We start from the raw sequence: 72089 nt of genomic DNA, 5'->3' as shown, positions 1-72089 counted from the left end.
GATTTATTTTAGCGCCTGTAAACTTTAATATCAACAATGGGTTAAATTCAGAAACAATGGCGGGGAGACGCGCCAGTTTGGGTCACTTGATCCTCATGTCAAAGACGATCAAAGTCATGTTCGTTGGGGATTTTGTCAGGCATGCTACTTTTCCGGTAATTGCCGGAAATCCGATAAAGCCGTTTTCAAAATCCGGTAAAGTCAATTTTTTTCCGGTGAAGTTGAAAAATTTCCGCAAAAACGATCCGTGTGAATATCGCGCAACGCGACCGGGCGCCGGTCTCAATGAAGCCAGCGCACAGTAGTGTTGTTTTCACCAGTTTGGAGGTGTGTTGAATGGTGGTGGGGGGAGGCTAAAATGGGATTTTTAACAAGATCACAACACTATTACAACCCCTAAAATGATGCCCAGAATGCACCAGATTGCACAGATTTTAACCGTTTTTTGAAAAAAGTTCCGGGGGGGCATGCCCCCGGACCCCCCTAGTTGGCTCGCCTGCTTCGCAGGCTCAGGCTTGTGGCTTCGCTACTGGTACTGCGCGCTTCTTTCAGGTAAAACCGTTTTTGGCCTGTAGCATTCCTGTTTTTTTTATTCAAGGCCATGGAACCAGGCGATGGTGTACCTCAAATTGTACGGCAAAGTTGAAAATAAAAAACCCATCACACATACATGTACTTTAATTTCAATCCACCCAATAGTTTTTGAGAAAATGGGTTTACAAGATTTAGCTTTGGAAATGTGAAATTGTGCAAGTATATATTCATGTGTGTGAGTGAGGTTGTGGGAGTTGAATGTGTATGAGTGTAGAGAGAGAGAGTGAGAGAGTGAGAGAGAGAGAGAGAGAGAGAGAGAGAGAGAGAGAGAGAGAGAAAACCCAATGAAAACAACATTCTTGTTACTGATTACAAATCATGATATGTATTTCTATGTGTGTATGAAAGAGAATTCAAAAAATAATTATAAAAAAGTGCAACAGTTGTCACTTTGTGTTGAATAAACAATAGATCCAGAGGAGCGAATTACTGTGTGGTTGTGTTTACTTTGACACGTGCTTTCTGTACATGCAACTTTTACCGTGACCGTGATTTGCCACTGGTGTTCGTGATCGTGAAAACAAAAATCAAGGTAACTGTGATCGTGAAAGCGAAAATTTCCCTTCCCGTGATCGTGATGATACCCCCCCTTTGGGGCCCTCATTGTGGTAATGGTTGTGTTTAACCTGAAAAGCTCTTGTGTATCAAACGTAACCACAATTATTGATCGTCCGTGAGACTTGGATTCCGATCCCATCCCACTGTCCTATTCTCTACTCATTCGCTCCCATTTCCCGCTCGGCGAAATCCATTTACTTTGCTGTGATGCGGCTTTTTGTTTGACACCACTGTTTAACTAGCGGTGTCCCACATTACGCAATCTTATCGACTTATCGCAGGTTTGGAACACTGGAGCGTGTGTTTGAAGTAGGGAGAGATGCGAGTGACAACCTGTACACTGACAGCATGGTCGGAGTTTTTGAATGGCACAGACTACATGTTTTTTGACAAGTCGTGTTCCACTCGCTGAGTGCCACTGTGAAACTTCCATGGAGCCATTTCACCTGGTTGGATCTTATTGGTATGTAAAGTCATAGTGCCAGCAGTGGATGTTGTCACAAATATCGCTTGACTTGTCTTATAAATGAACTTTTAAGGAACACCGCTACTATCATCGGATAATATTCATGTCCCATATAGGATCTAGTTTCATCAGAGGACGTTAAACCTCAACAGTCAGTCAACACCGCTGACTGCCATTGCTGTGAAGGTAAAGTAAGCTGTTTACGTAGGGCAGTCACAGTTTTCATTTGCTTCGTGCGTCTTCGTTTCTTGATGTTGGTACCGTTGGGTGCCTAAGACTCTGCACTTTGCTTTGATATGTGGATCAAGCACGTGATAGTCGATAATGAATAAAGACTTTTTTTCTCCCAATTAAGGTACATAATGTGACTTTTGGAACCTGGCAATGAGGAGAATGTCACCACAACAGTTGGCCTACATCCCTATGTACCCGTGTACGTATGTTTTGTCTTGATATCAGCAAGATATTGATAATGACCGCCATTTGCATTTCATGTCGTCTAAAATAACTACTTCCTCTAGCTGATAATCAAAACAAAACATACGTACACGGGTACATAAGGATGTTGCTGTAATACACTCCGCACTGTCATGTTCCAATAAGTCACAGTATGTACCTTAATCGGGAGAAAAAAAACTAATGACTTCATTCATTAGAGACTATCACGTGTTTGATCCAGTTATACGCAGTGAGTCTTATATCAAGAGGAAGTGCAGAGTCTTTGGAACACAACGGTACCAAAATCAAGAGTAGTGGTCAAGAAACAAAGACGCACTAAGCAATTGAAAACTCACTGTCGTACGTCACAGTTTACTTTACCTTCACCTCAAATGAAGATATTATCAAGTGTTCTAGGATAAGACAGTCTTTGTCTTTCTGTCTATGTCTTGAGACTGTTTTGTTTACATTTGACACTATCAAAACCACTTTGCAATACTGAAATAATTTTTTCTGTGTTCGAAAGCTACAGCTAATCGTTACTATATCCCCTTAGGTACAGTTTTATAACATTATTGGCACATGTAAACAATAGGAATTAATTAATGAACGCTACGAAAAGGGCAGCCTTTAAAAGCTACGATCGGTAAATTAGATGACAAAAAAGCCTGAACGATCAGAGAACCAACACAATGAAATCAAATAAAGTTGACACAAACAGTTTTACTAACGAGCAGCAGCCTCTGTTTGCCATGGCGGGATTGTTGTTTTTAGGTTACAATTTGTGACAGTAGAACCTGAGATGGTCCCGCAGTGGGGCACTGCGGTTATGAAATTAAAAGCCCCTCCTGTTTTTGGAACCGCAGGAGCTTTCTAGTTTGCTGTTAGGTAGATTTTTGGTTCCTCTTTCCTGTCATGCTCTCTTTTTCTTCATGAATTCTTTTCTTTTTTCTGCCTTCTTGCTCATTCACCTGTATTTTTTCCAAAAATCTCTTCTCTTGCTGCTTGTCTCGCGATTCATGTATAGTTTAATCTGTTAGTGTTCTGATGTAAGTCCAGCAGTAGATAGGTTAAGCCTATTTTAACATACTGGAAACTGGTAATCTTCCAGTAGGTATTAATTTAGTTTTACTAAAGCCTGCTGGGACACAAGTAATGGGTTAGTGCATTTGTAAACAGGAATCGCTTGACAAGTGGCCCCCTTCATCCCCCCCTTCCTCGTCCTGATATGGCTCTGCGTAGTCGGCTGGACGTTAAGCAACAAATAAACAAACAAACAAACCTGAGATGGTTGTTCAGATTTGTTTTTAAATCAGTGTTTAATACCCCTGTCACACTAGGGCTGCGTCCTCACAGAGTTGGCACGGCGTTGTAAATTTCTCAGAGCGCCGTGGGATCGCAGGAAAAATGCGATTGACTGCGTTCTCACGGCGCGCTAGGAGTTGTCACTGCGCGTCCACGGCGTGTCGATTAAGCGGAAGTGCATGTATATGACACAATGCACTGGCAACGCTGACGGACGCGGTAGAAGCGCAGTGACATCCCCAAGGACTCCGTGACGTCTCCGTGAGGTCTCCGTGCAAACGCCCTGCAAACGCTGATGGACGCGGTAGAAGCGCAGTAACATTTCCGTGAGGTCTCCGTGCAAGCGCCGCCGACTACCACTGCGTCCGTACTGCGCGCCAACGGAGCTCTTGTGGCGCTGTAGGAGACCTTACTGCGCTGCTACGGCGTCCCTACGGCGTTCCTACCACGCGCTTATGAGAACGCCGAGCGACCGCGCGTACTTTGTGCATGCTCAAAGTGCGCGCCGTTGCATGGCGTTCTTGGCGACCCCACTACGTCAAATGGAGATGCCACCGCGTTGCTCCGGCGCTGTATGAGACCTTACTGCGCGCACCTCGGCGTTCTTCATTTTTCTTGGACGCCGCGTGAACGCCGTGAGGACGCAGCCCTAGTGTGACAGGGGTTTAAACAAGTAAGAACAAACAGGAAATTAGCACACACAAAAAGAAGAATATGAAGAACAATAACGGGGGAAAAATGAGTTGACGGGGAGGAAATCGACATTGAAATCAAACAGAACATTACCCTGATTTTCTGTTGACAGTGGCCATTGGCATAGGGTCTATACGAAACTCTCTGTCTCTCCGGGGATGGCATGCAAATAACAACTATTACAGCTAGCAATTAAGTTCCTTCAGCTCAACAAATAGTGTGGCATAGTATAGAAAATTAGCATTCGGGTAAAAATGATTTTAACAACATGTCCATTGCTGAAACTATTGCGTGAGGTGCGTTTTTAAGTGTTTGCAATATTTTCCTTTGTTGTACGTTGGTATTTACTGAGTACCTGCAGTGTTGCCATGCGTGTGAACGTGTGTGTGTGTGTGAACGCACGAGCGCGCGCGCGCGTGTGTTCGCGCGAGCGTGTGAGTGTTCGCACGAGCGTGTGCGGGTGTGTTTGCGCTAGTGGGTAAAGTCCGCCTACCTGCATGAACACGGGTGGGGAACTGTTCCGCACCATTCTCGTATAGAGCGACGTGTTCCGGTTGTAGATCTATAGTCGCTATTTTGTCACTTGCGCTTGATCGCGCGCGAAGGTAGGTTGGTCAGTCAGACGCTTCTCACAATATCTAGCGCATCGTGTCACAGGATGGCTAGACTACATTTACATGTTATAGAAATGTTGTTTGGGGGTCTAGATTGTCAACAAGCTTGCTTTATGTTACGAAAATGCCTGTTTTTGACACGTTTTGGTGTTTTTGTCGTGAAACAAGTTGTGTAGACCACAGAGATTGCCATGTGGCGTGAGACCAATGCTGAAAATATGTTTTCATTGCAACAAAAGCAATCAGCGAGGTTTAGACTGGCTTGTGATTTGATTATTTGATTGAGACCATGTTCCGGTTTGGAGCGTTTTCTTCAGTGAGGACGTTCCGGTAGGAAATGTAGACGTTCCGGTTGTACGCAAAGCTGTGAAACAGACAAACTAAGGCTTATCTTGTTATTGGCCGTACTGCAGGCGAAATAAAATGGCATTATGAGAACGTTCACATGTTCTTTAGTACCTCTGATGATAATATTTTGCAAGATACAGAGGAAAAATGTTTTGGTTCCGGTTGGTATACAAAAAAACGACAAAATTGTTCCGGATAGGATTATTCTTTACTCTTTGTTTCGGTTGGGGTCAATTATTAAAGAATCTACTGGCGGCCTTAAAACTGTCTATTTAGACAAAATATAAGCAAAATATACAAATACAACACGTCTTATTTATATGCATAATATGGATGTGTTTGTGTGTGTGTGCCGTCGCGATATAACCTTCGTGGTTGAAAACGACGTTAAACACCAAATAAAGAAAAGAAAGTAAAGTGTGTGTGTGCATGTGTGTGTATACGTTTGTGTGTGAGTGTGCGTGTGTGTGTGCCGGTGTGCGAGTGTGTGTGTGTATACGTTTGTGTGTATACGTTTGTGTGTATGTGTGTGTGCCAGTGTGTGTGTGTGTGAGGTCACCATACCTAAGGGATGGGAGAGACAGGAACAAGATAGTGTGCATGCACACTGGCAAGGAGCCGAAAATGTGCAAGTTTCTTGATTCCTTTTTGTTTCGTTTCTGAAATCTCCGAATAGAATTTCTTCTTTATTGATTTCATTTCCCTGTCAAATCGTTCAACCTTGTATGCCATAAAAGGACATTAGTTTGGCTATCTTGCACACTTTTCGGATCAAAGATTTCTTTTACAGGGGTCATGTGACCGCCGCCAAAATAAGGGTACTACCAAATTCGACCCGATAAAAACGTAAGTTATCAATTATAAATCGACGGGAATTCAGGAAATCGGCACAATTTGAGAACGTCTACATAAGAGGAGAAAGCAAAATTAATTATCGACGAAGATCAGGTTTTGTTTCGCTATTTGGCATATTTCTTGTGTTATGTAATTTCTACTGATGCAGGTGTGTATTTCTTGAGCGGTAAAAAAACGGGGGGGAGGTTTTGTGTCAATGTTGAGGGGTACGACGGCAAAAAGCTCTTTATTTCAGCAAAGACTTCAACATTTTGAGGATCGTATGCAGCCTATATAGTGCAAGGCCTTCTTTTTAATATGTAGCAAGTACATAATCCCAGTGACATTTCAGATTATCTATTTCTCTAATCAAGAGGAAAAACGAAGAACCAGAACATACAAGTAGAGGAAGGGCTCCTAATATGGACCGGCTCCTAATATGGACCACCTCCTGTTCTGATAAACTAACGGTGCTAGAGCGATCAAAAAAGTTTTATTCGCTGTATTCACTCTCTCTGGATAACTTGCACTTGTCAAAACAGTTGCAGAAACACAAATCTCAAAACCGTTAGGCTTTTTCTTTTTTTTCACTTTTGGCAGCGTTCACTCTAAATTTGCCTAAAACGGACTCGTTTCCGTCCACAGCCAAAGCTTTTATAACACAAAAATTGCTATATATGACAGCTAAGACCGCATTTGTTACATGTTAGCAGTGTTGACCCCGAGTTTCTACTGCAAACAAAAAATAATATCAAAATCTCAAGGTATGTATGTGTCCCCTACAATGGACCACCTTCAATAAATCGAAGAAAATAAAAGCTAAAGGCTACTTTTATTCATTCATTAAGAAGCTTGCTGGAAATAACCTATAACTAACCCTCGAGATTTAGAAAAAATATAACAAAAAGTCCTTTTTTTGTGTGGAAATTGATAATTTCACTTATTTTCACTCTGTTTTTGATAAGCTTCTTTAGTTTCCTGGTGTGCTTCAAATAATGCTCTCATCAACCCGAAACAGATAAATCTAAAGCATATTTGAATTAGTCTGACTTGTACACTAAGTTGTATCATATTATTTTGAAGTATATAGGGGGCTTTTTACAGTGATTCGTGAAGGCCGCTTCACTGGTCCATATTAGACGCCCAGGCTCCTAATATGGACCATTTGTGATTTTTTCTGTATTTAATTTTTGCTGAATGTCTATCACAGCTATTTCACTCTAATTAGGCCTAACGGTTAACCTAAGAGAGAAGGACTACCAAACACAAAATGAAACTTCTTCGCAAGAAAACAAGCTAGTTATCAGCATAAAACAAAAAGTGGTCCATATTAGGAGCCCTTCCTTAAGTTCTGGAACCAAACTTTCGAATGTTCTCAGGAAAGGGAGGTAACTTGATGTTTTCAAGTTACGAATTAGCAAGGGAGGTCACTAATTTCCCCAAGAAGTTACTTTTGGAGGTTTTCTGTCAAATTTGTGTTGTATTTGTATTTTTTTTTATTGAGAATTCAGAAAACTCCTGTGTGATGGTTCTAGGAACAAATTCCTAAGGGCTCTGCTTATATCCCAGGCGAAACTGGATCCTGATCGCTAGTACAAATATATTCCGAATTTGTATATTTAACCACTAAGCCCATATAGGTGTAGTTGATATTTTCCTTAACATAAATGACATAAATGTGTTTTCAAATACTTCAGGGGGGACTCAGTGACTGCTGAGAATCAAATGGAATATCTAAGATGTGGACACAGCAGAGAACGGTTTGAATCTTTGAGAGATGCATATGCACACGCTAAAAGTGTTCATGAAGAGAAAGACTTCAAGTTTTACAAACCATACCTATGTCATGAAACAGGAAAAAAGAAATATCGCGAACTTGACTATAAAACCAAACCCACAAATGACGCCAGTTCTTTATATTTTGATATTTTTACACACAGAGATAGAAACAGAGAGAAAGAGACCGGAGAGTGAGAGAGAGAGAGAGAAAGAAAGAGAGAGATAGAGAAAGAGAGAGTGAACGCGACAGAGAGAGAGAGAGAGAGAGAGAGAGAGAGAGAGAGAGAGAGAGAGCGCAGAGATCCCCAAAGAGACACCGGTTCAATGACGTGAGGTGTCACTGACGTCAAAATGTTTCTCTAAACTCGGCAAGACTGAACATGCCTCGAGTCGAAGTCAGGACGGCGTTCGTGGGTTACCTGCCAGCTTTGCTGTTTTAAAGTAAAATAACTGCATTTGCTGAGTAGCAAACTCTGATATACAATCAGAAAACACATATTATAGTGACAATCAAAAACTGCCCCCAACCGGAACAATTTGCAAGGAAAAATCCCATCCGGAACAATTTGCTGTTCATTTTTGTACGGGAAGGGCCCCTAATATGGACCGGATCATAATATGGACCACCTTCTGTTCTGACAAACTAACGGCGCTAGAGCGCTTAAAAAAATTTTATTCGCTGTATTCACCCTCTCTTGATAACTTGCACATGTCAAAACAATTGCAGAAACAGAAATCTCAAAACCGTTAGGCTTTTTCTCTTTTTACATTTAGTCAAGTTTTGACTAAATGTTTTAACATAGAGGGGGAATCGAGACGAGGGTCGTGGTGTATGTGTGTGTGTGTGTGTGTGTGTGTGTGTGTGTGTGTGTGTCTGTCTGTGTGTGTGTGTAGAGCGATTCAGACTAAACTACTGGACCGATCTTTATGAAATTTGACATGAGAGTTCCTGGGTATGATATCCCCGGACTTAATTTTTCTTTTTTTCGATAAATACTTTTGATGACGTCATATCCGGCTTTTTGTAAAAGTTGAGGCGGCACTGTCACACCCTCATTTTTCAATTAAATTGATTGAAATTTTGGCAAATCAATCTTCGACAAAGGCCGGGGTTTGGTATTGCATTTCAGCTGGGTGGTTAAAAAACTAATGAGTGAGTTTGGTCATTAAAAATCGGAAACTTGTAATTAAAATTATTTTTTTATTAAACGATCCAAAAACAATTTCATCTTATTCTTCGTCATTTTCTGATTCCAAAAACATATACATATGTTATATTTGGATTAAAAACAATCTCTGAAAATTAAAAATATAAAAATTATGATCAAAATTAAATTTCCGAAATAGATTCAAGAACTATTTCATCTTATTCCTTGTCGGTTCCTGATTCCAAAAACATATAGATATGATATGTTTGGATTAAAAACACGCTCAGAAAGTTAAAACGAAGAGAGGTACAGTAAAGCGTGCTATGAAGCACAGCGCAACCGCTATCGCGCCAAACAGGCTCGTCACTTTCACTGCCTTTTGCACTAGCGGCGGACTACGTTCAGTTTCATTCTGTGAGTTCCACAGCTTGACTAAATGTAGTAATTTCGCCTTACGCGACTTGTTTTTCATTTTTGGCAGCGTTCACTCTAAATTTGCTGCCTAAAACGGACTCGTTTCTGTCCACAGCCAAAGGTTTTATCACACAAAAAATTGCTATATATGACAGCTAAAACCGTATTTGTTACATTTTAGCAGTGTTGACCCCGAGTTTCTACTGCAAACAAAAAATAATAGCAAAATCTCAAAGTATACTGTTCAAAAAAAGAAACGCATAGTTGCTACTTGCCAAATTTGTTTTATTTGTCGAAAGAATTAACAGAAAATCCAATATTTAGATTATTTGTTTGAAATTTGGTATGGACACAGTTGAATGCACACACAGTTCATTTGCATCTTCAAATCAATCAGTCAATCAATACGATTGGGTGCCGAGGCTGTCAAGTCAGTAGGGGGTGTGACTGCCTTGAGCAGCAACAACTGCCCGGCACCTTCTGGGCATGGACTGGATCAGATGCCGGATATCTTTTTGTGGGATGGTGTCCCACTCCTCCTGAAGTGCCTGCAATAGATCGCGGTGATTTGCCGGCGCTTCTTCTCGCCTGCGCACACGTCTGTCCAATTCATCCCAGAGGTGTTCTATCGGGTTCATGTCTGGCGACATGGATGGCCAGGGAAGCACCTGGACATGGTGGTCGGTGAGGAACTGGGTGGTGAGTCGTGCTGTGTGCGGGCGAGCGTTGTCCTGCTGGAATATAGCATCCTGGTCAGCCAGAAGAGGAAGGGCGTGTGGGCGCAGAATTTCCTCCACGTATCGCTGGGCAGTTATGCGCCCTTGGACGTGCACCAGGGTGCTTCTTCCAGCGGTATTGATCGCCCCCCACACCATGACGCCTCCACCACCATGAACGGGTGCCTCATCCACACAGTTGGGCGCGTAACGTTCGTTTACTCTCCGGTAGACCCTCCTCCGACCATCATGTCGCTGGAGCAGGAAGTAGGACTCGTCGCTGAACCACACGTGTCTCCAGTGATTCCGGACGGTCCAGCGAAGGTGCTGGTTGCCCCACTGCACTCGGTTCTGGCGATGGCGGCGGGTGAGGACAGCTCCTCTGTGAGGTCTGCGAGCTCTCAAACCAGCTTCATGCAGGCGGTTCCGCACGGTCTGGTCCGATAATCGGTGTGGCCCGGGGAGAGCCTGGACAGAAGATGAGGCCGACAGGAAACGATTCCGGAGGTGGCGGAGCCGTATGAAGCGGTCGTGAGCAGCAGTTGTCGCCCTTGGTCTTCCCGCTCGTGGCAAGTCAGCAACGGAGCCAGTGGCTTGAAACCTGACCCACAGTCTACTGATGGTGCTCTGGGACACGTGGAAGTGCCTGGCGATTGCACTTTGACTTTGGCCTGCTTGTAAACGACCCAATGCAATTTGGCGGTCTTCTCTGCTCAATCGGGCCATCTTTCGTCGCTGAATTGTCGTCTGATTTCTTTGTGGCGAACAATCCGCTTTTATGGGTTTTTGAAGACATGGTGAGAGCTCAATATTCCCCGAGTTTCACGAGATTACACTGAAGCATGACGAGTGGTCGTGCCAAATGAGCAATTTTGACATTGTAGCCACTGATAACGCATGCGTCACGTGCAGAGCTCACTTGTGGCAATGGACGAAAGGTCGACGACCAGATAAACATTTTCTGCAGTTTGGTGGATATCCTTGTAGCCATATAACTAAATTAACCAAATATTACAAGCTATGCGTTTCTTTTTTTGAACAGTATATGTGCGAGTCCCCTAATATGCACCACCTTCAACAAATCGAAGAAAATAAAAGCTAAAGGCTATTTTCATTAATACATTAAGAAGCTTGCTGGAAATAACCTATAACTAGCCCTCAAGATTTAAAAAAAATGCAACAAAAAGTCTTCTTTTCGTGGAAGTTGATAATTTCACTTATTTTCACTCTGTTTTTGATAAGCTTCTTTAGTTTCCTGGTGTGCTTCAAATAATGCTCTCATCAACCCGAAACAGATAAATCTAGAGCATATTTTAATTTGGCTGACTTGTACACTAAGTTGTATCATGTTATTTGAAATATAGGGGGCTTTTTACAGTGATTCGTAAAGGCCGCTTCACTGGTCCATATTAGGCGCCCAGGCTCCTAATATGGACCCTTTGTGATTTTTTTCTGTATTTAATTTTTGCTGAATGTCTATCAAAGCTATTTCACTCTAATTAGGCTTAACGGTTAACCTAAGAGAGAAGGTCTACCAAACACAAAAGGAAACTTCTTCGCAAGAAAACAAGCTAGTTATCAGCATGAAACAAAAAGTGGTCCATATTAGGAGCCCTTCCCCCACCAACAGGAACCAAAATATTTGTGTCTGTAGCCTAACTAATTACCATTTTATCACCAGATCTACCTCAGAGAATGTGAACATCAATTTCAAGCCACGACTTATCTCCTGCAATAATTAGGCACTAACAAGGTGAGGCTTAGTTTGTCTGTTTCACAGCTTTGCGTACAACCGGAACGTCTACATTTCCTACCAGAACGTCCTCACTGAAGAAACGCTCCAAACCGGAACATGGTCTCAATCAAATAATCAAATCACAAGCCAGTCTAAACCTCGCTGATTCTTTTGTTGCAATGAAAACATATTTTCAGCATTGGTCTCACGCCACATGGCAATCTCTGTGGTCTACACAACTTGTTTTACGACAAAAACACCAAAACGTGTCAAAAACAGGCATTTTCGTCACATAAAGCGAGCTTGTTGACAATCTAGACCCCCAAACAACATTTCTATAACATGTAAATGTAGTCTAGCCATCCTGTGACACGATGCGCCAGATCAAGCGCAAGTGACAAAATAGCGACTATCTACAACCGGAACACGTCGCAGGGCCGGACTACCGGGGGGGTTATGGGGGTTGCGCAACCCCCCCCCCCCCCCCAGCCTAAACATGTACCTTACTTATTTAATTTTTTTTTTATTATTGCTTATTTTATGCCGTTTCATGCAAGGAGCGACCATTTTCCTATCTCAGAATATGACCTACCCGTCAGCTTCAGGGGGCTTTGCCCCCTGACCCCCACAACGAGGGGGGGGGGGGTGGGTGGGTTCTAGGGTTTCCGGAACCCCCCCCCCCCCAGCCAAAAAATAAAAATATTGAATGAGGTATGCATTTCTTTATTTTACATTGAGTTTCAATTTTTGGGGTATTAATCAGTGACAAAATCTGCTGCCTAAAACTGGTAATGATCATCCTCAGAATGCACCAGATTGCACCATTTTGCATCCTTTTTTTCAAAATTTTCCGGGGGGCATGCCCCCGGACCCCCCTAGCAAGCTAGGCGCTTCGCGCCGTCGGCTCGGCGCTTCGCGCCTTCACACCCATATCTTCACAATATACTTTTGAAAAAAACCAGTCATAAAATGAACTGATCCGCCCCTGCCGCCAGGGGGGACATCCCCCTGGGCCACCACTGGCAACCCCCCCCCCCCCCCCTCTTCGCCTAGTCCGGCCCTGCGTCGCTCCATACGAGAATGAAAGTGATGAAAGTTTCCATAAAATGTCTGGTTGTGACTTGTTGCTGTAGTTTTAGTTGAGAATGTTATACTAGTTGAGCAATTATACAGGAACTCCTTTATTGCTTGTTTTCTATAATATACATAAGTGACGTTCTTTGATTTTTTTACTTTTTAAAGCATTATGATTACAAAATAATCTCTTCTTAAAGACATTATTTTGGCAAGAAAGCTCGGGAGAGCTTGCACTGGTCGCGGAATGATCTCCCTTCGAGAACTCTTCAGTCTATCATCTGACGGAAGCCATGGTGGACCCAAACGTCAAACATGATCTCGGTGGACGGACGTTGAGGGTGATGACCAGACAGGTAAATTTAGAACATCATTATTTATTACCAATTCAGTGCCCCATATGGCTTTTTGACCAATCAGGACGGATTCTAGGTGACCCTCTAAATGTTATAACGTTTTTGTTTATCACGCTAAAAATTAACAACACAAAGTACAAATGTAATTCAACAATATCAGCGTGATTTATTCTAAAGAATGACATTTCAAATGCTGTCAGATAATACTCTCTTTATCTAAAAAATACCGAAAAGCGAGTTTTGTCGGTGGGTGCGTTACGGAACAGCAAGGCACCGCCCATCGTCTGAGTGTGCAATGCCGACCGCTCACTTGAAATCTAAATGATCAAAGTTCGCAAAAATCAAGTGAAATTGCATCACTCGCTTTACATAAAAATGTATCTTTACGTCATTTCCTATCCGTCTGTCCAGAGTCGGTTCTAAATCTGTCGCTCTCTGTTCAACGAGAAAAAGCGAAGAAATCGAAACGCATGTTCAACATGGTTTATCTTGTGAGATTGTTGTGTGTCAAAGGCATTTGACCTGTGAAAATTCATCATGTCAGGTGTGATACTCTGATTGGCTGACTCAGGTCACGAGCATTCTTTGACTTATGACGTTTGGCTGTGACGTTTACATGACGATTTTTTCTTTTTTTAATCAAGAATTTTACGTCATTGGTCATTGTTTATTTACATTCTCATTCATTTCACTGAAGAAGGGCGTGGCCCGAAAGTCTTTGAAACTTGGTGTTTACTGTGTTTTTTTCTAATTAATTGAGCATTCTTTGACTGACAGGCATAATCAGGTAGAAGCCCTCAAGTTCCCATTGCGGCTGTTCTGTCTAATTCGCGGGGTCGCTTCGAAATTTCTTTTGGTCGAATTGAACGGTAATAAAACCGTTATTTCTAATATGCTGACTGATAACAGACATGTCTCACAAACGATATCAGCATTCGCCTAAAAGGCTCATGCTTGATATCTTTTTTCTCGACATGTTTTATCATTTGCTAACAGTCAACATATTAGAAATAACTCATATTGATTGAAAACGGTCCGATCGATGTTGTGAAAACAGATGATATCAAGAACAAAAGCCGAACCAAGCCCAACTAGTTCGGCGACGTCATCAAATCAGGGGATTCCCCTATTTTTGGTTTGCACCTGTTACGTTCGCGGTTCGCCGATACAATCCTGCAAACCTTCGGCGCGTCATCGGCGAACTGACTTTTCATTGGTTGAATATTTTTGTATCTTCATCCCTGAAGAGTGACAATACTGGCGCCAATAACGCTGTCAACAGATCACGAACCTTCTCACGTGATATTTCTTGATCACATGACCGGTATCACCGAAACATTCGCCGCTAGTTATAAATGCTGCGTCGCTCAAAAGAAATAACGGATTTAGTCGTGACGATAAAAGAACAGCGCCGGAGTACGATGATAAATACAAGACTTATTTTACAACCATTTGAAAAATACAAACATCCCCGGTGGCGACTCGCATAACGAAATCGTTTTTCTCGTGTTTTGAACTTGCTGGTGTTGCAGCTCAGAGCTGAGTTCGTCCCTCACTTCGCTTTGTTTACATCACGGTGGCCACCCACACATCCGCACAACGCATCATTTTCACAAGAAAAACACGTTTATTTGTTTGCTTTGTCGTTATTACACATTTCTATCTACATTTACCACTAAAACACCAAGTTGTATACTTTATTTTGCAAGTGAATCGTTATCATACAGAATAACGTTATCACGAGACGAATAAAGGGAAGACACTATCAGTCTATTATGCAAAGTTTCTCAGAGCGCGTCTGCTTCTCAACAGTTTTGCGCGAGATCTATTTTTACGGAAACGTCCCGAACAAATGCAGTCTCAGCGGCTTCCAGCTGCAACATAAGCTTAGTCATTTTTATTTGGAATGTGACGTCCTGTTTTTCGTCAGGTCACGCCTATCTCGAAAACTAAGCGTCGCACAGAACCAGCGCCTTTCCATTATTAATAAACCGAACCAGGCACGGTTTAAAGGCACAGTAAGCCTCCCGTAAACGGGGACACCCCGAAGCGTCCCGGTACCAAAGCGTCCCGGTACCGAAGCGTTCCGGTACCAAAGCGTCCCGGTACCGAAGCGTCCCGGTACCAAAGCGTCCCGGTACCAAAGCGTCCCGGTACCTAAGCGTCCCACTATGAGGGCCCCAAAGGGTTTAAAATCGTGATCGTGATTGGCGTTTTTTGATCTTTCTGTGACCGTGATTGCCGAAATTTCCATTTCTGTGATCGTGATGGGACTTTGCCTGTGATCCGTGATGACAAAAAAATCAAGTATCGTGATCGTGATCGTCATTTGTTTTCGTGATCGTGATGGGCATTATTGCAAAGCATTTTATTTTCAACGTACATTTTTCACCGCTGTATCACTCTATGATCCTCTATTCGTCAAGGTGTTCGTGATTGTGAAAACAAAAATCAAGGTAACTGTGATCGTGAAAGATAAAATTTCCCTTCCCGTGATCGTGATGATACCCCCCCCCCCCTTTGGGGCCCTCCACTATAACGCGTCACAGGACTTAGACTTTTTTTTTTTTTCTAAACCAATGACTTGATTTGACCTTGACTTGACTAACCATATTTATTTTTTTTAAATTTAATCTTGACCTTGATTTGACCTTGACTTCACTGATTTTTTTAATTTTGCACAGACCTTGATTTGCTTTTGGTAAAAAAAAATCACTTTTTGTCCAACTTTTCCCCAACTTTACTTTAGATCTGTACTCACAACACACCAATTTGGAAATACTGTACCCGTGTGGACAAGTTCGGGGGAAAAGTCCGTAGGCTTCCGTTCTGTTATCACACACGCTTTCTGGCTTCACTAAGCGTGAGCGTCGGAAAAAGTCTTTTCAGTTCTGCCTCCGACTTTTAAATTGTATCATTTGGGTTAATTTGGGTTTGTTTGGGTTCATTTGGGTAATAAAGAACGCTCGCGCTGGACCCGAGTACTCTTCAGACTGGCTCGCTCCCCCAGTATGAAAGTTTTTGTCTTGTGCACGTTTAAGACCAAGTGATTGCTCTGTGTGAATTACAGGCATTCCCTTTGCTATATAATACATTGGCATGCGAGCCGAGGATGTGCGTGGTGACTGGTACCGGGACGCTTCGGCACCGGGACGCTTCGGTACCGGGACGCTTCGTGCCCTACTGCGCGGGAGCGTCCCGAAGCGTCCCGGTACCAAAGCGTCCCGGTACCCCTATGACGCGTTATAGTGGGACGCTTCGGTACCTGCGGGACGCTTCGGCACCGGGACGCTTCGGTACCGGGACGCTTCGGCACCGGGACGCTTCGGTACCGGGACGCTTCGTGATGTACCCCCGTAAACCATCACAGCTACGGTCAGGCTTTTACACACAGTACAAACACCCTTTCATTTAAACACTCACCGATTGAGAACATCCTAGGTGCCCTCCGTAAAGAGCGAACAATTTTCAAAGAATTTATTTTTGCGTGGTTTATCTTACCCCTGAGCCATCATGAACCCGTGTGATCCAGTTTCCTTTGTTTACAATGTAGTCGTCAGTTAGTAATTTGAATGCGACTCGATGTGAGCTTATCTGCAATAACACGTTATTATGTACCTCTGACTATGCACAAAACAAACGGCTGTGGTTCACAAGAACTCTCGCGATGGCTTTTGACTGTTCAGAGGAACTGGCGATAGACATAAACCGTCGTCTGCTACGAGAACCACGACCTTGCGTGACCCTGCTTCCGGGCGTTTCTTTTTTCAAACTTTCAAAACTTCCAATTGTACTGATCTTGTCTTGATGAAAAAAGAATTCTTTTATGATTTAAGAATGTTTGTGTAACAAGCTGTCAATTTATTATTTAGATTTTAAAAGTTAGGTCTAGCGCCAAAACGCACCACGGTCCGATTGCCTCTGACACAATCCACAACATTAATTCTTTGAAAAATGCTCGCTCTTTACGTAGGGCACCTAGGATGTTCCCGTTTGGTGAGCGTTCAAATGGAAGGGTGTTTGTACTGTGTGTAAAAGCCTGACAGTATCTGTGATGGTTTACAGAAGGCGCACTGTGCCTTTAACTGAAGGGTTGAAAAATTCTTCAGTCCCCTGCGACGCATTTCGGTCGCTCTGGGTGTGTTCCGGCCTGAGGAGTAAAAGGCACCATTAGCTTTTAAGAAAGCAATTCTTAGAAAAACATTCGACTCTGCACAGGAAGCAGTCAAGATGTTTATTGTTGGTACATGTTCAAATGGAGGGATGTTCTGATCCCATGTAAAAAGCTAGAAAGGTCTGAGATAGTGAGTAGATCTGGGTTTTTTACGGGAATGGCTGTGCGTTCGAAGGGGGCAAATGTGGGGCCTACATCAAGTTTCTTCGATTGCAGTGGATTCCCTTCGTCAAAGGTCATCGGAATGGTAACGGCACGTGGTACACAGGCCTCTGCATCGACCTACTGGACTTACTGGCGGAATCTCTCAATTTCACGTAGGTATACCGGCAACCAGGCGCGTACCATGTGCACACTTGCTAGCCTTCGCTCTTTTTCTTCAATAATGTTTCATTTTTGAGTCACTTGAGAAAAAGTGACTCTATGTAATCGGCCAGTGTTAGTCTGTCCGGCCGGCCGTCCGGCCGGCCGTCCGGCCGGCCGGCCGGCCGTCCGTAGACACCACCTTAACGTTGGACTTTTCTCGGAAACTATCAAAGCGATCGGGCTCATATTTTGTTTAGTCGTGACCTCCAATGACCTCTACACTTTAACGATGGTTTCGTTGACCTTTGACCTTTTTCAAGGTCACAGGTCAGCGTCAAAGGAAAAATTAGACATTTTATATCTTTTCTCGGAAACTATCAAAGCGATCGGGCTCATATTTTGTTTAGTCGTGACCTCCAATGACCTCTACACTTTAACGATGGTTTCGTTGACCTTTGACCTTTTTCAAGGTCACAGGTCAGCGTCAAAGGAAAAATTAGACATTTTATATCTTTGACAAAGTTCATCGGATGTGATTGAAACTTTGTAGGATTATTCTTTACATCAAAGTATTTACATCTGTAGCCTTTTACGAACGTTATCAGAAAAACAAGGGAGATAACTAGCCTTTTCTGTTCGGCAACACACAACTTAACGTTGAGCTTTTCTCGGAAACTATAAAAGTGACCGGGCTCAAATTTTATGTGAACGTGACTCATTGTGTTGTGAATAGCAATTTCTTCCTGTCCATCTGATGCCTCATATAATATTCAGAACTGCGAAAGTGACTCGATCGAGCGTTTGCTCTTCTTGTTATGGTTTTGACCTAGATCTTTCAAATTTCTCACACGCCCGTGGTTTGATTAACTTCACACATGACCCAAGTCTGGTTCACCCTCATCAAATTCCAAGGTCATAGTGGGGTCAAGCTCTGGTCAAAACGAATTTTTAATACAGGGCAGCCTTCGAAACCGAGGAATAATGAGATAATTGTTCACAGCTAGGGGAGGTAACACCCACTGCTGACAGTAAACAGGGCGCCGGGGAGACACATTGTACATCACCACAAGTGAATGAATATTACTAGTTCACATCCCTGTTCATTGGCTCTATCGACGCCCGTTTTTAAAGGCACCCGTAAACCATCAGTTTCTGATCACAGACACTGTCAGGCTTTTACATACAGTACAAACACCCTTTCGTTTAAACACTCACCGCTTGAGAACATCCTAGGTGCCCTCCGTAAAGAGCGAGAGTTTTTTTTTAAAGAATTTATTTTTGCGTTGCCAGCCGAATTGTCTGATACCACAATCGGACGCCTCGTTTTGGCGTTAGAACTAACTTTTAAAATCTAAATAATAAATTGACAGCTTGTTACATGAACATTCTTAAATCATAAAAGCTTTCTTTTTTCATCAAGACAAGATCAGTACAACTCGAAGTTTTGAAAGTTTTAAAAAAGGGAGCCCGAAAACAGCTGCTAGGTCACGCAAGGTCGTGTTGCAGACGAATGTTCTGCATAGCGCTTGCTCTTGGAAGCAAACCGCCGCCGATAAGTTCGTGTAACTCGCAGTCGTGTGTTGCATTTTAGATTCAGAGGTACACAATTATGTGCTATTGCAAATACAGCGAGTTGCATTGAAATCACAAACTGATGACGAAATTGTGAAAAAGGAAAGTGTGTGACACGGGTCCACGATGGCTCAGGCGTAAAAGAAACCACGAAATCTGGTGTGTGGTTTACGCAAGCTAAATAGCCATTAAAACGAACTGCGTCAATTAATGCTGTTAAGTGTGTTCGATAAGGTTAGAACTGCTTGAGAAGATTTAAATCGTTCTGTAAACTATTTGAGGCAGACTTGGCCTTTAACCGCTTGCTTCCCTTTATATAATAAACCGTCTATAGATCGTCGTCCTCCCGAACAAAATCCTTTTTTATGTCATCGAGAATCAAGGATTCTGGGTAGGGAAATCCTTTCATGCAATGACGTCAACGCCTTTTGGCGATTGGTGAAAGCAATTCGTAGCCAGGCAACAACATAATGTCCTTCACGCTTGAAATTATCGCTACTTGATATTACTTTCTAAACTTATACGAAGTGACCGGGAGCATAGGGTCAGTTATTAACTTAACTTGCCTCGAACAGTGAGATAAATAGAACAGTACACAAATACGAACGGAGAGACTCGGAAACTCGAGTCGAGTCAATACTGATCGCCTCGCTCGAGAACTCAAGTGTAATATTTGAAGTTAAAATCTCCCTCGCCTATCGTGCGACAGAATAGCTCAGTTGTTGAAGCATCCGATCGCTTTTCCTAACATTGGTGGTCACGGTTTCGATCCTCTTCGACGGCAATAATGTTTAATTTTTTAATTTTTTAAAAACATTTCTGAACTCGTAATTCTTGCATTTTATTCATTTTCTTCATTCCAAACGTTTTTGATGATCCAATGAATCGAAATAATGAAAACGTTGCACAATTATTGAGTAGTTCCAGCGGACAATTTCCCCAGAATTACCAATTCTATTGTTTTAGTAACATCGGCTTTTGTGAAAATGTTACTATGGGTAACACCGCGACTACATGTAATGATGAGATCAAGAAAACGTACAAAACACAAATACAAACGGGGAAACTCGGAAACCGTCGAGTCGACTAAAGCTGGACTCGAGAACCCGGGCATGTATAAGGTATGTTTGCTGTTCAAGCTTTAGTTTTCACGACTATGTTTCGTGTGCCTTGTTGCCTCCAGTGCCGGCGGTCTCGAGTTCAAGTCCTGTAAATGGCAAGAATATTTTGTAAAACTTTTTTCTCCATTTTTCAACTTTTTTTCTTCTTTTCTGAACTCTATATTCTTTTCTTTTATTCTTGTTGATTAATTCCAAAGGTTTTGAGTCGTGTACTGAAAAACGAATATTTTGCGTAAGTGCGGGCCCTTAAACAGCTTTCCCAGAATCCCGTATTCTATTTTTAGTACGGGTTATTCCCCAGAAAAGGGCATTATGTATCACCGCGTGTCGACTGATAGTACGGAGATTTAAGAAACGAAACGTTGGGACGTTTCGTTTTGAAGTTGTGGTAAACGTCATTATTTCGGGGGTCTCTCGCTGGAAAGGTGAAGGTCAACTGAAACGGAACGTGGAACGTCAAAACGCAGTCACGTTTTCCACCCCCAAAAAACGAACAATATTTCGTCAACTTTTGTGAGTATTTTTGCACACTAACAGTTTTATTTGTTGGCCATTTTATGCATTGCTAGATTCATCAACCCTTTCACAGTCTTTCAGCGCTGAGAATGTGTTCATTGGAGGTAGACAACTGTTGTGAACGGAAATATTTTGAAGGGTGCTGATCCTGGTACATTTATCCAACTTCATGGTGAGAAAGCAAATGGCGAAGCAGAAGTAGGTCATCGCATCGAATTTTTATTCTGGCTTCGTATGTGATCAGGTGCATGAATTGAAAAATGTGAAGCTCTTGTGCGTGCAATGCGAGTATGTCAATCCTTTATTGACTCGTGGAGTTGAAATTATGCCATGCCCAGTCAGCGGATCATATCCTGCCATGCCCGGCCTTTCATTCCGAAACGAAACGTGAATACATCTAAATCTTGTCTGCGGCCTATGCCGTCTCGTTACACGTTCCGTTTCGCGGGGTGACTCATTCACCAAACGAAACGAGCTGCAAAACGAAACGTGCTGTTTCTTAAATCTCGCTAGTAATGATAGTAGAGCACTTCTAGTATAATGGACGTCTGAAATCACTGAAATGAAAGTAAATTCTTTGTACTGACTTGCAAAAAACTGATGAGCAGAAAAGGTGTGCAAACCCTCAGATGTGACCGCTGAGTGTGGTTGTGTCGCTGCAGGTACACGCTCTCTGAATCAGCCGACGGAATCTGGGGAAGCAAGTTAGCCAACGGCACGTGGGCTGGCATGACTGGCATGCTGCACAGAAAGGTCTGTGGAACAATGTCGCTGTTATGTCCCTTTTTTCAGTTTCAACTTAGTGCATTTCATGAAAGTAACGCCTGTTAGTACGTGCAACGCTGAGCTGCTTAACACGTGCTTGCTTCGTTTCAAGTTTACATTTAGTCAGCAACGAAAAGTCAGTGTTCCTGGTGGCACGTGAAGTCATTGTCCGTCAGCAGCGTCAGGCGTGGAGGCGTGGTCGGCTCACCGTCACTTTGTGTCACTGCAGGCTAGCATGACATGGCAACACGCCCCGATGTGTTGCTTCATCCTGTCTATTTCATCTGCGTACCTAAAGCCCGCTACTAACTACAGCCGAACCAAGCCGAACTAGTTCGGCGACGTCATCAAATCAGGGGATTCACCTATTTTTGTATTGCACCTGTAACGTTCGCGGTTCGCCGATACAAACCTGCAAACATTGGGCGCGTCATCGGCGAACTGACTTTCCATTGGCTAAAAGCCCGCTACTAACTACAGCCGAACCAAGCCGAAATAGGTCGGCGAATGATACACCGTGCCTGGTTCTGTGTACTAACTAGCGGCGAAATGTATCGGTGACACCGGTCACATGATCAAAAATATCACGTGAGAAGACTCGTGATCGGTTGACAGCGTTTTGGCCGTCAGTATTGTCACTCTTCAAGGATGAAGATACAAAAATATTCCACCAATAAAAAGTCAGTTCGCCGATGACGCGCCGAATGTTTGCAGGATTGTATCGGCGAACCGCGAACGTTACAGGTGCAACACCAAAATAGGGGAATCCCCTGATTTGATGACGTCGCCGAACGTTCGCCGAACTAGTTCGGCCTGGTTCGGCTGTAGTTAGTAGCGGGCTTTACAGGTGCAACCCAAAAATAGGGGAATCCCCTGATTTAATGACGTCGCTGAACGTTCGCCGAACAAGTTCGGCGGCTTGGTTCGGCTGGGTAGTTAATAGCAGGCTTAAGCGGGTCAACATCGCACCATCGTCTTACACAGCTAAGGGTATCGCTAGCCAAGCCTTAGTACATCATGTCATGTAGTCTGGTGATGACTGATTTCAGTGTTGACCTTTTACTTTGAGATTGACCGGCCGCATGATTCGTAAACTTTGCATGTGAAGTTCCCAGATGATATCCCGAGAGGTTTTGAGCGGATAATGTGTATAATTGTTTCTTTACACGGGAAATGTCAGGTATCTACAAGATTTTTTTGTTAAAGGAATTTTACACAAATATCCGTTCCATAAGTGTGTGTGTGTGTGCCGGTGTGTGTGTGTGTGTGTGTGTGTGTGTGTGTGTGTGTGTGTGTGTGTGTGTGTGTGTGTGTTAGTGTAGGGGAAGGGCTCCTAATATGGACTCCACTTTTTGTTTCACGCTGATAACTAGCTTGTTTTCTTGCGAACAAGTTTCATTTTGTGTTTGGTAGTCCTTCTCTCTTAGGTTAACCGTTAGGCCTAATTAGAGTGAAATAGCTTTGATAGATATTCAGCAAAAATTAAATATGGAAAAAAACACAAATGGTCCATATTAGGAGCCTGGGCGCCTAATATAGACCACTGAAGCGGACTTCTCGAATCACTGTAAAAAGCCCCCTATACTTCAAAATAACATGATACAACTTAGTTTGCAATTCAGACTAATCAAAATATGCTTTAGATTTATCTGTTTCGGGTTGATGAGAGCGGGGATATAGCTCAGTTGGTAGCGCGCTGGATTTGTATTCAGTTGGCCGCTGTCAGCGTGAGTTCGATCCCAGGTTCGGCGGAAATTTATTTCAGACTCTCTTCGGTGTCCGAACTCCCCCCCCGTGTATACTACATTGGGTGTGCACGTTAAAGATCCCACGATTGACAAAAGGGTCTTTCCTGGCAAAATTGCTTAGGCACAGTTAATAATTGTCTACCTATACCCGTGTGACTTGGAATAATAGGCCGTGAAAGGTAAATATGCGCCGAAATGGCTGCAATTACTGGCCGTATAAAATTTCATCTCACACGGCATCACTGCAGAGCGCCTAGAACTGTACCCACGGAATATGCGCGATATAAGCGTCATTGATTGATTGATTGATTATTTGAAGCACACCAGGAAACTAAAGAAGCTTATCAAAAACAGAGTGAAAATAAGTGAAATTATCAACTTCCACGAAAAGAAGACTATTTGTGATATTTTTGTTAAATCTCGAAGGCTAGTTATAGGTTATTTCCAGCAAGCTTCTGAATTAATTAATAAAAATAGCATTTAGCTTTTATTTTCTTCGATTTGTTGAAGGTAGTCCATATTAGGGGACTCGCACATACTTTGAGATTTTGCAATTATTTTTTGTTGTGCAGTAGAAACTCGGGGTCAACAGTGCTAAAATATAACAAATACGGTCTTAGCTGTCATATGTAGCAATTTATGTGTGATAAAAGCTTTGACTGTGGACAGAAACGAGTCCGTTTTAGGCGGCAAATTTAGAGTGAATCCCGCCAAAAGTGAAAAAAAGAAAAAAAGCCTAACGGTTTTGAGGTTTGTGTTTCTGCAACTGTTTTGACATGTGAAAGTTATCCAGAGAGGGTGAATACAGCCAATGGAATTGTTTTGAGCGCTCTAGCGCCGTTAGTTTGTCAGAACAGGAGGTGGTCCATATTAGGAGCCGGTCCATATTAGGAGCCCTTCCCCTATGTAGCGGCTTGTAGGCTATGAGAGAGGGAGAGCAATAACGAGAAAGGGAAAGAAGGAAAGGCTCACAAACAAACAGTTAATAAAAGCACACAAATTAAGAAACCGATTAAATGGAAATCATTTGACTTCAAAACCTTGACAGACGATTGAAGATTCAGTGTGCGTCACTATGAGTTGATCTGCAAGTTTTGAAGATGCAAGTGACGTCAGTTTTGACGTGATTTTATTATAATCATTCAGGGGACATATAAATCATGATATTTCATTGGAACTGCGATTGACTAAATTGTTAATCAAGCCTAAGTGTTCTTGCTCTTAATGTTGAATAAATACACTTTCCAGGAGGCTGACCTGGCTGTTTCTGGCTTTTCGGTGAGCGCTGAGCGAGCCGAAGTGTCCGACTACACCGTGGGCTTCTACTATGATGACGTCATTCTGATGACGACCTTTCCTGACGCCATTCCTGCGGGCTGGACGTTCTACGTTAAACCTTTCCACTGGCACGTCTACCTGCTGCTTGGATGCTGTCTCCTGCTCATGACAGTTGTTCTGTCGATTATGGACATACACTTCGTTCGAGCGAATGCCCGATGTCCGTCCACTAGAGAGAAAAAAACAGGTCTTACTTTCATCGCTTCATGGGCTTGGAAGGCCTTTGAGGCACTGTTTGCAGGACTCATTGGTCGAGGTTTGTGTGCTCACATCTGATCACATGTCTCCGCAACCTAAATACGAAAATATCGCGGTTGACACCACGCACCGGCCTCAGTCGAAATGGCACGCACGGAATATGTAATCGATAGGACTTTTCAAACTCATTTAAATTCACTCAATATGTGTGTTGGCTGTATGTAGGGGAAGGGCCCCTCATATGGACCACTTTTTGTTTATTGCTGATAACTAGCTTGTTTTCTTGCGAAGAAGTTTCCTTTTGTGGTTGGTAGTCCTTCTCTCTTAGTTTAACCGTTAGGCCTAATTAGAATGAAATAGCTTTGATAGACCTTTAGCAAAAATTAAATACAGAAAAAAATCACAAATAGTCCATATTTGGAGCCTGGGCGCCCAATATGGACCAGTGAAGCGGCCTTCACGAATCACTGTGAAAAGCCCCCTATACTTCAAAATAACATGATACAACTTAGTGTGCAAGTCAGACTAATTCAAATATGCTTTAGATTTAGCTGTTTCGGGTTGATGAGAGCATTATTTGAAGCACATTAGGAAACTGAAGAAGCTGATCAAAAACAGAGTGAAAATAAGTGCAATTATCAACTTCCCAAAAAAAGAGACTATTAAATTTGTTATTTTTTTTTAAATCTCGAGGGCTAGTTAAAGGTTATTTTCAGCAAGCTTCTTAATGAATTAATTGAAATTGCCTTTAGTTTTTATTTTCTTTGATTTGTTGAAGGTGGTCCATATTAGGGGACTCACACATACTTTGAGGTTCTGCTACTATTTTTTGTTTGCAGTAGAAACTCGGGGTACACACTGTTAAAATGTAACAAATACTGTCTTAGCTGTCATATATAGCCATTTTAGTGTTATGAAGGCTTTGGGCTGTGGACAGAAACGAGTCCGTATTAGGCGGCAAATTTAAAGTGAACGCTGCCAAAAGTGAAAAAATGCGAAAAAGCCTAACGGTTTTGAGGTGTGTGTTTCTGCAACTGTTTTTACATGTGCAACTTATCTAGAGAGGGTGAATAAAGCGAATGAATATTTTGAGCGCTCTAGTGCCGTTAGTTTGTAAGAACAGGAGGTGGTCCAAATGAGGAGCCGGTCCATATTAGGAGCCTTTCCCCTATTGCCAAAGAATTGGATTCAGATAGAGTGGAGGGTACGCGCGTGTGTGTGTGTGCGTGCGTGTTTGTGTGTGTGTGTGTGTACAAAGCATTCTATGCATATAAAACGTTCAATGCAGAATTATTGGACACGTGGCGCCCAATCCAAATGCGGTGTAATATCACTTTGGTCAAGATTAGACGTGTTCATTTTCTTGTTGTAACATTTTTCTCGTCATCTTCCAAATGGCATTTCTACTTTACAGCCGTGGTTCACGAAGCTGTCTCGAGGGCTGGTCGCGTGTTACTATGGGCCTGGATGTTGATGTGCTTGGTAACGGTTGCTGCTTACACGGGAAAGCTGACGTCAAACTCCGTGGTTACCAAGCAACCAGTTCCCTTCAACTCACTCAGTGAGCTGGTTCAAAGGACTGACTACCGTTGGGGCATTGCCAACGGTACCCTGGAGGAATCGACTTTTGCTGTGAGAGATTTAAACATATCATTATGTGTACGTAACTGTTATTTTGATTTTTTGTTGAATTATGTATTTTAATTCAGTGTTAGGCCCCCCAAAAAATAGGTGTGGTTACGGTAACATAGCCAAAAAAAATAGGGTAGGAAGGTAGGCAATCACTTTTTTTTTTAAACTTTTTTTTCTAATGTGTACAAATTAAACCTACTTGACAGGGAAATAAGTGTGCGACTCGGGCGAGTTTGCTTTCATTGCGTTTTCTGCACTCGGGTTTTTTTGTTTTTTGTTTTTTTGTTGACAAATGTAATAAAAAGTTATAGGGTCGGCCCCTAAAAATAGGGTAGGTCGGGTTACCGTAACCACACCTATTTTTTTTTTAGGCCTTACCTTTGTGTTCTAAGGAAAATGAACCCTGAAGTTTCGTTATCTTGTCATGGTTTGTGAGATGGTGTGATGATGGTCAGTGGTGCTTGTGGCATGGATGGGGGAGGTCTTATTTTAAGTTTGATCACATCAGTGACCGCTGGTCGACACCTAACCTAAACCCATCATCGTTACCAGCATTACGTGCCTCTAAACTCCTTTTTTCAACATTATGCTTTCGATAGCTCGAAAGTTTGTGAGTTAAAAGCGCACACGTACCCTTTTTCAAAACCTCATAGCACCCATATAATCCGCAATAATCCACCCATATTACCCATTTCACAGCACACAGCGGGAAAGAAGTAACTGTCTGATGACACCAGACGAATTTGGTCAATATGGGTTAACATTTGGTCTCACTGATTATCTTGGTACACCAGCTCGCTTAAAAATTTTGTCATGATACAAACTCTGTGTATGCGTTGCATGTACAGGGCACTTTAAAATAAGAAAGTTTCAGAAACATGTAGGGCCTTGTGATAGTGGGGATATCTCAAAGTTGGTTCGGGCCATACAAACACAAATATAATGGGCATGTATAGGGCATTTTTAAACAAGACCCAAAGAAAAATGAAATGATGGAGTTGATATCTCAAGGTTGGTTCGGGTCACTTACGCAACACTCGTTGACTTTGGGCAGACGTCAAACCTCTCGGACTACCAGCTGTACTACGAGCGTGCCGAACGGACCGACGAGGAGCCCGTGGCCGAATTGTTGGCGGGCAACTTTGTCCAAGTGACGTCTGCCGCCTTTTACAGAGTCCAGAAAAGAGAACATTGCAGGATGACTGTGGTCAAGGAGAGACTCTACCAAGACACCTTCGCCATTCACCTGCAGAAAGATTCTCCCTACACCGCCCTGTTTAACCACATGTGAGTTCTCGTTCGTACTGGAGGCCATGAATGGATAGTCATGCCTGAAGTGTATATGTGTGTGTGTGTGGGGGGGTGTATGGGGGTGGGGGTGGTTTGTGTGTGTGTGAGTGTGTGGTTTTGTGCTGCGGGGGTTGTGCGTGTGCGGGTGGATGTGTGTGTGTGTGTGTGCCTGTGTGAGTGTGGTTTTGTGTGGCGGGGGGTTGCAGAAAGGGGTGGTGTTATGATGTGTGTGTGCTTGTGTGGATCTGTGTGTGTGTGAGTATACATGTATCCTTAGCGGATTATGACTTTATTCAGTTATTCTGCAGAAAAACATAAATGCTGGAGAAAAACTGTTTGTTTCTGCAGCATTTCTGCATAATGTCATCTTTCGCGACGGTTGGCCTAGTGGTAAGGCGTCCGCCCTGTGATCGGGAGGTCGTGGGTTCGAACCCCGGCCGGGTCATACCTAAGACTTTAAAATTGGCAATCTAGTGGCTGCTCCGCCTGGCGTCTGGCATTATGGGGTTAGTGCTAGGACTGGTTGGTCCGGTGTCAGAATATTATTATTATGGGGAGCTTATATAGCGCGAACCACAACTGTGCTCTCCGCGCTTTACATATTAATTTCTGCCGTTTGAAATGGAATTTTTTACAGACAGACAGACAAACAGACAGAATAATGTGACTGGGTGAGACATGAAGCCTGTGCTGCGACTTCTGTCTTGTGTGTGGCGCACGTTATATGTCAAAGCAGCACCGCCCTGATATGGCCCTTCGTGGTCGGCTGGGCGTTAAGCAAACAAACAAACAAACAAAATCTTTCGCGAGAGCAACGTTTTTTTCTGCAGTAAAACAGTTTTACTGCAGTAAAATTGAAATCAAGAATGCTGCAGTAAAACGGTGATGTTGTTTTACTGGAGAAAAACTGTTTACACTTTTTCTTCAGCATTTTGGCATTATTCAGTTATTCTGCAGAAAAACAGAAATGCTGGAGAAAAACTGTCTTTTCTGCAGCATTTTTGCATAATGTCATCTTTCGCCGAAGCAACGGGTTTTTCTGGAGCAAAACATTTTACTGCAGTAAAATTGAAATCAAGAATGCTGCAGTAAAACGGTGCTGTTGTTTTACTGCAGAAAACCTGTTTACACTTTTTCTGCAGCATTTTGTACTGGCTCATTATAATGTTGGAGCACGCGAGCCCCCCTCTGTCGAGAGATGGACTCATCCAGAATTACGAATAGTTGTGCGTGACACGAATGTATTTTGTCTGTCTGACTTCCTTTCCGCCGGAAGTTCAAAGTTTCAAATTAAACAATGGCACCTGTCAGCAACATTGTCACATTTTCCCAGACGAACGCAGTAGTCGACTTCGTGTTCGATTTGCTTCAGAAATTGTTCACGTTCGGCCACCATAGTGAAGTTTAATATAATGCCCTTATGCTACACGCCTTCTGATTGGTACACTGCGGAACAAACTATTATACTATCCCAGGGGGCGACGAATACAAACGCTACTTTACAAGGTCGTTCGTTTTTCTCCAGAAAACCTGTCACAGACTATTCTGAAGAAAAAGTTAATCGCAATAATGCTACAGAAAACCAAGTAAACAGTATGCTTCAGAAAAACTTTACTGCAGTAAAAAACGTTGCTTCGGCAAAAGATGACATTATGCAGAAATGCTGCAGAAAAGACAGTTTTTCTCCAGCATTTCGGTTTTTCTCCAGAATAACTGAATAATGTCATAATCCGCCAAGAGCCAAATGCTGCAGAAAAAATGTAAACAGGTTTTCTGCAGTAAAACAACAGCACCGTTTTACTGCAGCATTCTCGATTTCAATTTTACTGCAGTAAAATGTTTTGCTGCAGAAAAAAACGCTGCTTCGGCGAAAGATGACATTATGCAGAAAGGCTACAGAAAAGAACGGGTTTTCTCCAGCATTTGTCTTTTCTGCAGAATAACTGAATAAAGTTATAATCCGCTAAGGATATACATGTGTGCGAACGTAGCTGTGTCTTGTGTGTGCAGTGGTAGGGGAGAAGGGTTAGGTAGACTTATAGCTTGCCACTTTGTCTCTGGCAATGTTTGCAACATAGTCGTCTCACTTTTGGGGTAAACACACAGCTCAGAAAGATAGTGAATGAGATCACATCGAGAATCTCAGCCCACTGTCACCCGAAGTAGTGACAACTCTTGGCATGAGGTGCACGAAGCAAAACTGGGTGCCGCCTACACGAACAATTAATGAACCCACGGCTTGTTCCCACCCAATTGGGTGGCATCCAGTTTCGCTTCGTGCACCTCATCCCTGGTCTCAGACGCTCTGTTTGCGCTCATCTAAATATAGCCTACATGCACATGTTCAGTATACGTCTGTTTCCAGGCTTGCCAGAGCCACAGAGCAAGGACTTCTGGACTACCTGAAGAGCGAGTGGTTCCCACAGGAGTCGAGTTGCCAGGACAACGGGACCCGAGTGATGCCAGTATCTGTGGAACTGGTCAAGACAGCCTTCATCATGGCAGCCCTGGGTGTGCTCATGGCTGCAGTGGTGTTGATGCTCGAGCGTCTGCTTAAACGTCGAATAACACTTTGAATATAAAGACGGCTTTAAGTGTGGCCATTTCTGCAAAAAGGAACACTGTTGATCTAAACCTCTGATTGGAGAAACGCGGGGTCAAAATTAGATTAAAATGTAAACAAACTGTACTGTGCGCACTGACTACCGCTTCAAGCTTATTTCTAAAAAAAAAAAGTTCAAGGAATTGTCAGCGATAGCATTTTGAAAAACAAATGAAAAGTAATGGAAAATAGTCTGGGAAACCACATTACAAACTGATACAAATGTTTATATATAAAAGCGATGTCACCGTCCCACTGGCTTGCATTGTTTTTTTATTCTGAATTTTGGAACGTTGGCAGTCTCTTTGTTTTTGGATTTTTACAAGGTAGTTTACAGTACGTACCTGCTACTTAGTTGGTTTTAACATTTTTTTCTATATATCTTAGTACTGCAAAACTGTAGGTTGTGACAAGCTTTGAAGAATAAAATTAGTATTGTGACAGTAACATGAACTGTGATGCCAGTATCTGTGGAACTGGTCAAGACAGCCTTCATCATGGCAACCCTGGGTGTGCTCATGGCTGCAGTGGTGTTGATGCTCGAGCGTCTGCTTAAACGTCGAATAACACTTTGAATATAAAGACGTCTTTAAGTGTGGCCATTTCTACGAAAAGGAACACTGTTAATCTAAGCCTCTGATTGGAGAAACGCAGGGTAAAAATTAGATCAAATTGTAAACAAACTTTACTGTGCGCTCTGACTCCCGCTTCAAGCTTATTTCTAAAGAGTTCAAGGAATTGTCAGCGATAGCATGAACAACAATGAAAAGTAATGGAAAATAGTCTGGAAATCCGCATTTCAAACTGATACAAATATTTATATATTATAGCTATGTCACTGTCCCACTGACTTGCATTGAAACAAGTGCAGTCCAAAATGTGCGTTTACTGTTATAAAATGTGTGAGTCCACCGACTCCTCTCTCTCTCTCTCTCTCTCTCTCTCTCTCTCTCTCTCTCTCTCTCTCTCTCTCTCTCTCTCTCTCTCTCTCTCTCTCTCGATATCTCTCTCTCTCTCTCTCTCTCTCTCTCTCTCTCTCTCTCTCTCTCTCTCTCTCTCTCTCTCTCTCTCTCTCTGTACTTTTACTTTTATGTTTATCTTTTGTAAATGATTTACGTGTGTATATATATGTATATAAGATTAGAGTAGTCCCTCTCTGGGCGAGGGCTGGTTGAAAAGAAGCTCGTTTGTATTGCTTATGCAACAACCCTCGTAAAATAAAATGTGATTTGATTTGATTTGATTTGATCTCTCTCTCCTATTTTTTGTTTGTTTTATGTTTTTCCTTTGCTGCGGTTGAAACAAAATCCGGCTTGTGTTAGTATGCCCAGATTTCACGAATGTATAGTTGTACGTTAGATGCAATGACCGTTACTCTCGATTTATAAGCCTACAAATAAGTCAACTTATTTTGGTTGAAATAACTGAATACAACTTAAAACATCGTATTTGTTGGTCAACAATTGCAACAGCAACACCAAAACATTTAGTCAATATATCGACCTGAAACCAAAAGATCACTAAAAGCTGGATATTCGGGGGAGGGGGTGGGGGGATTATACACCTTCAATGTTAATGAGTATTTATGTAAACAATGTCAATGAGTATTTATGTAAACAATGTCAATTAGGCGAGGGTGGTGGTGATGTGTGTGTGTGCGTGTGTGTGTGTGTGTGTGTGTGTGTGTGTGTGTGTGTGTGTGTGTGTTCCAACAACTTACCTTTCTTGTTTTTTTATTCCGAATTTTGGAACGTTGGCAGTCTCTTTGTTTTTGGACTTTTTTGTGTGTCTGTTCCTCAGTTAGTGAGTCGGTCAGATGCTTAAGCCTCAAACTAACTAGGCGAAGTCTACTACGCGAAGTATACTTCGCGAAGCTGGTCGCACGGAGCTTTAGTATTGAGTTTTCGGTAAAATAAAGCCTTCGCCAAATCGACTTCGGGCTCAAACAAGGAGCGCTTTTACGGACATAGTTGTGAATTTGCATCCTGCACTTTGCAGACGACGAAGAAAGCAGAAAGGCCTTGGCTATTGTTTTTCAACATTAATCTGCATCTAGGAAAGCACTGACGGGACGAACATGAAATGAGATTATTAATGAATGACTTTATACGTTAAGGCCGCAAGACCGATGCGAAAATGTCATTCACATGTCTGCACTTTTCACCTTGTAGAAAAACAGCTTTTGATCAAGACACAGTTGTGTAAAGCCAGACCCCGATTAGCGTCACAACACCTCTCGTTCCATCCGATTAGTTTTTAAAGAGGCAGCGTTTTGCTGAATGGAGTAGTCTAATTCATTCTCGTGGGTATATATGTCAGCTTGTAAAGTTTTTGTGGATTAAAACCAAATGCCAATACATGGATGTGAAAATTTAAAATCAAGAACAAACAATTCATCGTGTCCCGTCGAGAATGTCCAAAACTGAAATGGAGGCATATGTGCAACGAATATTTTCAAAAGATATATTGTGTGGTTGACCGATTCGGTGTTTCGCACCGTTACCACTCGCTGAAGAGGACTTACCGTAACACTTTTTGAGTCACTTGAGGAAAAGTGACTCTATGTAATCGGTCAGTGTTAGTCTGTCCGGCCGGCCGGCCGTCCGTAGACACCACCTTAACGTTGGACTTTTCTCGGAAACTATCAAAGCGATCGGGCTCATATTTTGTTTAGTCGTGACCTCCAATGACCTCTACACTTTAACGATGGTTTCGTTGACCTTTGACCTTTTTCAAGGTCACAGGTCAGCGTCAAAGGAAAAATTAGACATTTTATATCTTTGACAAAGTTCATCGGATGTGATTGAAACTTTGTAGGATTATTCTTTACATCAAAGTATTTACATCTGTAGCCTTTTACGAACGTTATCAGAAAAACAAGGGAGATAACTAGCCTTTTCTGTTCGGCAACACACAACTTAACGTTGGGCTTTTCTCGGAAACTATAAAAGTGACCGGGCTCAAATTTTATGTGAACGTGACTCATTGTGTTGTGAATAGCAATTTCTTCCTGTCCATCTGATGCCTCATATAATATTCAGAACTGCGAAAGTGACTCGATCGAGCGTTTGCTCTTCTTGTTTTCTGTTGAAATAACATCTGTTAGATTTAATGAGTATATCTTGTGGATCAGTAAGCTTATATATTTTTAGCCTGGATTCTTTAAATGCAGAGTCCGGTTTCACATACCGGCACAAATACTGATACATGTACTTAATAGCCACATACGCGACAGTCAATAATTGCCCGACAGGAGCTTGTATCAAAGTGTCGGTTGAGCAAAGTATATCCTATGTACCCCTACTACTACTACTACTACTACTACTACTACTACTGCAACTACTGGGGTCCTGATTTGGCCTATTATGGTCCGCTGGACCCGAAAAGCAACAGCTAACTAACTAACTGCAACTACTACTACTACAACTACTTCTACTACTACTATTGCCACTACTACTATTACTACTACTCATAATAACAATAAAGTAGATGTGTACTGCCGGGCAGTACATACCCCAAGCGAAGTCGTCCATCTGTGTGTACATGATTCTCTCTCTCTCTCTCTCTCTCTCTCTCTCTCTCTCTCTCTCTCTCTCTCTCTCTCTCTCTCTCTCTCTCTCTCTTAAAATGTGTCATCGACTTGCTAATGCGGCAGGCTAATCATGACGTCAAATTGAAACTTCTTAAAGTCTCTCAGAAAGGGACATGAAAACCATGTGGGGGTTACTGGTTTGGGCTGAAAAAAATCCAACTCCACCTAAAATTCAAGCGCCTATGGGGCTGAATTATGCATCATAAATTGTGAAACATCAGGATATCTCACACTTTCAATTCTGCCATCATGTCAAATCTGACAACAAACCTACCCACAAAATGTCATAAATATCGTTGTAGAATTGAGACTTAACGGTTTTTAACTGCCAAAAATAAGTTTTTTTGACTGGAATAGTTTGTCTTGAAATTCAGTTTGGGACAACGGACCCACCCACTAAATTTCATAAAGATAGGTGAAAATTTAAATGTAACGGTTTTTAACTGCCAAAATTATGTTTTTCTTCTGGAAAAGTATGGAGTGAAAATCAGTTGGGGACAACGAACCTACCCACAAAATTTCATAAATATCGATGAAGAATTGAGATTTAACGGTTTTTAACTGCCAAAAATAAGGTTTTTTGTCTGGAAAAGTATGTCTTAAAATTCAGTTTGGGACAACGGACCCACCCACTAAATTTCATAAAGATAGGTGAAGAATTGAAATTTAACGTTTTTTAACTGCCAAAATTATGTCTTTCTTCTGGAAAAGTATAGAGTGAAAATCAGTTGGGGACAACGAACCTACCCACAAAATTTCATAAATATCGGTGAAGAATTGAAATTTAACGGTTTTTAACTGCCAAAATTATGTTTTTCTTCTGGAAAAGTATGGAGTGAAAATAAGTTGGGGACAACAAACCTACCTTTAAAATTTCATAAGAATCAGTGAAGAAATAGGATTTAACGATTTTTTAACAGCCTTGACACTGAACATTTGATAAATCATTGGTGATGTCATCATAACCCAGTCGTTGTAGTTGTCGTCGTAGTTGTTGGTGTTGTTGTTGTCATGTTCGTTATCGTGATTGTTGTTGTTCTCGTGTTGTTGTTTTTGTTGTTGTTGTTGTTGTTGTTGTCGTCGTCGTCGTCGATGTCATTTGTTGTTGTTGTTGTTATCGTCGTCGTCGTCGTCATCGTCGTCGTTGTCAGAGGTTATTTCTAAAGATTTCATTGATAGTCTTTGTTCTCGTCACCAAGACTTGCTAAGAACAAGCTGTCGTCGTAGTTGTTGGTGTTGTTGTTGTCATGTTCGTTATCGTGATTGTTGTTGTTCTCGTGTTGTTGTTCTCGTGTTGTTGTTTTTGTTGTTGTTGTTGTTATCGTCGTCGTCGTCGTCATCGTCGTCGTTGTCAGAGGTTATTTCTAAAGATTTCATTGATAGTCTTTGTTCTCGTCACCAAGACTTGCTAAGAACAAGCTTGGAACAGCAAGAGTTCCAAGAACAAGATTAGAACAACTCATTACATCATTACCAGTACGTCATTTGTATTTAGAACACACTTTAGAAAAAAACTCTTCAGCTACAAACCAGTCACCCTCACATGTCCGAGGTGTTTGTCTAAACCACTTACTGAAATGTTTTGAGGTTTAATGACCATACACATGTTGAACCGGTGAGTGTCTTCCGCTGCTTAATTCGCAAATAACTATTTTATTAAAGTCCGCTTGAAACGCTCAAAGATGAAATTCCATGTTAAAAAGTGACAAAAGTTTCACATTTTCCCGTTGTAACAGCTTCCGATGATATTATATGAAAATTCTGATCCTCTGAGAGGATTCCCCGAAACAAAATCAGTTTGTACGCCTAATTTTAATAGAATTGTCCAAACAGTGTCGCTAATATTGTGCTAAAAGATGAATTCTAGAACAATGTTCACAGACAGACACCACTTGGCAAAAAAATTTTCAGTGCTGGGAGATGAAAAAAAAAAAACTACCTCGCTACGCGCGGGCTTCGCCCGCGCTCCGCTTGGATAAAGTAGATGTGTACTGCCGGGCAGTACATACCCCAAGCGAAGTCGTCCATCTGTGTGTACATGATTCTCTCTCTCTCTCTCTCTCTCTCTCTCTCTCTCTCTCTCTCTCTCTCTCTCTCTCTCTCTCTCTCTCTCTCTCTCTCTCTCTCTCTCTGTCTTAAAATGTGTCATCGATGACGTGTTTTCATACTTGCTAATGCGGCAGGCTAATCATGACGTCAAATTGAAACTTCTTGAAGTCTCTCAGAAAGGGACATGAAAACCATGTGGGGGTTACTGGTTTGGGCTGAAAAAAAACCCAACTCCACCTAAAATTCAAGCGCCTATGGGGCTGAATTATGCAGCATAAATTGTGAAACATCAGGATATCTCACACTTTCAATTCTGCCATCATGTCAAATCTGACAACAAACCTACCCACAAAATGTCATAAATATCGGTGTAGAATTGAGACTTAACGGTTTTTAACTGCCAAAAATAAGTTTTTTTGACTGGAATAGTTTGTCTTGAAATTCAGTTTGGGACAACGGACCCACCCACTAAATTTCATAAAGATAGGTGAAAATTTAAATGTAACGGTTTTTAACTGCCAAAATTATGTTTTTCTTCTGGAAAAGTATGGAGTGAAAATCAGTTGGGGACAACGAACCTACCCACAAAATTTCATAAATATCGATGAAGAATTCAGATTTAACGGTTTTTAACTGCCAAAAATAAGGTTTTTTGTCTGGAAAAGTATGTCTTAAAATTCAGTTTGGGACAACGGACCCACCCACTAAATTTCATAAAGATAGGTGAAGAATTGAAATTTAACGTTTTTTAACTGCCAAAATTATGTCTTTCTTCTGGAAAAGTATAGAGTGAAAATCAGTTGGGGACAACGAACCTACCCACAAAATTTCATAAATATCGGTGAAGAATTGAAATTTAACGGTTTTTAACTGCCAAAATTATGTTTTTCTTCTGGAAAAGTATGGAGTGAAAATAAGTTGGGGACAACAAACCTACCTTTAAAATTTCATAAGAATCAGTGAAGAAATAGGATTTAACGATTTTTTAACGGCCTTTAAATCATTGGTGATGTCATCATAACCCAGTCGTTGTAGTTGTCGTCGTAGTTGTTGGTGTTGTTGTTGTCATGTTCGTTGTCGTGATTGTTGTTGTTCTCGTGTTGTTGTTTTTGTTGTTGTTGTTGTTGTTGTTGTTGTTGTTGTTGTTGTCGTCGTCGTCGTCGTCGATGTCATTTGTTGTTGTTGTTATCGTCGTCGTCGTCGTCATCGTCGTCGTTGTCAGAGGTTATTTCTAAAGATTTCATTGATAGTCTTTGTTCTCGTCACCAAGACTTGCTAAGAACAAGCTTGGAACAGCAAGAGTTCCAAGAACAAGATTAGAACAACTCATTACATCATTACCAGTACGTCATTTGTATTTAGAACACACTTTAGAAAACAAGAGGCGAAGCCTTCAAGGCTCACGTAAGAAATCGACAAACAGTAACACAAACTCAATCACTCCGTCACACATACACACACACACACACACACACACACACACACACACACACACACACACACACACACACACACACACACACACACACACACACACAGTAAGCATAGGTGAAACTGTGCAAGAAAGCGAGACCCTGGATCTGCCAAGTAGTCTCGGCCCGCTCACAATAACAATGACCGAGACTTTCAGTAATTCCTTTGCGTGACGTCTAACCCTCTTACGTCATAATGTGACGTCTTCAAATAGTTTCTATCACACACGTCGAACACTTTTGACCGAGACTGACGTAATCCATAGACTCGGAAATGTTAAAGTTTCTATCACACACACACACACACACACACACACACACACGCACGCACAGACAGACAAAGTTTATCATCGCATAGGCTACACTTACGTGAGCCAAAAACTCTTCAGCTACAAACCAGTCACCCTCACATGTCGGAGGTGTTTGTCTAAACCACTTACTGAAATGTTTTGAGGTTTAATGACCATACACATGTTGAACCGGTGAGTGTCTTCCGCTGCTTAATTCGCAAATAACTATTTTATTAAAGTCCGCTTGAAACGCTCAAAGATGAAATTCCATGTTAAAAAGTGACAAAAGTTTCACATTTTCCCGTTGTAACAGCTTCCGATGATATTATATGAAAATTCTGATCCTCTGAGAGGATTCCCCGAAACAAAATCAGTTTGTACGCCTAATTTTAATAGAATTGTCCAAACAGTGTCGCTAATATTGTGCTAAAAGATGAATTCTAGAACAATGTTCACAGACAGACACCACTTGGCAAAAAAATTTTCAGTGCTGGGAGATGAAAAAAAAAAACTACCTCGCTACGCGCGGGCTTCGCCCGCGCTCCGCTTGGATAATGAGTTAGTATACAATTCCCAGCAGCTAACAGAAAACACAAGTGTTATTCCGATAACGTAGCAGCAGAGACGGTAGCAGCTAGATCAGCACGTAGCAGACTACACTGAAATACGACTGCATCTGTTCAGTAAATGAATGTTTTCCGAATTATTATTTCAAGGCAAGAACAATCGGAATCGAAAACGTGTAGGGTTTAGAACGTTCTTACCATATATATAAGACTTATTACCAGCCTGCCTCATGCGTGCAGACTCAGTGCAACGTGACAAGCAAAGTTGTTTTTGAAATGAGACTCTGTGCAGTAGCAGACGACATAAATCCCGCTCAGCAAGTTAACATGTTGGGCAAATGTGAACGATAAAACGATGGGGATATAATACGTGTAGGGTTCAGAGCATTCTTACCGTTCATATTTAGTACCAGACTCCCCGATGAGTGAAGATACCACACGAGAAACATGCCACATTTATTTTGAAAATGTTCTTTCCGTCGACCTTGGCAAGGGGCAAAACTCTGCACAGTCAATCTGTCGAAGCTCGATGAAGGTTTCGAATCGCAAATAATTAAGAGCACAGTCCTTTCTCCGAGTTTAAATGAGGTCTCTATGAAAGATCATCACTTTTTAGCTTAACGCTACACTGGAATTTACCAACAGAAATTAAAACAAGAGTTTGCGTGTGACGAAAGCACGACACACTTGAGACAGCCCACACAAAAGTAGATCCAGTGACACAAACCTGACCACACAGTTACGCCTGTCCAAATGCGCGTTGCAAAATGTGCGTTTTGAATCTTCTTTTTTCTCTGGCGGTACTGACAATATCGTTATTGAAACAATCCCAGTGCACTAAGGGATTTATAGAGCAAATCTCGAAAATAATTATTGAACTCAGCGCTATGCGCTTCGTTCAATAATGAATTTTCTCGATTTGCTCTATAAATCCCTTAGTGCACTGGGATGTCTCAATAACTTAAATAATAATAATACAGTAAGGCAAAAAGGGTAGGATGCTTCGATCGACCTACACTTTGATACAAGCTGCCCATTGATGTTGATATTAGAACCTGTTTCCTCGGATTGCAAAATTGTGTTTTAACTGAAACTTAAAATGTATGTTTCACGTGCTTTAATACCTCGCTTCATTTCATTACGTAGTTATAACAGGGACGATCATCAGTATTTCAACAGAAGCAGATGCACGGTACGCAAAACATGAGGTTAGCACGTGACTAAAACATGGATTCTGATTTGGCAGTACGATACGGTAATGGGTGTGTTTGAGCTGAAAAGCTCTAGTGTATCAAACAAGCCCATAATTATTGATCGTCCGCGAGCCTTGGATTCCGACCCCATCCCATTCTCTGTTCTCTACTGATTCGCTCTCTGCTCGGCCAAATCCATTTGTTGTACCGTGATGTGGTTATATTTGTTCGATGCCACTACAGCGGCGTCCCACATTACGTAATTGTTTTCGACTTATCCAAGGTTTTGCACATTGGAGCAGTTGTTGGAAGCAATAGGCTAGAGGAGATCATTTTTCTAAATCGTTTTTCTATGTGTTTTCTTTCTAAAAAATGAAAAGATCGGGTAGTTAATTGGAACAATGTGTAAGTTCATGTTGTGTTCTTAGAGAGATAGCCCAGTACGCCCTGTAGCCTATACGGAGAGATATTCGTGACAAACTGTATATATTGACTGCATGATCTGAGTTTTCGAATGGCACAGACAACATGTTTTTGGACAAGTCGTGTTCCACTCACTGAGTGCAGCAGTGAAACTTCCATGAAGGCATTTCACCCGGTTGGATATTGGTATGTAAAGTCAAAGTGTCTGCGGTGGATGTTGATTTAATTTTGTCACAGATATCGCTTGACTTGTCTTAAAAATGAACTTTCAGGCAACAACGCTGACTGCGATTGCGGTTTCAAATTAGGTATTTTCAAGAAAATATGTGTGTGTGTGTGTGTGTGTGTGTATGTGTGTGTGTGTGTGTGTGTGTGTGTGTGTGTGTGTGTGTGTGCCTCTCTCTCTCTCTCTCTCTCTCTCTCTCTCTCTCTCTCTCTCTCTCTCTCTCTCTCTCTCTCTCTCTCTCTCTCTCTCATTGGTGTGTGTGTGTGTGTGTGTGTGACTCAGCTATCAATTGTAAAGTTTGCTTAGGTGGAAGTGCTAGAACAATCATGTCGAGCATGCACTGTTCTTCCACAATCACTTCTACTATCCTTAGATGAAAATCGTCTGCCACAGAAGTCCTTATGTCTTTTGTGGCATAAATTTACTCTTAAACCATCGGTTAACTGGATGTCAAAAAGGCTAGAACAACCATCGAACTAACAAAATGAAATAAAATAAAATGGACACGAAGAGTTTCACTAACAGCAGCCTCTGTTTGACTTGGGCTTGCTGTTGTCAGGTCTAAAATATTGACAAAGCGCTTGTCACAACAGGATTCAGCGATTAAATGATGAGGCATACTTGGGATGTTTATTCAGATTATTTTAAAATAACTGTTCAAACAAGTTGCAAGAGACCGGACATTAGCTCACAGAAATGAAAAATATTAAGGACAACAAGCAAAGAAAGTAAATAAGCAGACATGGAAATCAAACAGAACATTACAATGATTTCTGTTGACAGTGGCCGATAGAGTCCACTGGAAACTCTCACAGAGAATGGCATGCAATTAAAAGCTATTACAGCTAGAACGTTTGTTCAGCTCAGCAAATATGTGTGACATAGTGTAAAAATATAACATTATGATCGAAATGATTTTAACTGAGGGCCATTACAGAAAATATGGAAAGAGGTGCGTAATTCTTGTTTTGAATTATATTTGTCTTTGTTTTGTTGCGGGTTGGTATTTACATGGTACTTGCAGTGTGTGTGTGTGTGTGTGTGTGTGTGTGTGTGTGTGTGTGTGTGTATGCGAGCGTAATTTTTAGTTTGTTGACTACCACATGCTGTTTCCATGACATGTTTGGTTGTGACTAGTTGTAGATTTATCTGAGATTGTTATACTAGTTAAACAATGACACAGGAAATACTTTACTGATTGCTTCTACGTACATATACATGAGACACTTTGTTTGATTTTATTACTGTTTTACAGCATGATGGTTACAAAATAATCTCCTCTTGAAGACAATGTTTTGCCAAGGAGACTCGGGAGAGCTTGCACTGATCGCGGAATGATCTCTCTTCGAGAACTCTTCAGTCTTTCATCCGACGGAAGCCATGGAGGACCCACACGTCAAACATGACCTCGGTGGACGTTCGTTGAGTGTGGTGACTAAAAAGGTAAATTTGGAACATATTTTATTGAAAATGGTCCGATTGATGTTGTTAAAAAAGATGATATCAAGAACTAACTGAAGGGTTGAAAACGAAAGCCTATTCTTCAGTCACCTGCGATGCACTTCGGTCGCCCTGGGGGTGTTCCGGCCTGAGGAGTAAAAGGCACCATTAGCTTTTTAAGAAAGTAATTCTTAGAAAAACATCCAACTCTGTGCAGGAAGCAGTCAATATGTTTATTCTTGGTACGTGTTCAAATGGAGGGATGTTCTGATCCCATATAAACAGCTAGAAATGTCTGAGATAGTGAGCAGACCTGTGTTTTTGTACGGGAATGACTGTGCTTTCGAAGGGGGCAAAGTTAGGACCTAAATTAAAATGTCTTTGATTTGCAGTTGCATCCCTTCGTCATATCTCATCGGAATGGTAACAGCACGTGGTACACAGGCCTCTGCATCGACCTGCTGGACTTACTGGCGGAATCTCTCAATTTCACGTAGGTATACCGGCAACCAGGCGCGTACCATGTGTACAATTGTTATCCTTCGGTCTTTTTCTTCAATAATGTTTCATTTTCATTGTTTTGACCTACAGATTTCAACTTTCTCACACAACCGTGGTTTGATTAACCCATTCCGGTTTACCCTCATCAAATTCTAAGTTCACAGTGGGGTCAAGCTCTGGTCAAAACGAATACAGGGCAGCCTTTGAAACAGGTATAATGAGATAATTGTTCACATCTAGGGAAGGTAACACCCACTGCTGACAGTAAACAGGGCGCAGGGGGAGACACATTGTACATCACTGAAATGAAAGTAAATTCTTTGTACATGCAAAAAAACTGATGAGCAGAAAAGGTGTGCAAACCCTCAGATGTGACCGCTGAGTGTGGTTGTGTCGCTGCAGGTACACGCTTTCAGAAGCAGCTGACGGAATCTGGGGAAGCAAGTTAGCCAACGGCACGTGGGCTGGCATGACTGGCATGCTGCACAGAAAGGTCTGTGGAACAGTTCTGGCTGCCCATTTTGTCACAGTTTACGCTTAGTGCATTTCCTTAAAGTAACGCCTGTTAGTACATACTATCCTAAGCTGCCTAACACGTGTAAGCTTCGATTTTACATTTAACCAAGTTTAAGTCAACCCTAACCCTAAATGTTTTCAGATAGACTGGGAATCAAGACGAGGATGGTATTATGTGTGTGTATATGTGGTACTCTATGTGTGTGTATATGTGGTCCTCTATGTGTGTGCATGTAGAGTGGTTCCCGGAAATTAGAACTGGACATTTTGTCATGAAACTTTGCACACAAGTTCTTCAATTTTTCGATGTATGTCTTTGATGACGTCATTTCCGGCTCTAAGTTTAAGTTGAGGTGTCACTGTGACGACCTCTTTTTTTTAAAACATATTGATTGCAATTTTGGTCAAGTAATCTTTGACCAGTCCTCAATGGAGATGCATATCAGCTTGTAAACAAATTGATTAGTTTGCTCATTAAAGTTGTCATTTAAATCAAATTGACCCTCCCCATTGTTTAATACAGCCTATATAGTGCAAAGGAGGTAACTCTTGCTTTTTTATCCATGGAAGGGAGGTCACTCTTACCATACCAGCATACCGTGCCATTCTTAATGGGTGTAAAATGATCAGTTGAACCGGCTGCTCGATTATCTGGAATTTCCTCAAGAAAGGGAGGTAACTCATTCCATAACAAGAGGCGAAGCCTTCAAGGCTCACGCAAGAAATCGACAAACAGTAACACAAACTCAATCACTCCGTCACACCAGAGACATAGATAGAATCTCTGGTCACACACACACACACACACAGTAAGCATAAGTGATACGGTGCAAGAGTGCGAGACACTAGATCTAGATCTGTCTGTCTGTAGCCAACTTACGGGGACACGACTACCAGATGGCCAGATCGACACTGCGCTTTCGACATACATACATACATACATACATACATACATACATACATACATACATACATACATACGCACGCACGCATGCACGCACGCACGCACAGACAGACAAAAGTTAGCATCGCATAGGCTACACTTACGTGAGCCAAAAACCATGTTAGCAGGAATTGAATTTATGTTGACACTCTGCAGTAGGCAGCACATGCGTTCACATGCTTTTGAGGCCATACAGTATTTTAAATGTCCTAAAGTGTTCAATTTACATAAGAAATTTCCCCCAAACGTTTGATTTGGAGTTTTTTTTCACATTTTTTTTCTTTCATGTTTTTTTTATATAGAATTCAGAAAACTTGGAATAAATTCAAAAGTGCTCTGCTAATACCCCGGGCGAAGCCGGGCCCTGACTTCTAGTCCCCGAGTACGCTAGTACTTGGGCTCAACGGACTTTAATTGTGTGTGTGTGTGTGTGTGTGTGTGTGTGTGTGTGTGTGTGTGTGTGTGTGTGTGTGTGTGTGTGTGTGTGTGTGTGTGTGTGTGTGTGTGTGTGTGTGTGTGTGTGTGTCTGTCTGTCTCGACTTAACAGCTTATTGCTGGGAAACTACTGGGCGCAGTTCGTTCAAAAGTTGATACACTAACTTGATAATAGGTCCGATTGATCGTATTAAAACGTCATAATGTTACCTGGGACCTAAATGAGAAATAAACCACAAAAACGACTTGGCGGTGGAAGGAATTCACACGGAGCAACAGCAGCCAGGCAGCCTGATAGAACAGCCAGCCCAGTGGATACTGTCGTCACAAAAAGACGTCATGACAAAGTTACACCCAAAGCGAAAGAGACTTTGACATCATTTACTTTTGTTCTGAATTTTCCGTCTGTTCCTAGTATAGCTTGTCAGTGAAGACCTGACGTGAGTAAGCTTACCCAAAACGTCTTTGTTCTCTATTCACATTGCAGCTGTGAAATAATCAGTCTTGTGTCTCGGTCGTGTAGGTACAGAGTTTGCTTCTGCAATCATTGTGTTCGTGTTGATGACGGCTTCATAAGACAAATCAGCGAATCTATCGTGAGGAAGACGTTTATGTACAAATCACCGAACCCAACCCATTTTTTGTGTGCATTTTTCTGAAGAATAAACTGCATGTGGTTAATTTCATCCGTTTAATGCTTGTCGAAACGAGCCATAAGGCTTTAGAATAAAAGATTTCACGCATTGCTTGGCCATCTGATCACAGATGAGGTCGCAGTTTGTAGGTTGAATCTATGAATCGGCCAGAGATAGATCTGAATTTCTGGTCAGAAACCAACATTCACACCACAGGCATTCCAAACATTTATATTGTTAAGTTATGAAGAGGGTCGGCAGTATATTTTTTAATAATAATAATAAAGTGTATTTATATTGCGCCTATCCCTTACAAAAAACAAAAATATTTGGCTCTAAGCGCATTACAACATGTGTAGGGACTTGGTACAATCAAGTCTGACAAATACAATAACACAATATACAGTCGGTCTCTTAGGTAAAACTGTGATAAAATAAAAGAGAAAGGCCAGTCACCACGCACATCCTCGGGTCGCATGAAATGTATTTATATAGCAAAGGGAATGCCTGTAATTCACACAGAGCAATCACTTGGTCTTAAACGTGCACAAGACAAAAACTTTCATACTGGGGAAGCGAGCCAGTCTGAAGAGTACTCGGGTCCAGCGCGAGCGTTTTTTTATTTAGTCAAGTTTTGACTAAATATTTTAACATCGAGGGGGAATCGAAACGAGGGTCGTGGTGTATGTGCGTGCGTGTGTGCGTGCGTGTGTGTGTGTGTGTGTGTGTGTAGAGCGATTCAGACTAAACTACTGGACCGATCTTTATGAAATTTGACATGAGAGTTCCTGGGTATGAAATCCCCGAACGTTTTTTTCATTTTTTTGATAAATGTCTTTGATGACGTCATATCCGGCTTTTCGTGAAAGTTGAGGCGGCACTGTCACGCCCTCATTTTTCAACCAAATTGGTTCAAATTTTGGTCAAGTAATCTTCGACAAAGCCCGGGGTTCGGTATTGCATTTCAGCTTGGTGGCTTAAAAATTAATTAATGACTATGGTCATTAAAAATCGGAAAATTGTAAAAAAAAATAAAAAATTTATAAAACGATCCAAATTTACGTTTATCTTATTCTCCATTATTTGCTGATTCCAAAAACATATAAATATGTTATATTCGGATTAAAAACAAGCTCTGAAAATTAAATATATAAAAATTATTATCAAAATTAAATTGTCCAAATCAATTTAAAAACACTTTCATCTTATTTCTTGTCGGTTCCTGATTCCAAAAACATATAGATATGATATGTTTGGATTAAAAACACGCTCAGAAAGTTAAAACAAAGAGAGGTACAGAAAAGCGTGCTATCCTTCTTAGCGCAACTACTACCCCGCTCTTCTTGTCAATTTCACTGCCTTTGCCATGAGCGGTGGCCTGACGATGCTACGAGTAAAATGGCATTGCGTTCAGTTTCATTCTGTGAGTTCGACAGCTACTTGACTAAATATTGTATTTTCGCCTTACGCGACTTGTTTTATTTTATTATAACCATTCAGGGGACATGGAATCATGACATTTCCTTGGAGCTGTGATTGACTAAATGGTTAATCACGCTTCGTCTTTCTTGGTTTTCATGTTGAATAAAATTATCATGCTTTCCAGGTTCGCTTCATTCTGTTTTTTTGGTATTGTTATTTAAGTTAAATAAAATACACTGTCCAGGAGGCTGACCTGGCTTTGTCTAGCTTTTCGCTGAGCGCTGAGCGAGCCGAAGTGTCCGACTACACGGTGGGCTTCTACCATGATGACCTCATTCTGATGACGACCTTTCCTGACGCCACTCCTGCGGGCTGGACGTTCTACGTTAAACCTTTCCACTGGCATGTCTACCTGCTGCTGGGATGCTGTCTGCTGCTCATGACAGTTGTTCTGTCGATTATGGAGATACACTTTGTTAGAGTGAACGCCCGATGTCCGTCCACTGGAGAGAAGAAAACAGGTCTTGCTTTCATTGCTTCATGGGCCTGGAAGGCCTTTGAGGCGTTGCTTGGAGGACTCATTGGTCGAGGTTTGTTTTGTCACACATGATCCCCTGCCTCTACAACCTAAATGAACAACATATCGCGGTTGACACAGGCTTCATTCGAAATTACACGCAGGGAACATTTTAGCGATAGGACTTTTCAAATTAAGTCAATATGTATACTCACGGAATAAAATAACTTAACATGTTTTAAAATTTAATATCTCAAAATCGGAAAAAGTTGCAGGAGAGCGGAGTGGTACGGTCATAGAACCATCAATTCCTGAGAAGAGGAAAAAAACCGGAATGTTCTCGGTTGCTTAGTTTTTTCACAATTGGTCCTCAAAGACGCATGGTGTCATTTTGGAGTTTACTAGACTGACGCCTAAGCTTGCCGACGCTGCCGACAGCCAGCGCACGCTGTGTGTTATGGAAAGCCGTTTGGCTCATAACTATTACAGCTGTAATTTAAAATAAATACACCTGTATTTAATGATAAATACAGCTGTATTTATTTCTTAAACGTATACAATAAGTATCATTATTAATTACAGGTGTATTTTTTTTTTATTAATTACAGGTGTATTTTTTATTAAATACAGGTGTATTTATTATAAATTACAGGTGTATTTATTTTTAAATACAGGTGTAATTATTATTAAATACAGGTGTATTTATTTTTAAATACAGGTGTATTTATTATTAAATACAGGTGCATTTATTATTAAATACACCTGTATTTATTATAAAATACAGGTGTAATTAATGATAAATACACCTGTATTTAAAAATAAATACACCTGTATTTAAAAATAAATACACCTGTATTTAATAATAAATACACCTGTATTTAAAAATAAATACACCTGTATTTAAAAATAATTACACCTGTATTTAAAAATAAATACACCTGTATTTAAAATTAAATACACCTGTATTTAATAATAAATACACCTGTATTAATCAGTTATTAGTCACGTGGTTAAGCGACTTAAAAACTTGGACTGGGAATCCACATGAAAAACACTAAGCTTATACGCGTCTTCATCGCCTCGCTTTGCCGCCTTTTGACAGACTGAACAGCTCAAGATGGCGGGGGTGGCAAATGTCCCTGATGTTTTGGAAGGTTTGCGAGTGCAGTTTTAATTAACGCTGTTGCCCAGGCTCGCACAGCAGGGTAAGTTAATTGTTTTATCAGACGAATTCGGTTCTTGTGACGATCTACACCGAGTCAGTGGGGCATCCACATCCAGAAGTTGAACTTGAAGGGAGGCCTGTACGCGTTTTTGACCAAAGATGCAAAATATTGGAATTCGGTGCGAGAGACTAGCTGCTATATCGTGTTATCGGTAATCTTGAACTTTAGCGTGTTAAATTCATAGCTCTTAATTCAGAGGCATTTAAGTCTCCAAATTTGTAGAACCTGTACTTGTAATCATAACAAGTCATTTTAGATCCCTTTGAAGTTACGGAATGAACTCCGATGATGAACTGTACGAATGCATTTGACCCATCAAAGAAGGAATTATCCGTGTGACCAGACAAGGGAGACAAATCTTTCGTGTAGATGATGTCCCATGGTTGACAACGTACACCATTTTCGGTGCATTTTCGTCACGCTAAAGTTCAAGATTACCTTGTTATCTGTGTGTGTGTGTGTGTGTAATCCGTTGTAAAGTGTATATTATGATTATTTGGTGGCGGCGGCAGTGGTACGTATATAATCTCATATGGAAAGCCGTTTGGCTCATAACAAACCTTGATTGATATGGGTTAAAACTGTGGTCTATTTATGACTTTCCGGGGCTACGAGTTTGAAAAATAGGGACAAAATCATGTACAGATTTCTGTACAGCAAACACTACCCGAAACCCCACCTATACGGCGTGTATGACCTTGAGAGCTTCAGTCAACGCTTGAATTTTGCAGTGGTAACATCTGGTTTGCTCTCGCAGAGCTGAGCATATTTGTTGTCAAGAAGGATCGAGCAGAAAAAATAAACGACTTGGCAGGGATTCGAACTCAAGGCATCGGGGCCTCGAAATGTCAGGGCCGATGTCTTAACCGCTAGGCCACTTCACCAGTATTGTCAAAGATAAAAAAATTGATAATTTTATATCATTCTACGCTTGAATTATCATTTATGCGTTGCAAAAACGTAAAAATTGACATTAAAATTTGCCTTTATTTGCAAACATGTTTTACAGAATCGCAGTACATGTTTACACCGTCATGCTACACGACATTCGCGCCATGCAAATAGCTGCGATATCTCTATTTACAACATGCAAGAAAATGACAAGAACAGTAATTGAATCTCTCCAAAGCCAGTTGAAACCAGACATCTAAGAAATAGTTATACATGTATTCACTTCTGAACAACCGGCACGGTTGGCCTAGTGGTAAGGCGTCCGCCCCGTGATCGGGAGGTCGTGGGTTCGAACCCCGGCCGGGTCATACCTAAGACTTTAAAATTGGCAATCTAGTGGTTGCTCCGCCTGGCGTCTGGCATTATGGGGTTAATGCTAGGACTGGTTGGTCCGGTGTCAGAATAATGTGACTGGGTGAGACATGAAGCCTGTGCTGCGACTTCTGTCTTGTGTGTGGCGCACGTTATATGTCAAAGCAGCTCCGCCCTGATATGGCCCTTCGTGGTCGGCTGGGCGTTAAGCAAACAAACAAACAAACTTCTGAACAATGGGCGGATAGAGATATAAATCATGCTGCTTCAAGAATAACATAACATGAATTCATATCAATGTTTTTCCTTCATTTTCTCAATTGGCGCAGTAGCCTAGTGGTTAGGACATGAGACACGAAGTCGAGAGTTCGAATCTTCGCCGGGGCGTTTATTTTTTCCCCTTGATCTCTCTTGAAGATAAAATATGAGAGAGCAAACCGGCTGTTATCCCTGAAAAATTCAAGCGTTGACTGAAGCTCTCAAGGTCATACACGCCGTATAGGTGGGGTTTCGGGTAGCGTTTGCTGTACAGAATTCTGTACATGATTGTATCCCTATTTTTCAACCTCGTAGCCCAGGAAAGTCATAAATAGACCACAGCTTTAATCTCCAGAGCTGTGTACCAGGGAAAACCATGTTATAAAGTAGACTTTTTATTAAATTTAACTTGAGACATTTAAGCTGTACAAATTAATTTCATTCACAAATACTAGTTTCATAAATATCCTTGGCCTGCAGAGATAGAATAACAAATACTTGCACATTTTGTTTGTCTTAGTGTTCAGTAAATATACAAAGGTTTTAAAGTAAAGCACCTTCATAACATGGAAACCGGAAGTTGTGACATGAATTTGAATACTGCTAACACTACCAAGAAAATAATATATATATATTCTATGTTGTTTTGTTGCAAGTCTGCATCATTAACAACCTGGAGTATTACTGGAAAAAAAATTATTACTAAAGAAAATATGTATACTCTCGATACTCTCCATGCACATGATTTTTGTGCAGACGAGAATTTTTGCAATTCAATAAAAGGGCGACCACCCAGTAAAGTCTTGGTTCAATTATGTTCTTTTTATGGGTTAGTTGTTAGCAACAATGTAACCGACAAACTTCAAACAGAATTTTGGTGCTTTCCTCTAACATATATTATATATTTGAAAAACATCAATGTTTACCTGTGTCAAGTTTCTTTTTTGGGAGAGTATACATTCAAGTTGCCATTTAATACATGTTTTAAGGACTGAAAATACATGTCACAAAATGGGAAACGGCCCAGGAGAATAACTTGTATGTAAAGCAGCAAATGATAAACACATGGTTTTACCCCTGAAAGCTCCAAAGATTTGGGAAAATGAATCTCGTTTGCCTTCACATATCAAACTGAACGTCAAGCAGCTCAAAAAAAGTCTCAAGAAAAGTTACGCTTTCAAAATAGCATTTCATTCTGTGTCGCAAAGCATGCTTAACATTTCTACGCTTCTACAAATGAACACAAGCATGCAATAATTCCCTCTCTTTTGAGTCCTGGTACTTGTATGCTTATTAAGAAAGCGGGATGATGTTTCCTTTATTTCAGAATTTCTTTTTTGTCTTGTTTCAGATGGAAAGTGCGGAGAAACCACCATCTCAGATTTCGTGTTTTTCATGTCTGGGAGCCGGTCCACAGTACCAGGAGGGTACCAGAGTCCTCTGACCGTGGTGTTTGTGGACACACCCGAAAAGCCACTCCCCAGAGTGTCAACTTGTGCCCTCAGAATGCAGGTGTCTGCCCGACAGGTCAAGAACTGAGGCAGAAGCTGTCCCAGGCTGTTCTTGAAGGGGGTGGATTTTATTTATTGTAAAAACTTTCCTTCAATGGTGCGTTTAGTTTCTGCTTGGTAGCCGTAGCTGTTGGTGTTTCTATCTGTACACACCCTTGGGGGGGGGGGGGGGGGGGGTGTTAACGTTGAACTTTGAAATCTTAAAATTATTAAGACAAGGTGTGTGTGGTTTTTTTCTCTCCGTAAAATAAGCTTTATTTTAGGTGCCTGTACCGTACATCATTTCTTACTTGCTATTAAATGCAAGAGAGAGACTTTCGAAGATTTGATGTTTGTGTTTCGCATTATTTTTGCTTGGTAGCCGTAGGTGTTGGTGTTTCTTTCTGTACACACCCTGCGAAAAAATGTTTGTTCTGCAATTTTGAAGAGAATTCACAAATGTATTCAAACTGAATTATTTGAGGTCATGCTGCAAAGGAAAAAAAAAACCATGACCCTGATTTAACCGGTTTCCTATACTCCTTTACATACCTTGTTTTTGTTTTGATTGTTTTCTTTGCTTTTTGCAGGGGGGGGGGGGGGTGTTTAACGTTGAACTTTGAAATCTTAAAATTATTAAGACAAGGTGTGTGTGGGTTTTTTCTCTCAGTAAAATAAGCTTTATTTTGGGTGCCTGTACCGTACATCATTTCTTACTTGCTATTAAATGCAAGAGAGAGACTTTCGAAGATTTGATGTTTGTGTTTTGCATTATTTAAATTGCCGTTGTGTTTCAAGAGTGTGTTCTGTTCTTATTTGTTTTTTTGCACCACTGTTTGTCATTATGTTGCCTGCTTTTCGTGTTCCGTGTAACGCTGTCCATGGAAAACATGTAAAGCATTGTATTTCTCTCGACTATTGATCAAGTAAACTAAGCACTTCACATCATATCAGGTATCAGTTACCTAATGTACAGAATAAATGGTTCAACCCCCCTACTACACGAATAACACGTTGCCAGCAAAATATCAAAAGCACTCGGACTAGCGTTACAGTGTCCCATACAAAACTTGGCAATATACACCATAAACCGGATACAAACAAATCAATTGCACGCTAACAACTTTGTTATACTGTCTCATAATGGTATACAAATTAATAAACTCAAAAGCGTTTGTAACAGTTATGATAATGTGATATTCGTGCCCTGTGTAACGATAGTCTGTTTTTATGTTTTACCAAATTAACCAAAACTGGCGTTGTCTACTGCTTTTCCTTTTATAGTTTTACACTCCTCTGTAGTGAAGGTCACTGCTCACACAAGGGCGGGGATGTAGCTCAGTCCTGTTGGCCGCTGTCAGCGCGAGTTCGTCCCCACGTTCGGCGAGAGATTTATTATTGCTCACAGTCAACTTTGTGTGCAGACTCTCCTCGGTGTCCGAACACCCCCGTGTGTACACGCAAGCACAAGACCAAGTGCGCACGAAAAAGATCCTGTAATCCATGTCAGAGTTCGGTGGGTTATAGAAACACGAAAATACCCAGCATGCTTCCTCCGAAAGCGGCGTATGGCTGCCTAAATGGCGGGGTAAAAACGGTCATACACGTAAAAGCCGTGGGAGTTTCAGCCCATGAACGAACAAACGGCTCACACAATTTCAGCTTTCTTGTTTAGTTTATAAATTTCAGCCTCAATTCCTCGTCTCTGTAACCAGTATTAAATAGTGACTGTTTTGCTAACTGTTCAGCTGTCACCTGCCAAGTAGAACCGATGTATTCTTTATGATGTGATAAAATTAAAGTATTCATTCCACTTTGTGATGGATGAACTCGCAACTGCCAAGTATTACCAGTCTTATGATGGGATAAAAATTAAGTATTCATTCCATTTTGTGATAGGTTAACTCTCAACTGCCAAGTAATACCAGTCTAATGATGTGATAAAAATATTCATTCCATTGTGTGATGGGTTAACTCTCACCTGCCAAGTATTACCAGTGTGTCTTGTGATGTGATAAACATAAAGTATGCATTCCATTTTGTGATGATTTTCCTTATTTAAAGTGGATTTTCTGCATGACACTTGTTTGATTAAAATTAATTGTATTTGTGGCAGACAACTTGAGTTATGTTTTGTGTTTTTGTAAAAACAACTTGTTTTTTTTAATATGACTGGAAATGAGACTAGCAGCCATGAATCCATAACTACATTTTGCTGTCCATCATAGACATCTCACTCGCACATGTTCATTGCCTCACCATACAGGAATCAAAATCCATACAAACAATTTGTATTATCCAATATTCAAACTTGTCATACACATTTATTCATACACAAGAATTATGTGTCATACACATTCAAGCAATCAAGATCCAATAAATGTATATAATTGATGTTCTTAAAAAGACTACACACACACCTAAATATATAGGTGATCTTTGAAATGGGACATTTACATGCAAAATTCAGAATGCAAACAGAGCTTTGGCTTGCAAATTTAATAGTCATTAACCAGCACATAATATGAATAATTTTTGAGTCACTTGAGAAAAAGTGACTCTATGTAATCGGTCAGTGTTAGTCTGTCCGGCCGGCCGGCCGGCCGGCCGGCCGGCCGTCCGTAGACACCACCTTAACGTTGGACTTTTCTCGGAAACTATCAAAGCGATCGGGCTCATATTTTGTTTAGTCGTGACCTCCAATGACCTCTACACTTTAACGATGGTTTCGTTGACCTTTGACCTTTTTCAAGGTCACAGGTCAGCGTCAAAGGAAAAATTAGACATTTTATATCTTTGACAAAGTTCATCGGATGTGATTGAAACTTTGTAGGATTATTCTTTACATCAAAGTATTTACATCTGTAGCCTTTTACGAACGTTATCAGAAAAACAAGGGAGATAACTAGCCTTTTCTGTTCGGCAACACACAACTTAACGTTGGGCTTTTCTCGGAAACTATAAAAGTGACCGGGCTCAAATTTTATATGAACGTGACTCATTGTGTTGTGAATAGCAATTTCTTCCTGTCCATCTGATGCCTCATATAATATTCAGAACTGCGAAAGTGACTCGATCGAGCGTTTGCTCTTCTTGTTGAAATTGTTGTGATACTGATTCAATTTTTCACATAAAATCAGAATTTCATTTATTTTAGTTTCCTGATACAAATGATTCGTCTAGCTTACCTTGAATAAACATACCAATACGTCAAAAAGTAGGACATCTGAGCTCAAAGATTAATAGTTTGGTTTGAAAAATCTCTAAATACACATAATTACAAAAACAAAACAAAATTCCGTGATAGAACATGTACTGATCTTGCAACTAAAGTAAAAAGGGGACTCGGGTGTGCTGTTAAAATTGTTGGCACATTTTAGTATCTAAAACTCACCTTTGATTTTAGGGGGTGCCTATTCTTTCTTTATTTGGTGTTTAACATTGTTTTCAACCACGAAGGTTATATCGCGACGGGGGAAGGGGGGAGATGGGATAGAGCCACTTGTCAATTGTTTCTTGTTCACAAAAGCACTTAATCAAAAATTTGCTCCAGGGGCTTGCAACGTAGTACAATATATTACCTTACTGGGAGAATGCAAGTTTCCAGTACAAAGGACATAACATTTCTTACATACTGCTTGAGTAAAATCTTTACAAAAATTGACTATATTCTGTACAAGAAACACTTAACAAGGGTAAAAGGAGAAACAGAATCAGTTAGTCGCCTCTTACGACATGCTGGGGAGCATCGGGTAAATTCTTCCCCCAAACCCGCGGGGGGTACCTATGCGACTGACCACAATGTTTACTTTCATCAGGCACAAAGTTCTTCAGCAGAAGAATGATTAATATTCTAGCAACAAACATGCAATAAATTCATACATGATTATTGATGTTCAAAAAATGCTCTACACTACTTCACCAAACTAAATGGAGAACTGAAAATGTTTAAAACACTTTCTTTCTTTATTTGGTGTTTTCAACCACGAAGGTTATATCGCCACGTGGAAGGGGGGGGGGGGGGGGGGGGGAGGGGAGATGGGATAGAGCCACTTGTTAATTGTTTCTTGTTCACAAAAGCACTAATCAAAAAATTGCTCCAGGGGAAAACACTAACCATAAACAATAAACACCACTATGAGGTTTGATAGGTAACTTAAAGGGACCTTGACCTTCAATGAACGTTGCAAAAAGCTTATGTTCTGATGAATATGGGTGAATGAGGCACCATTGAATATAAAAAGAAAAATAACTGATTTGACTCTAGTTAAACTATGGCGCTCATGGCATCATACCAAAGTTTGAACGAGTATCCCTTTCACTGTTCTGTACAGCTGTGAAAACACAGTGAGACATAATAATAATGAACATAAATTAATCACCCCTTCTCGCCAGAGCTCACGGCAATACACAATAGCAAAACAAATCAGAGCATTCACACACCGACACACACAAAGTCGTTAAAGGTTTATTGGCTGCGGCAATAATAGCCGCAAGAATAATCCTTTAGTTCGTTCAAAGTACCCAAGCATGTCCTGTATACAAAAGTAAGGCGATTGAGATTTTATTTTGTTTTTTTTACACAAGCCAGAGAACACCAGTGCTTGTGAGAGCAAAATGTTTGCCCGTAGGGAAGTGAACCTTCCTTATCTTTCGCACCAGAGAGCTGTTCAAAAGGGGTATTGTGCAAGTTGGCTATTAAACCATTGTAATTCGGAAAATGTCTTTAACCTTCGCCGGCACTCGTGGGTCCGTGCGGACCCAGAAGGGTGTTTGATTGCAAATATCTTTTAAACGAGTTGGAATTTTTTAATGAGCTTTTAGAAATGCCTCAGACACCTAACAAGCTATCATCTCCTAAAAGCTCATTAAATTTCAGTGATAATTAATTAATTAATTAATGGTCAAATTTAGACTACACACGGAAGCATTTGTGGGGACGTGCGGACCCATACTTCTCAAAGAAGGAAAAGCGTGTATACCCTTCCGAGGCACTCGTGGGTCCGTGCGGACCCAGAAGGGTGTTTGATTGCAAATGAGACAGTGACAAAAGGTCAGGTGTCATGTCTACTGTCCCGAATGACACACGATTGCTGACATTTCACCATTGCCAAAAGAATAAACAAATAAGAAATAGGTAGAAAATGAATGTGAAAACTGACTTTGATTGTTGATCAGTATTTTCTATACCACTAACAAATAATCTACTTACACATAGCTGTTTGGCAAATGTATGTTGCATGGGACACACTGACATGAAAGTGGAAGATGTTTTTCCCTCTAGAGAAACTACATATCAAGTTACACTTTTTGTGCTCTTCCATTCCAGTTGGCAATCAATTGTTAACGCATGTTATTAGAAAAAATAGAACGAAAACAGATTAGATAGAATGAAAAATGTACTGGTGATGTCATTTGGGACATACTGACATGAAAACGTCACCTTTTGTCATTGTCTCAAATATCTCTTAAACGAGTTGGAATTTTTTAATGAGCTTTTAGAAATGCCTCAGACACCTACAAAGCTTTCATCTCCTAAAAGCTCATTAAATTTCAGTGATAATTAATTAATTAATTAATTAATGGTCAAATTTAGACTACACACGGAAGCATTCGTGGGGACGTGCGGACCCATACTTCTCAAAGAAGGAAAAGCGTGTATACCCTTCCGAGGCACTCGTGGGTCCATGCGGACCCATACTTCTCAAAGAAGGACAATTGTGCAAACCCTTCCGTGGCACTCGTGGGGCCATGCAGACCCATAATATTTTACCAAATACCGTGTGCAGTCTAAATTTGACCATTAATTAATTAATTAATTATCACTGAAATTTAATGAGCTTTTAGGAGATGATAGCTTTTTAGGTGTCTGAGGCATTTCTAAAAGCTCATTAAAAAATTCCAACTCGTTTAAGAGATATTTGCATCAAACACCCTTCTGTGTCCGCACGGACCCACGAGTGCCACGGAAGGATATGCATATTTTTCTTTCTTTGAGAAGCATGGGTCTGCACGGCCCCACGTAAGGATATGCACATTTTTCCTTCTTTGAGAAGCATGGGTCTGCACGGCCCCACGAATGCGTCCGTGTGTAGTCGATAACGAGTGCCGGCGAAGGTTAATGGCTGAATAACAATGAGTTCCTTTATACGTTGGATTGGGCAAGCCATATATATATATATATATATATATATAAATATATCTAGCATCAATAAACCTAAAAATACACTAAGGTCTTTTTCAAAAACAATAGTCTGTTTTAAAAACTTTCAGCAATTTTCAACCTTATAAATCTATACTATAGATACATCAAAAGAAATTTGGTCAGACATGGGATTCAGAAAAAGTGATAATTAAGGGAAAAAAAAGTGGGGGTCTGGGGGCCGCAGAAGGCCCCCAGTAGGGTCCAGGGGCAACGCCCCTGGTCGGGGTCTGGGGGCTTCACCCCCAGAAGCTGAAGGTTTTTAGTATTTTAGACACACAAAAATGGCCCTGAAATGCATATTTCAGCTTAATCATAGCCCCCCCCCCCCCCCCCTCCCTTTCTCTTCCTTCCCATGTTTCTCAAATTAATTTTACGCTAAGACTCAAAATAAGGAGGAGAAAGAGAGAGAGAGAGAGAGAGAGGGGGATGGGGGGGGGGGGGGGGGTGGTGGCGTGTGACGGTGTGGTTTCAATGTTCTTACCTTGTCGGTGCCAAACGACTCCAGTGACTGATTACACGACTGGGTTTTCAGGATAGTCAGGTGCTTGTTGCTTTTCAAGTGGCTTTTGAGGGCAGTCTTTCCATTGGAACCGTAGTTGATAACATTAACATCGTTGCACAAAGTGCACTAAGCTTTTCCCGGCAAGTTGATTTTAGCAAAAGCATCGCCAACTTTCAGTTTCACGTCTTGTGTCTTCTGGCCTTTCTCGTATTTCCAGCTCAATGATACAACTTCATCGAGCCAGTCGAATCTCCAGAGATTTTTCTTGTACTTCTGCTGGTCAATTTCCCGGGATAGAACGGTTTCGTCTCGCTTTAGCTTCCTCATCATTTTGGCAAGTGGCTCGAAGCGATGTAAAAATGGCGCCGAATCATTCTCATACGGTATGCTTTAGCTTATACTGAATCCCCGATAGCTACGTTGAAACGGTGACTGTAGGAGACAAAGACACAGAGCGCGTTCCCATACGGATCGACCAGCAACAGTCTGACCGTTTTAGGAACCAACCGTTCAAGAATAGTATGGAATGGAGCGTCGCGATCAGCGGACCGGCCGAAAAACTTGGGTCTTTACCTACATATATCCCAACATTTTCTCAGCGGATTTGCACGAATCTCAAGAATGATCCCTGGAGCCTAAAAATTTACGGAATTCCGTAATTTTACGGAAGAATCCCATGTCTGTTTGGTGCAATTAAACAGGTAACCTAATGGCAAATCATTGTGTAAAACTTTCTTTACAACTTTCTTTCACAAAGTGTACATATTTTTTTTATTTTTTTTAGCAATATTGTTTTCGTGGTGCAGTACCTGTGTTTAAAAATAATAAAATACACAGCGGACATAATTTCGCTTTATTTGAATGACTTTCCACTTTACAAAGATTGGTTTAGAATTAGAGCGCAGATTTAAACCAATTTGAAAAAAACAGTTGCTTATACCTTCTACCATGCTTGGTACTTTGAACAAACTTTATGATTGTTTTTGAGGCTTTCATTGTTGCAGCCCAATGCTGCTCAGTGCAAATTAACTTTTTTGAAGGCGAAGTGTCTGCACCCAGACACATCCTTACTCTGAGGTCTCAAAGCAAACCCGCAAATTGAGGCACACCTCCCAACGCCATGCAAGATATTGCAGATTTATTGCACGATTACGTGGCTGGAGCGGATAGGGCAAGTAGCCTAATAAGTTTACAATTTAAAACGAATGCTTCTTTCATTGACAAAAGCAGTAATCATGTGTCAAAACACTGGATCGGCTTTGGAATGCGCTTGTAAATAAAAGTAGACAATGAATTTTTCTTGTGATTCCACTGACCAATCTGCTTGTAGTCTGGACAATCAAGCGTACAAAATATGGCAAAATCGTATGGGTTCACAGGTCTGCTATACACTTCAGGTTTGGGGTGTCCACAAGCTAACTTTTTTTTTACTCGAGCATGTTGGCAACGAACTGGAGAACAACATCTGACCATGTTGATTGGTGGGTGGCCCACTCCGAGGGTCAATGCGCTCCGTTAGTTGCACGAGCTGTTCCTCAGAGAGGGGGCAAGCCGTGGCAGGCACATCCTAACGACTGTCTGGCAAAGGATGGTCCTCGATTATCGATTGAAGGCTTCTCCCTTTCCAGAAGTCCTGTACTGCTGTGGATGTGCTGGCTCGTCTCTCCAGCATCCCCCTGAAGAAGAGCTGCAGGGGAGTTCTGTTGCGCTCTGTCCTCAGGGGTTGGTGGTTCTTCTGTTCCACAATCCACTGTAGGGACCGGTTCGGCAGAAAAACATAGTGGAGGGCCCACAAGTGAATGGGATTGTCCATGTTCAGTATCCCCAGACCACCTTCTGCCTGTGGTGTTCTCATTGCAGTAAACAGGTCATGGTAAGGGTTCACCACATCTTTCCAGACGTCGAGCCAGAGACGCTCGATCCTTTGGTTATGGTCACTGCGGCCTTGCATCGCACTGCCTCTCCCTTCTCCCCTGTGTTCATTCATGAGGGCGACGACATCCAGATTCTCGCCACCATGGTCCATGCGGAGTCCAAAGCGTTGGGTTCCACCCAAAAACAGATCCCGAACGGTCTCTGACCTGTTGTTTCGGTGGCATGGAGGAAGGTAGTGGCCCGGCTAAAGCCATCGATTGCCCCATGAATCACCATTTTCCACCTGCAATATAACAAACAGAGATCCGTTTCCATATGTGATTTCACCACACAAATTCTGATTAAAGAGTTATTGGGAAATAAGTACAGGTAACATGCTCAGTAAATATTAAAAAGTAATGGTCAAAGTGCTTTTTCATGACCGAGAATCAAGACCATTATTTTTAATATATATCATTGAGAAAAGGTGTGTAACCCATTTAATCCACCTTTCTTCAATTTTGCAAAGAAATAAATCAAGAAAAGCAATTGCTTTATATGACTTTTCTTCGTCATGTCCATAAGCCTTAAGGGTCTTGTAGGTCTTAAAAGGAGGATTCCACTAACTGCTGGGACTCTAAAATTTGATAAAAATAAGCAAAATTTTGGTAATGTCAGCTGGTTAATAACACATACAATTCAGTGAAATTTAATAAAAATAACTGAGAAAACCGCAATGTAAAGCTTTTACAAACTTGACCCCACTGTGACCCCAAAATGTGACAGGGATCAACCAAACTAGGGTCACGTAGGTAGATGATCAAATCCTTCAAGTGTTCAAAGTTTCAAAGCTCAAGCTTCAAAAACACCTGAGATAACATCAATGTTAAGATATTTTGATTCGAACATGACCCCCTGTGACCCCAAAACTTGACGAAGGTCAATCTTCTTCTTCTTCAGCGTTCGACGATGGCTGTGTCTAGATTCTTTGGCCCGTGATGTTGACGAAGTGGGCTGTGACGAAGGTCAATCAACCTTATGTCGTCTTCTTCTTCTTATGCACTCGTGGTTTGCACGAGTGGAATTTTACGTGTATGACCGTTTTTACCCCACCATTTAGGCAGCCATACGCCGCTTTCGGAGGAAGCATGCTGGGTATTTTCTTGTTTCTATAACCCACCGAACTCTGACATGGATTACAGGATCTTTTTCGTGCGCACTTGGTCTTGTGCTTGTGTGTACACACGGGGGTGTTCGGACACCGAGGAGAGTCTGCACACAAAGTTGACTCCGAGAAATAAATCTCCCGCCGAACGTGGGGACGAACTCACGCTGACAGCAGGCAACTGGATACAAATCTAGCGCGCTACCGACTGAGCTACATCCCCGCCCACAATCTTATGTCAAGTTGGTAGATTATCAAAACCTAGAAGTGTGCGTACTATTAAAGCTCTAGCTAAAAACACATCTGAGATAACATCAACGTTAAGTTTTTATTAAACGAACATGACCCCGCTGTGACCCCAAAATTTGATGAGGGTCAACGAAACTGGGGTCACTTCGTGAAATCATCAAACCCTAAAAGTGTGCAAAGTTTCAGAGGTCTAGCTGTATAAACTTCTGAGATAACAGCTCAACGTTACATTTTTTGTCCTTGGACAGACAGACAGCCTGCCCACAGCACACATAATTATTTTGATCAAGTATTATTCACTCAGCCAGTCTACCTGCACAAGCATGTGATTAATCCATGGTTGAAGAGTTCTGTGAAAATTGCGCAATTCTGCAAACTCTTTATAGCAGTTAATTTAATTTCGAATAAAATAAAGTACATAGTTGTTCTGCTAAGACGATAAGGCAAATATTTTTGCGTTCTTTTCATGTTTAAGTATCTCGGGAAAAAAAGTTCTATTTATGAAGTGAAATATAATTGACCTACAGATTACTGTCTTTTTGAGTCACTTGAGAAAAAGTGACTCTATGTAATCGGTCAGTGTTAGTCTGTCCGGCCGGCCGTCCGGCGGCCGTCCGGCCGGCCGTCCGTAGACACCACCTTAACGTTTGACTTTTCTCGGAAACTATCAAAGCGATCGGGCTCATATTTTGTTTAGTCGTGACCTCCAATGACCTCTACACTTTAACGATGGTTTTGTTGACCGTTGACCTTTTTCAAGGTCACAGGTCAGCGTCAAAGGAAAAATTAGACATTTTATATCTTTGACAAAGTTCATCGGATGTGATTGAAACTTTGTAGGATTATTCTTTACATCAAAGTATTTACATCTGTAGCCTTTTACGAACGTTATCAGAAAAACAAGGGAGATAACTAGCCTTTTCTGTTCGGCAACACACAACTTAACGTTGGGCTTTTCTCGGAAACTATAAAAGTGACCGGGCTCAAATTTTATGTGAACGTGACTCATTGTTTTGTGAATAGCAATTTCTTCCTGTCCATCTGATGCCTCATATAATATTCAGAACTGCGAAAGTGACTCGATCGAGCGTTTGCTCTTCTTGTTATTTGTACAAATGCAAAATGGGAACAACTCTATTTTCTACACAAAATATGAGAGTTACTTGCCTTGAGACCTTGTGTCTGGTACAACGTAGATTTTGATTTAGAAAACAACCAAACTTATGGATCTTATATTGGATTTTGTGTGTTGAAACCTGAAATGAATAGTGTAAATGCAGTATGTATGAGCTCTTTCCTCTTTCGAATATTTGAGCATTCAGATCTTTTCAGTCACCAAGCAGTGACCACACAGTGTGGTTTCTCAACCTATGAGCTATCGAGGATTCAGACTGGTTGCTGGGTGGTTATTTGTTAGGACTAGGTAGCTTGGTATTCACCGAAAAGTATTCCCCCCTCTGCTTATTTCTCTGTTAACTTGAAGGGGTGTTTATTGTTTAAAAAAACACCAAGCAACCAAATTTAAATAACCACCCAGTAGAAATGGTAAGGTATAACCAGAATATGTTTTGTATTCCGTGGGGAAATCATCAATGGACCAGTCTTTCATTACATATCCAGAAAATGACAAAATAAAAAGAAAAGAAAAGCAAATACTTGCACACGACTCACCTTCGTTACCCACCTACCCCTTAGAAGACGCCCTTCCTTTTACGATCCCAAACAAGACATTTTCAAGACCCTGTTTCATAGCTGCCAACCCCTGTGAAGCCCAAAGAGTAGCATTTTGGAACTTTCACCCAATGTCAGAGTTGCAATTGGTGTTTATAAGCGTAGCACTCGCATAATCTTAAATTTGAATCGCAAGCCCGCATTTAAAATGCCATCAAAAACGTTTGTAAGATTCTGAGAGCTCTACGACATTACAACCGTCTAAACATAGTTCAATGTCACACGCTTTCCTTCTTTGCCACTACTAAAGCAAACGTATGCAAGATTGTATGTTACACGCTTTAGGAGCATGGCAAGAACGGATTCAAACTCAAAATCGTCACTCCAAAAAAACATAAAATGCACACACGACTTTTATTTCTCCTGCTGTTATCGTTTCTTCTCTTTACAGATTCTTCAACGCTCAGAATACTGAAAACGGCACCCTAGACGACAGTACTGTTTCCATACGCGAATTTAACTTCCCTTGGAAAGTGGTTCGCTCAGGAGGCCTGTTTGTCTGACACTATAAGGACAGAGTTCTGAACATAGATGACAAAGATTCCGGAATGAACAAACATTTTGCGGATGCAGACACAGAAAGACGTCATGAAGAATGCGATGCTTCAAAAGATACAGACTGTGACGATGACTGTGACGTCATTCCCATATAACGAGACGTCATTCACAGTTGTTCGGTCACTTCCGTCAAAAAGTAGATTTAGACAATCAACGTAATCTCGTGTGGAAGAAAACGTCTGTCACACAACCAAGTCGGAATAGCAGGTATTATTACCTATACACGCAAAGTCTGTCAAATTCTTCGGCAAAAATCGTTGAAAATGATTTGCCCGCATCGGCGTGGAACTTGCACCATAATCTTCACCACCCTTACGTTTCCCCGTTTTTATCCTGTCTCCCTCCAGTTTCCACTTCTAACACCGTCACTGTGCACAGCTTACAACTTAACAAGTGCATTGCATATTCTAATCAAATTCACAATTGGCGCATAGAGTCACCGGAAATGCGAATGCTTGCAATAAAATTCACGATTTGCTAAGCAAGTCACGTGGACAATATCGAGTCATAACGGAGTGGTTCCCAGCCATCGGTACTCGACTAGTTATGCAATGTTCATTGTTGATTGTCAAGCAATAAGTGAACATTTTGCACGCTTGTCATTTTTTTTTTTTTTTTTAGCGTAGCAGCTCAGGGCTTAGAGTAGCAGCGTAGCAATTCCTGCAAAATCGGAGCATGCTGCGCCAAAATCGTAGCAATTGGCAGGTATGCTGTTCTCTAAGATATTCTGCTCATAACCTCTGTAAGTTTACCCCCATTATAAGACCTTATTATCTCAGGGTTATGTAGGTCTTAAAAGAAAGATTCCAGCGTCATAAAATAATGTTTAAGAGAATTCCTTATGCCACCTGTATCAATCCACTCAAATTCCATGTTCAAACTGGCACAACCCCCAACATCCTCCCCACCACCGGACACACTCAACATTCACCAAATTTTGAAAAAGGATTTTTTTGTGCCCAGTGTATGTATTTGTAGCTGTACTCACGATATCAACTTGTGGTATCCGTCTAGATGCCAGAGAGCGTTTGGTCCTGATACTTGGTACAGACGACGTCTCGTGGGCCTCAACGCCAAAGCTCTGACAGCTACTCCACCAGGATCAACCCGCTGGATGGCTCCCCGTACTCTGTGCCTTTGTGGAGCGTGTAAGAATACAACTTATTACACTAACGTGACATACCACTCATGTCATAACAATACCATTCACTCTACATTGCATGTGTAAAGAGGTCTTGTCTGACAAGGACCTGATTTTTCACTGCCTCCAATACCGAAACAAGCGTCCTTCTTTGAACACTCGGAAGAATTTTAAGAACGTAAACACCACACCAGTGACATTTCCTTGCTTTGACATAAAAGATTACACGAGGCATTCGGAGATATCCAGGTTCAATTTTTAAGCTTCTTCAATCTGGGCGCTTCGACAAAGGGACATTTACAGCAATGAACATGCAACAGTATGTACAGGGTCCCCACTGGTTTTTAGAAACAAAATTCCATGACTTTTCCATGAGCCTCAATAACATTTTCCATGACTAGATCCACAGGTCGCCATTTCCGAACACGCAAACTTTTTACATCTTGTCACTGCCAGTTTTGACACTGGCTTGCTTTGCACTGAATTTGAGTCAGTTTCTACGCAGTGTCTCTTTGACAAGCAAGTCAAGCATTTGCTACGCAGTCAGATTATCGGTAATGTTTGCTGGTCCTGTCATTTCACTAAACTGGACCAGCCACTGTTTGTATCCATCTGCACTTTCGTAAATTCCGTTTCATAACCGTCACTAACACTGTGACTTGACGAACTGTCATTTTTTTCACCGCGATACACAGTTCATTGCGAAGATCTTCCTTGGTAATTCGTTCCAATTCCGCATACTTTTTGTTGTCAAGAAACAACTCGAAAGAAAGCTGGCGTGCTAAAGGTTAATTTTTTTTCTTTCTTATTTATGTTAAATTCCATGACTTGAATTGAAATTCCATGACTTGAATTGAAATTCCATGACTTTCCAGGCCTGGAAAATTAAAAATCAAATTCCATGACTTTCCATGACCTGTACGAACCCTGTATGTAGGATAAACAGAATACTACATGGCTTCCTGTTTGATACCAGTTTTACACTAGTGTTTTGAAATATTGTTCGCAGTTTAATATTTAAAAGCACAACTTGTGTAAAACTGGTATTTCATAGGAAACCATATAGTATTCTCTATGTGGACAACAATGTCACAGGCTTACCCACTAAAGTTCTTTAGGAGCTTCTGACATATTTGCCTTAAAAACAACATGCAAAATAACTTGTGGAATTCAAAAGCACCATGCCGCATTAGTGGCCCAATTAGAGCTGCAGACTATTACGCTTTCGATGTAGCATGCTACTTGTAAAACAGAAAATGCTACTTCGTTATACAGACACTCTACAATGTTCATTTGTTCCTGCTGCTGTTTTCTTGTCTGAACACAGTTATTGCAACATTTGTGTCTTGACATATAAACATGTAGGTGCAGTGGATTATAAGATGATGCAATACTTAAAGATAAACACCATTTGCTACACTATAAATTCAAGATTGCTACACATGAAGCTTCATAGGGGCTGACAGCTCTGCATCATACACCTGCACATAAATCTTACTGACTGAGTTGATGAGTATTTACACATTGCACACCTCCCACATTGAAGTAAACAATTGAATATCTTCAGTTAATCGAAGTACACTTAAAGATGAAGTTCTCTCCATAGGAATACTGTGCATCACCCTTGCATGTAAGTGAACTCAAAGTACTATGTGAACAGAACAGAACCAATTCTGGTCTGTTTGCAACCGCATGAACGCAGGAAAGAGATCATTGTCAGATTGAATTACAATTAACATTGACACGCTTCCATTTGAAACTTTTCAGTTGTCATTGTGGATTGACGCCCCGGGCCCCAGATCCTGCGTTTAACTTTATCCTCGACGAACAAAACAACAGGCACCAATTGGGTGGCCGCCTCACCTGTGATTGTGTTGACCAGGTTGGCAACCGAGCCAGACAGGGTAGAATTGCTGGTACCGGTTGTCATCGATCCCGATGTTGAGGCGATGGCCTCACGATCACCCGAAACAGCTTCTTGCAGACGTTGGTTGTCTTTCTGGAGCGAGACAATGGCCACTTGCCGCTCCCCCAGCCTGCGTAGTTCTGCCAATACCGCGGCCAAAGCAGTGGCGCTTTCTTCCCCTCCTGCTGTGGCTAACTCAAACCCACCGGGTTGTCGCTGCGAGGCTGTCTGGTTGCTGGCCCTCGGCCGACCTGCAGCGGCTCGGGTCACTTCGGCTACCCGCCTTGACGCTGCCCTCCTGGGAGGCATATTCCTGTGCATAAAAAACAGGATATGTGAACACAGCCTTATTTGTCAGATTACTGAGAATTACACATAAGCCTTGAACTTGTCTGCTGCTCCTTGCAGGAGTTAACAACTCCTTCACTGTTCAGCCTGTAAAAGGTGTTTAATATCCCATACTTCTGAAGTTGTCACCAGATTTTGGGAGTCTGAAATACAAACCAAAGAAATTGATTAAAATCTGGCCCAAAGTACTTCAAACCAATTGTGTTTTCTGTGTCAAACTCAAATCCTGGCACCCAGTACCCCCACCAAACGAGTTTGGAATCTCTGAGGCTCAATACATTTATGACAAACAGAACACCAACAGGAAATTACATCATGGTTCTCTGAACTGTCACACACCAACATAATACCTGGCTAACAAATCCACATACTAACTAATGTTGGAATCTCTGAGGCCCTATAGCTTAATTTGACAAAAAGAACAACAGCGAACCATGTTTTCTGATTCTCTGAAAAATCAGCCCCACCATGAAATATTACCTAGCCCACTGTCAGTCAGTCCGCAGATCATCAAGTGGATTATCGACTTCCTGGTGGGTCGATCTCAGTACGTGGCAGTAGACGGGGTCATCTCAGACAGCCTCGAGATCAGTACAGGGAGTCCACAAGGCTGCTGTTTGTCTCCGACAATCTTCACCCTGTACACCAACAACTGTAGAGCCACCAATGGCAAACTTTCGAAGTTTGCTGATGACTCAGCTCTGGTAGGCCTGATACAGAATGATGATGACACAGTGTACAAACAGGAGGTGGACAAACTAGTAGAGTGGTGTGACCAGAACAGCCTAGACCTCAATGTGGGCAAAACAAAAGAGATGATCACAGACTTTACAATACAATACAATACAATACAATAACTTTATTAATCTCTAAAAGAGAAATTACATTGCTGAGCGTTTGTGTCCGTAATAATAACATACATAAAACATTCAAAATAAACATTTGTTCTTTGTCCTGAGAAAATATAGTACATTGGTTATCACATAAGAAAGTATATTAAAAATAAATTAACATGCATTCACCATCAACAATGCACAAACGAAAGTCAGCACCTTGCCGGTTATCACATATTGTCTAAGAGAGTAGAATGCAAAACAAAACAAAATCAACAATACTGAAACAATACAGCACACTGACCCCGTGCATCAGAGCGACAACACCAGCATCTACCGCCCCACCTGAGAATTGAAGATGTGAATTGCAGATGGAATGAACGAATTTCTGTAGCGTGTGGATCTTGCGGTTGGTTGTCTGAATCTGTTGCTCCTGTCTGTCCGTCTACTGTCAAATTCCGGTCTGAGTGGGTGCGAGTCGTCAGCCAAAATCTTCTGTACCTTGTCAGTCAGTCGTCGTTCATGTGTTGATGTGAAATTGTCCTGCTTCCTCCCAACCACCCCACTTGCTTTCCTGATGAATTTATCTAATCTATCCCTGTCTTGCTTGTTGATGTTGCCACCCCAACACACGGAGCCAAAGTACAACACACTATTGCACGTTGAAGTGTAAAACATCTGAAGGATTTCTTGTCTGATGTTAAAAGACCTGAGTTTTCTCAAAAAGTACAGGCGAGAGTGGAGTTTCTTCACAAGGGCATCAGAGTTTGGTTTCCATGTCAACTTATTGTCTATAATCACCCCCAAATACTTATACTGCTCTACCTTCTCTACGACCTCCCCCTTGATCACTATCTCCCTGTGTACATGTTCCCCCCTCCTGTTGTCCATTATCATTTCCTTTGTCTTCCCCACATTAAGCTCTAAATAGTTGTTTTCACACCACCCCACAAACCTATCTACCTCCTGCCTGTAGTCAGAGTCGTCGTCAACAGTCAGCAGTCCGGTCAGTCCAGTGTCGTCAGCAAACTTGGTTATGGGGCAGGAGTCACTAGAACTTCTGAAATCTGCTGTGTAGAGAGAAAAAAGAAAAGGTGAGAGTACTGTGCCTTGTGGTGCCCCTGTGTTTGTGCAGATTGTGTCTGAAACTGATTGCCCCCCCACCCTAACATACTGTGGCCTGTTTGTCAGGTAGTCCATAACCCAGAGGATGGTGGCTGCTGGGACATTCATGCAAAAAAGCTTCTCCGCCATTAAATGAGGCTGTATAGTATTAAAAGCGCTGGAAAAATCAAAGAACATCAAGCGAATATAAGAGCCAGGCTTTTCTAAATGAGAGTAGATCTTGTTTAAAACATTCAACACAGCATCATCAACACTCCTGTTTTTCCTGTATGCAAACTGACATGGATCAATAAAATCTTTCACACAATCACTCAGTTTGAACAAAACAACTCTCTCAAAGACTTTCATACAAACAGAAGTAAGTGCCACAGGTCTCAGGTCATTAGGAGAGGGGAAAAGGAAACAGAGCCACTAGTGATAGGGGGGAAAGAGGTAGAACAAGTACAAGAGTACAAATACTTGGGCTGCATCATCAGTTCAGATCTCTCGTGGTCAAAACACATAGCCAAGGTAGTTAGCAAGTGCAATTCAAGATTGTACTTTCTGAGGAAACTCAAGCAGTTCAAGGTCTGCCCTGAAATACTGGCAATGTTCTACAGAGCCAGCATTGAAAGTGTTTTGACCTTCAACCTCATGGTATGGTACTATGGGGCTACTGTAGAGGACAAGAGCCATCTGGCAAGAGTGATCAGACAGGCAGAAAAGGTGGTTGGGGTTCAGTTCCCAAGCTTGGATGAACTGGTGCATAAGAGAACAGCCACAAAAGCACGAAAGGTCGTTGAAGATGAATCGCACCCCCTGCATGATCAGTTTGCACTCATGCCATCTAGGCGTAGATACAGAGCTGCAAAGTGTAGAACCTCTCGCATGCGGAAGTCGTTTATTCCATCCGCCATCTCAGTTCTCAATGATACCACTTAGTGCATGCATGTGAAACTGAAAAATGTACAATGGAGTTTTCCTCAGAGCTAGCTAGGAATGCATTGTACACTAATGTTGTCATGTTATTGTTGTGTTTTTTTATCTTAATCTTAATGTTTTAAAATTATCTCCACAACTTATAAAGTATACTTTTACACTAGAATTATGTTTAAACAAATCAAGTATGTATGTTTAATATTATTCTTATGAAGTTTTTTTACAACTATTTAGAATAGAACAGTCTGTTTTGAATGTCAATCACTGGGAGCAGTCAGAAGAGTAAGAATTCTGTTTTGTTCTCACTATCATTTGCTTATGAAGATCATGATGTTGTTCCTTTGCTTAGTCAGTCCTAGAAATAATGTCCTAGACCTGTCTTACCTTGCTGTTATCAGTATTTTTGCCCTCTTTCATTACGATGCTATGGTATTTCTGTGGGTCTCCACATGTGTTTGTTTATAAGGCGGAAGTGACCTCCCCTTGTACACAATAGGCCCTCAGATGAAGCCTACGGACAGACTAGAATAGAACATGCACATAACACAGAAGGTCTGCACAGCACACTCACACACAGCAATACAGCACACCGTCTTGTACCTCCTTCTGCCCTGCCGAAGTCGGGGTATCCTTTTTAATCCACCGAACATTAATATCCACAGCCATGTGTGTCTCCTGCCTCCGAACACACACGCCACAGAGCTCGACTTGATGTGCGCAGTTTCGTATAAAAATTATTTTCCAAATTTCCCCACTGTGTTTTATAAAATAATCATATTATGAAAGCACATACATTCTTATCTTAGTTATTATGTATTCATTGTTAGCAAACATCGGCATTATTCATGTTTTACTTTAAACGCAATCATTGTTATTTATAGATCACAGGCACTTGATGTAAGTAGGTCACACACGTGTAAATGTTGTGCCCAGTCCTTGTTTTTGTTTCTGTTATTATTTTAGTTAGCAGGTCTAGTTGAGCACGTATTAAGTATCATGTACCCACTACTAGTCATTGTGCATTTTAGTTAATGGACTGATGATGTCATTTGTATGGAGTCGACGCACGTGCGAGGATATGTATGTGTGGGAGGGGGGGGGGGGGGGGGGGCGCGGGAGATGGAAGCTTGCTGTATGTAATGTAATGTATATATTGTGTGTGATACGTGGAAATGTGATACTATTTATTTGCATGTATGATACAGGTACAAATGTGATAATTGTAGGCTTATACTAGTGATTACTGTGTGTGATACATGAAATGTGATATGAATGCTGTTTTTATATGTTATACTCTTACTTTCTCCCAAGCGCAAGACAAATTCTTCTATGAAAATTGAAGCCAATAAAATTTGAGTTGAGTTGAGTTGAGTTGAGTACATGTACTTTAACCAAAATAGTGTTTGTAATCTGTGAGGCACCAGCCAACACAAGTGACAACAGTACCTCCACAGGAAAAACATTTCCCGATTCTCTAAGTCAAACAACACATGAAATATTACCTAGCCCACAACCAAAATAAATTTGGAATCTCCTAGGCAAAATAACAGGTGATTGACAAAACAGTACTTCCACAGGAACCAATATTTCCTGATTCACTGAAATGACAAACACCCGAGGTAATTGACATACAGTACCTCCACAGGAACAAATATTCTGATTCTCTGAATTGACAAACGCTCACATGAAAAGGCATCGTAACACCAACATGTTCATCAGAATCTCACCTGAAAATTATTTCCAAGTACTCTGGAAAAACACTGATCCATACTATCCACCAACACAGAAACATACTGTTGAAACATGTCACGATATCTTGATTTGACAGAACACTCAACAATCGTGTTGATCGAAGAACCATTCCACCTTGAACTGGTTTTTAGACAAGGGACATCATCCACAACGAGCCTGTCATAAACTCGAGTTACTTCCCATCTACCGATCTGGTTGACCCCATTTAGAGCCGTCGATTTATAATGCCACCCACCCGCATCAAACAAGAAAGAAAATGTAAACAATTTGAAGATTCCCTGTTCCTATACCCGTGCTTTGTAAGCTGATCAGTCAAAACGCACAATGCAACCTGACCCGGCTACAACATTATTTAATCACACAAAAACCGACTGTGTTTATCGCCTGACGAAGGGACTTGTACAACCTGGCCTGTCCTGACGTTGCTTGATCTTCTTGATCTTGATATGTTACGCCAACAGGTCCCAAGCTTGGGAATATACGTTTGCTAGATGCACACCATCACCCAGGAAATGACACTGCAAATTCAGGTAACGTAAACTGTTTTCCAGCGGAAAACATAAAATCATGGTCCCAAAATACAACTCTAGGGGAGTCCACAGTGCCCTGCCGAAGCAACGCATTGACCTCCATAGCTGCGGCGTTGTATGATGGATCGAAACACACACACAGACAGACAGACAGACAGACACACACACACACACCACGACCCTCGTCTCGATTCCCCCCTCTACGTTAAAATATTTAGTCAAAACTTGACTAAATATAAAAACGGTATTACTTAACTTTAAAATCAGAATCTGTGACTGTGAAACATTGGTCCATTTCTCAGTTGTTTTTCAACAGTTTAAAATTCCTTTTTGAAGCTTTACTATTCTAATATTCAGCACAGAAGAGTTACCTGAAGTACTGTCCCCTGTCCTTTCAGACGAGCTTGTATCATTAAGGACCCAGTAAGCTTGTTGGAAGCAGTAATTGGTTCCACCAACGCATCCAACTCTTGATCAGATA

The 72089-nt window shown here is 41.4% G+C and overlaps 2 protein-coding genes across 5 annotated transcripts in view; one reads left to right on the top strand and one right to left on the bottom strand.

The window, feature by feature from the left end:
- The first annotated feature begins 12827 nt into the window (after nt 1-12827).
- On the top strand, nt 12828-31302 carry LOC138952419 (glutamate receptor ionotropic, kainate glr-3-like). Of its 2 annotated transcripts, none has more exons than XM_070324087.1 (7): nt 12828-13072; nt 17463-17563; nt 21424-21514; nt 24523-24868; nt 26225-26442; nt 27497-27729; nt 30098-31302. In XM_070324087.1, the coding sequence occupies exons 1-7, from the start codon at nt 13010-13012 to the stop codon at nt 30306-30308; spliced, it is 1263 nt and encodes a 420-aa protein (XP_070180188.1). In that variant the 5' UTR covers nt 12828-13009; the 3' UTR covers nt 30309-31302. The 2 variants fall into 2 exon arrangements, with proteins under 2 accessions (XP_070180188.1, XP_070180187.1); XM_070324086.1 differs by having other exon boundaries at nt 26225-26469.
- Nucleotides 31303-53634: 22332 nt separating this feature from the next.
- Nucleotides 53635-72089, bottom strand: part of LOC138952421 (uncharacterized) — an 18881-nt gene continuing 426 nt past the window's right edge. The window contains exons 1-4 of one of the 3 annotated variants that reach the window (XR_011451368.1): nt 66931-72089; nt 66060-66415; nt 64044-64190; nt 53635-59656 (exon numbers count right to left, since the gene is read on the bottom strand). The exon at nt 66931-72089 is cut by the window's right edge and continues 424 nt beyond it. Coding sequence is in view for 2 of the 3 variants with exons in the window: in XM_070324090.1 (XP_070180191.1) it covers nt 64144-64190; nt 66060-66411 (399 nt within the window). In the remaining variant the exon portion in view is untranslated. Of the gene's footprint in view, nt 59657-62131; nt 64191-66059; nt 66416-66930 lie in introns of those variants that run through there. The other 2 variants (XM_070324090.1, XM_070324089.1) reach the window with 2 other exon arrangements.

This window comes from Littorina saxatilis, linkage group LG17, assembly GCF_037325665.1.
Source record: "Littorina saxatilis isolate snail1 linkage group LG17, US_GU_Lsax_2.0, whole genome shotgun sequence".
Taxonomy (NCBI): Eukaryota; Metazoa; Mollusca; class Gastropoda; order Littorinimorpha; family Littorinidae; genus Littorina; species Littorina saxatilis.
Note: the sequence above shows the minus strand (reverse complement) of the source record. Positions and strands in the feature narration are given on the sequence as shown.

Excerpts from the sequence above, each read along its gene's own strand:
- LOC138952419 (XM_070324086.1), top strand. The coding sequence starts at position 13,010 with ATGGTGGACCCAAACGTCAAACATGATCTCGGTGGACGGACGTTGAGG. Across the intron at positions 24,869-26,224 it reads TGCAGGACTCATTGGTCGAG|CCGTGGTTCACGAAGCTGTC; the intron begins GTTTGTGTGCTC and ends TCTACTTTACAG. Across the intron at positions 27,730-30,097 it reads ACCGCCCTGTTTAACCACAT|GCTTGCCAGAGCCACAGAGC; the intron begins GTGAGTTCTCGT and ends GTCTGTTTCCAG.